This window comes from Diospyros lotus, chromosome 10 (genome assembly GCF_014633365.1).
Source record: "Diospyros lotus cultivar Yz01 chromosome 10, ASM1463336v1, whole genome shotgun sequence".
Lineage (NCBI taxonomy): Eukaryota > Viridiplantae > Streptophyta > Magnoliopsida > Ericales > Ebenaceae > Diospyros > Diospyros lotus.
Genome location: NC_068347.1, coordinates 3053241 through 3125329, shown reverse-complemented (window position 1 = coordinate 3125329; position 72089 = coordinate 3053241). Strand labels below are relative to the sequence as shown.

General features: G+C 33.9%; 3 protein-coding genes across 5 annotated transcripts; 2 read left to right on the top strand and 1 right to left on the bottom strand.

Annotated features, from left to right (window-relative positions):
* The first annotated feature begins 4384 nt into the window (after positions 1-4384).
* Positions 4385-5644, top strand: LOC127811979 ((R,S)-reticuline 7-O-methyltransferase-like). Its single transcript, XM_052352209.1, has 2 exons — positions 4385-5197; positions 5344-5644. The coding sequence occupies exons 1-2, from the start codon at positions 4421-4423 to the stop codon at positions 5641-5643; spliced, it is 1077 nt and encodes a 358-aa protein (XP_052208169.1). The 5' UTR covers positions 4385-4420; the 3' UTR covers position 5644.
* Positions 5645-41352: 35708 nt separating this feature from the next.
* Positions 41353-55140, bottom strand: LOC127812193 (uncharacterized). 3 transcript variants are annotated; one of them, XM_052352556.1, is made up of 5 exons: positions 54745-55140; positions 54476-54634; positions 53057-53275; positions 51692-51896; positions 41353-41787 (listed from the first exon to the last, which is right to left on the bottom strand). In XM_052352556.1, exons 1-5 carry the CDS (start codon positions 54946-54948, stop codon positions 41669-41671), a joined length of 906 nt encoding a protein of 301 aa, XP_052208516.1. In that variant the 5' UTR covers positions 54949-55140; the 3' UTR covers positions 41353-41668. The 3 variants fall into 3 exon arrangements, with proteins under 3 accessions (XP_052208516.1, XP_052208517.1, XP_052208515.1); XM_052352557.1 differs by lacking the exon at positions 41353-41787 and adding an exon at positions 48225-48942; XM_052352555.1 differs by lacking the exon at positions 41353-41787 and having other exon boundaries at positions 51526-51896.
* Positions 55141-63651: 8511 nt separating this feature from the next.
* Positions 63652-70278, top strand: LOC127812187 (tetraspanin-19). Its single transcript, XM_052352543.1, has 6 exons — positions 63652-64001; positions 65393-65492; positions 67327-67407; positions 67517-67621; positions 68179-68370; positions 70019-70278. Exons 1-6 carry the CDS (start codon positions 63829-63831, stop codon positions 70028-70030), a joined length of 663 nt encoding a protein of 220 aa, XP_052208503.1. The 5' UTR covers positions 63652-63828; the 3' UTR covers positions 70031-70278.
* The last annotated feature ends 1811 nt before the right edge of the window (positions 70279-72089 follow it).

Below are 72089 nucleotides of genomic sequence, written 5' to 3'. Positions count from 1 at the left end.
TATACACATTATAAATGATTTTTAATAATTTTTTAGCAAGTAAGCTAGAAAGACTATGGAAAATCAATATAAAAATGATCTTCTGGCTACATCTTGTGTAATTTCTTGGTGTATATCTATTCTTGCTGATTAAAAATTACCTACGTGCATATGTATATTCATCTATTTAATTGTATTCACAACAAATTATTTACTCACCAAATATTTAATATATACACAATAATGCATTGGAAAACTCATGATTAGCATTGAAAACCTCATGTATTAAAAATTTTATTATTAATTTTATAGTAATTATTAATTACTACTACTTTTAGTAATAATAATTTAATTATAATTAATTCAAGTTTTGGGGGAATTTTTTTTGCAGACTATCTACTTTTATAATAATAATAATAATAATAATAATAATAATAATAATATAAAGATAAAAATAATTTAATTATTATTAATACAAGTTTTGGGAGAAAAATTTCTTTTGCAGACTATCTTACTTTATTATGTGTATATTAACTAAATATTTAATATACACAAAATAATGCATTGAAAAATCCATAATTAGCATTGAAAATTTTATGTATTGGAAAATTCATTATTAATTTTACAGTAATTAATGCAAGTTTTGGAGGAAAAAACTCTTTGCCAAACTATCCTACTTTTACATATATAAAGATTTTACAGTAATTAGTACTTGTTATTTCAAAATAATCGAAAATTTTAAATTATTAATGCAAATTATTAATACAATAAGTACTTAAATACAAATTATTAATGCAAGTTTTGGGGGGGAAATTTTTTTTTTTCTGACTATTCTACTTTTATATATATATAAAGATTATTACTATCTTTAATTTAATGCAAGTTTTAGAGATAAAAAATACTTTGGCAGATTGCTAGAGGAAAAAAATGCTTGGCAAACTACTTAATAACTAAATATTTATATGATAATAATAATGCATTAAAAAATTCATACTTAGAAGTTAACTAACTAAATATTTAAACGGATGGATAAATAATATGCACATTATAAATGGTTTTTAATAATTTTCAGCAAGTAAGCCGAAAAGACTATGAAAATCAATATAAAAGTGATCTTCTGGCTACATCTTGTGTAATTTCTTGGTGTGTATCTATTTTTGCTGATTAAAAATTACCTACGTGCATATGTATATCCATCTATTTAATTGTGTCAACAACAAATTATTTACTAACTAAATATTTAATATACACATAATAATGCATTGGAAAACCCATGATTAGTATTAAAAAACTCATGTATTGAAAATTTTATTATTAATTTTATAATAATTATTAATTACTACTACTTTTAGTAATAATAATTCAATTATAATTAATGCAAGTTTTGGGAGAATTTTTTTTTTTTTTTTTTTGCAGACTATCTACTTTTATAATAATAATAATAATAATAATAATAATAATAATATAAAGATAAAAATAATTTAATTATTATCAATGCAAGTTTTGGGAGAAAAATTTCTTTTGCAGATTATCTTACTTTATTATGTGTATATTAACTAAATATTTAATATACACAAAATAATGCATTGAAAAATCCATAATTAGCATTGAAAAATTTATGTATTGAAAAATTCATTATTAATTTTACACTGATTGATACTTTTAGTAATTAATGCAAGTTTTGAAGGGAAAAACTCTTTGCCAAACTATCCTAATTTTATAAATATAAAGATTCTGATAGTATACCATGTTAGTTAGTTAACGTAAATACCGCCATCATGTTAGTTAGTTATCATTAACATAATTTGACGAGAAATTATAGGAGAATGGATTATAATAAAAATTGCCGTTCAACGGTTGTTGTGATATCAGAAATTAAAGTAAAATGAATAATTTGTCATGAAATATAAAGTTTAAACGTATTTTTTATTAAACGTATAGTCACCTAACAAAAATAAAGAAATATTTAAGTAGTTGAGTATTTAGTCAAATTATAACCCAAATCCCGTTTTAACTTGTTACAAAATAAAATATTGGGTGGGTGATGCCTTTCTCATTGTGTCTAATTGTATTGTGGTGACTCGTTAGTTAATATTATAATAAAATATTAACTTGTTAGTTATCCATGTTAGTTTATTTTGAGGACTCGTTTTCGCCATCGTTATTGACATTATTGATGCCTTAATTAGTTTGTTAATCATATATATATATATATATATATATCCGTATCCTTAATTTAATCCCTTTTGAGAATTCGTTATCGCCATCGCTATTGAAGCCTTAATTAGTTTGCTAATCAAATCTGTATCCTTGTTCCCACGGCACCTCTCTTTAATATAACCTAGAGGCTTGGGATAGTTCCCAGACATGCAATTGAAATGACTAAATGTTTTTAAATAAAAAGTCAAATAAGTATGTTTGATTTAATAGTAGTAGAGAAGTGACTCATGTAAAAAAATGAAAAAAATTTGCATGAAAATTCATCGAATCATGTTTAATAATAACAGATTATTTTTTAATTTTTTTAAATAAAATTGAGACTTAGTCTAGTACTAACTATAAAGTTGTTTAAAAAATAAATAATGTACTTAATTTTTATTTATGCCTCACCGCACTAAAACCCACAAAAACTATCAAATACAAAAGCTCTAAGCTCTTACATAGGGCATTGCAAATGAATCCCTAATGATGAAAGATAGAGCGTTCGATGGCACAAAATGTCACACAAAAGGTTTAACGACATCTCGGGAGAATTACCATGCATGCAGATCACGTGAATATCGTGCTTGGGCATGATACCCGGCACACCTGAAGCATATCCAAGATTGCCATAAGGCAAACTTTACATATCTAGGCTTCTATGCAGATCATGTCCCATATCCTAGCCTACCATGCATGGGTAGATATTCCATATTTGAACTTGTTATGCATCTACCTCACTAGCGCATGCATATTCTATGTTGCTTACAATACTCAATCACATGGTAGGTACCTCTTCTTACCATGTGTGTCCACTTACCATGTGTGTCCAAGCACCAGGGTCGAACCTTCCATAAGGCGATTGCCTCGAGGCTCATGGATATTTAATTATTTGGGACCCCAAAAATCTCCCCCTCTAGTAAGCGCCCATAACCCACTACCCAGGTAATCCAGTCGCCCACCCCATCCCCCTCTGCAAATGGGCTTCGCCCCTGCCCAAACCCTTCTCTCTCTCTCGCTCTCGCTCGCTTTTGTTCACTGCCTCTTTCTCTCTCTCCGTTACTCCATCGCTCGTGCCCTCGCCCTTGCATTTGCCATCGTTGGCTCGCCCCTCTGTTGCTCACAGCTCGTCCTCGCTCTGGCCTTTTGCTACTCTATCTGTCATTGCCTCTCTCTCACTCTCCATCGCTCGTGGTCTCGCCTTCGCCCTCGCCGTCGCTAGCTCGCCCCTCGGTTGCTCGCGGTTCACCTTCGCTCTTGCTCTCGCCTCTCGCTGCTTCGTCGCTCGCTACCTCTCTCTCTCACTTCGTCGCTCGCCCTCACCAATGGTGGCTCACTCTTGCCTCTTTCTTCGTCGCTGGTCACTCACTGACTCTCACATCTTTGGATTGCTGTCGATTGATTTAGATTTGCTTCTCAGAGGCTTTGACTCCACGATTCGAATGTACTTTATGATTTGGGGCTCATTTTTGTATTTCGCCTCAGCGCCCCAAAATCTCAGGTATGGTACTGCCAAGCACATGAGCCAAAGGCGAGAACATAAGAGGGAAGCATCTCTCCCACGAGAGGCATGAAACAGTAACTAAATTCAAAAGCATTAACTATGTGATGTGCTTATTTTACTTTCATCTCAATCTAATTTAAGTGTCAAAAGTATTAGTTTGGGGAGGTTCCAAGCAATGTTGGTAACCTGCGTCTAACAAAAAAACTATCTAGGTCTTAACCAGAAAAACGAGAAGAGAGAGGCACAATAATAGATTACAGCATAACGTAGTTCAAACGATTACAAATTTATTGATGCAGATCCTTGAAGTATTCAATCTTATTATTTCTTAAGCCCTCTAAGTGATAATGTTTCTTTTTTTTATCTTGTTAAGGCAAGGTTAAGCTTCAATTCAAATTCATTTAAGTCTCTGTCCTCATTGTAATTTTATTTCTAGTGAATATAAAATGTTTTTTTAATTAGTAAAGAATGATATATATATATATATAAAATAAGGGGTTATTTAGAATTAATTTTTAAATTTTAAATTTTTGGCTAAAAACACTAAGATTGCATTTGGATATGATGTGTCTCAAATTCTATTACTTTAACTATTACATTTCAAATTCTACTGCTTCTTCTTCTGCTTCTGCTTTTCTTCTTACAATCTTCCTCTATAAAAGCTACCCTTCTATTCGGCTGCCTTACAATCAAGTAAAGCCTCTTCAGTACGTAAGCTTAAACACAGAGAGAGTGAGAATGATTATGGAGAAGGAAGCCATTGATTCAGAGGCAATGGTATTGCTTGATGCCCAAGCAGAGATATGGCAACAGATGCTAAGCTTTGCAGACGCCATGGCACTCAAGTCTGCGGTGGAACTCCGCATAGCTGACATTATTCATTCTTCCGGCTGTCCAATCAGCCTATCCCAAATCGTCGCCGGCATCGACGCTCCTTCCCCGGATATCGTTAGCCTGGAGCGAATCATGAGATTTCTGGTTCGGAAAATGATTTTCACAGCCAATCCACCGTCGGATGACGGCGGAGAGACCCTCTACGGGTTGACCCACGCCTCCAAGTTCTTGCTGCACGATGCTGAGCTGAGCATGGCGCCATTCGTACTTTTTTTGAACGACCCCAGGTCTTTAGCCCCCTGGCGATGCCTCAGCAGGTGTGTGCGGGAAGGTGGGATTGCGTTCGAAAAGGCACATGGCAAAGAGATATGGGACTATAACTCCGCCAACCCAGATTTCAGCAAGCTCTACAACGCTGCGATGGGATGTACAGCGAAGGTCACCACTACCGCAATCGTCGCTGCGTACAAAGATGGATTTCATTCCATTGGGTCGCTAGTGGATGTGGGCGGTGGGATTGGAACTTCCATATCCGAGATCACCAAGGCCTATCCACACATCAAAGCTATCAACTTTGATTTGCAAAATGTGGTCGCCACAGCACCTGAATACCCAGGAGTTACGCATATTGGAGGTGACATGTTTGAGTCTGTTCCAAAGGCTGATGCAGTTTTCATGAAGGTAATCGAATTAAATTTGGAAATATTTTAACACACAAAACAAAACAAAAAAAATAGTTATTATTAGTTAACTAAGCAAGCAATATTCCTGAATAGTATTAACTCTCTAGACGGTTTAATTTATGTACTAATCATGAATTCGTGCAGTGGATCTTGCATGATTGGAGCGACGAAGACTGTGTAAAGATCTTGAAGAACTGTCGGAAGGCAATCCTAGAGAAGACAGGAAAGGTGATTCTAATGGAAGTGATTCTGAAGCCAGGTGGTGAAAACGTGTTTGGGAACACGGGATTTGTGCTCGATCTGTTAATGCTTGCTCACAGCTCTGGTGGAAAAGAGAGGACTGAGGCTGAATGGAAACTGGTGCTGGAGAAAGGAGGCTTCCCACGCTATAACATCATCCGGATCCCAGCTTTTCCCTCCATCATTGAGGCCTATCCGAACTAAGGGAAGCCCCGGGGGGGGGGGGGGGGGGGGGGGGGAGAGGGGGCTAGCCAGCGCCAACTAAACTATAATAAATAAATAAATATATATATATATATATGCGCCTAGGCAGCCCAGCCCCCAACTAAACATTAATATAGTCCAGCCACTGAGCCCCCTACATCCGCCCCTCCATGTATGGTCCTATACAAACGTTATGTTATGTAGAGATGTTATACTATCTCTCTTCATTCTAATAAAGAGTATTCTATTGTGCTATGCAGAGCCCGCCCTATACTAAGGCCAGCAAGGCGGCCGCCTGGAGCCCCCAAATTAGGAGGGCCTCAAATTTTAAAAATTTGTTATTTATATATATTTTTATTTTTTAATAATAAATATTTTATTAAAAAATTAAATACAAAATATAATTTGATGAAAATGATAAAACAAAATCTATTGAAAAATCCATTAGAGTTGATTTTTTTTATGTGCATGATTGATCAAGTCATTTCTTCACTTCAAAATAAGTTTGAGTAATTTGAAATATATGAAAAACAATTAGATTTTTATACAATTTTATGAAATTAAAATCAATAGATGAAGATGTTTTAAAAGGATGTTTGAATCTTAAAAATGTTCTTAAATTTGATGGACTTTCTGATATAGATGGTTTAGATTTATTTTTAGAATTAAGAGTGTTAAGAGAAACTTTTTAAGAGAAAAAAAATAGTACAATGAAAATTCTTCACTACATCAAAATAGTTGATTATTTTCTAAATATATATATTGTTGCTTATAGAATATTATTCACAATTCCAGTTTCAGTGGCTTCTATTGTAAAAAAAAATTCAAAATTGAAATTGATAAAGTCATATTTGAAGTCAACTATGTCACAAGAAATATTAAATAGATTAGCTATATTATCCATTGAACATGGTTTATTAGATAAACTTAATTATGGAGATCGATTTAATCAACGATTTTGTATCTCAAAAGACAAGAAAAATTAATTTTACATAAAACTGAATATAGTTCAATGCATATTTGTGGAATAAAATTTGCTCATTATTGGTGAACTTTACCTTTTTAATGTTATCAATTTAATGATTTATTCTGTTTTCTTCTATAAGAAAATCAGGAATGTATAGTTTTTTACTCGAATTGCACTGATCTTTTTAGAGTTTTAAGAAAAAAATAGTTTTATTTTTTCTTTGTTTATTGTAGTAGGTTGTTTAGCATTTTTTAATCTCTAAGATATTATATTTTAGTTAAAAATTCACTATCATTAAGAAATTATCAGATTTTGTAGTTGATTGAACTTCAATTTTTTTTTTAATTTAATGAAATGATAAAAAAAATTTAGTAAAAAATATATTATTTATTTTTTTATAAAAAAATTAATACTCTTAAGAAGGTCTCTATAAATTTTTTCGCTTACAGCCTCCAAATTGGTTGGGTCAGCTTTGGTGCTATGAATCTAAAAATGTTATTCGGTCACTTAAAATAACACTTGGTTTGATATTAAATGAAGTAAGCTTGCAAATGAGAATAACATTCAAAATGTTTTTTCTATAAAAATTACCCATTTATTTTAATTAAAATTATTATTTAAAAATTCATAAAAAATTTATAATCCTATTTCAATCACCTGTCCATAAAATAAATTTTATGATTTAAGCTCCAAATTCTGGTTTATGTTTCTGTTTCACAGTTGAAAAATAGGCTCCAATTATTGATTTTTTTTATTAAATAGTTTTTTTTTTTATTATTGCTCTTGCACGGTCCCCCGCCGCTCGTGCCTTTGATTTTAATAAAAGATGTCAATCGCAAGTGAAGGTTTTGCCTCACCACGCAGGACAAGAAGTCGAACATATGACCTATTGATACGAATTTTAACTTATCATGGCTCAACCACTTGACTTGTGTCTTAGGACAAATAGTAGTTATTTCTTTCTTCTATTGTTTAAGGTGTTGGCTTATTTTCATTATTTGTGTCTATTCAAGGGGCTAAGACCTCAAGTTTCAGCTCGTAGTGAACTTATCTATTGTAATGACCCTAAATTGGGTCTAGGTGTTTTTAATATTTAATTTTAACTCAAGGGCATTCTAAATGTGGGTTAAAGTATTTTAACAATTTATTTTGATGGCATAAAATGATTTTGGATTAATATGAAATTTTCTTAGTGGATGTGATCATGAATTTAAGTGTATGGGTTTAATTTTTAAGAATTTAGGAAATTAATGTTTTGGGCTCTATTTAAATAGTTAAATGAGTTCATGGGTTTATCAAGTGGGTTAAATGAATTGTTGGGTTGGGCTTGGGCCCAATGATGAAGGAGATTTGAATTCCATGTAAGTCAGAAAAGGAAAAATGAAAATTTAAAATATGTGTCAAATATCAATAATGCCCTAAAAAGATTCTTTGTAATGAGATAAAGGAGGGGCAAATCAGTCTTTTAGGGAAGGGGCACCTCAGCCTGCAACTGTTCCTTCTGCCTCTACTTTTTCTGCTTTCGGCCAGAATGTATCTCCTATTTTAGGCAGTGCATATCACTTCTTTCCCTCACACTATTCCATTGCCTGTCATCTTCTTCTCCATCCATCTTCTGTTTGATCTTCTTCTTCTCCCATTTTGCTTTTGATGACTTGAGCTCAGTGGAAGGGTTTAGCCACTTCTTTTTGGTTGGAGCAGCTCCTAAGGCAAGTTTCCTTAACCTTCTCAATCGTGAATCTATATATATATATGTGTGCGTATTTATCTCCATGTTGCTCTGATCCATCGCGTAAAAAAAAGCTTTATATAGATATAAAAATATACCCATATGCACAGTCTTGTTGAAGGCACAACGGGAAATAACATCACCCCTATTTCTTCCAGTGAATGGCATTTTGGTAGGTAAGGGTACAAATCTTCTTCATTTGTATCCCAAAAAGCTGAACTATATAGATATGTATATATATATATATAGTTATATAGTTATATGAGCTTCGCCCTTGTTTCAGCAACCCACTGTGACCCACTTGCAATATATAGATGCATATTCACTCACTCCATTCCGTTGCTTCTATTCAGCCAAGAAACCCAGTGACCCACTTTTAGTTATATATATACGCCCCTATTCAGTTTCCCTGTACCAGCCAAAAAAAAATCAAAGACCCACTTATATTACATATATATATATAGGTACACACCCAGTTCATATGCTCCCCTGTTCTTATTCAACCCAGATAAATACTATGCATATACATATAACCTCTGTTTAAACGCCTATGTCCTGATCCACTCATATATATAATAAATATTTTTATATACATCAGTTGTAGATGAGCTGTTCGTTGGGAGTTTCTCTCTCTCTGTTTATTCATACCCAGTGCTTTATTTGGACCAAGTATATATATATATATATACACTTTTAGCTTACTTTGAATCTTCTTTCCAGCCGAGCAAAACACTTTTATATGCATAAATCCGCGCCTAAGTTAGTTGCCCTGGTTCATCGAGTAGACCCACCCCTCCCAGTTTTGGCCCACTTCTATATATATGTCTATATATGCTTACTGCAGTACCATATATATACATATACGCTTACCTATTTAATTAGTGTAGTGTTTACTTATGTTTAGCACTTGAGGCACTCTAATAATATATATATATATATATAAAGGCTTACACATGTTAACACCTACTGTAAATTGAAGTCACCCAATAATATATATATATATATATATATTTGCACATGCACGTTTAGTATCCATTTAGCCTCTGTTTTGTTTAATATCTTTACATGCTATCAAATATGTAAACCCACTTAGAGCACAAGGCACCCAAAAATAATATATATGTATATATACATGTTAAAGCACCCACTGTAAAGAATTAAACCCACCCAAATAAAATAATATAAATATATACATATGTTTATGTATACATATGTACGCACCATTGTATATTGCCATAAGCATTAGTTAATTATCTATTAAATGAATTTTTAATATGCCTAAATTTATGAGAATTTATATCAAAATTTTTCTTGCATTTTTAATAGTCATTGGAATATGGCCAATAAATTAAATGCCACGGTGTGTAAAGATTAATAGTTCTAATGTTCATGGTGTGGTTCTTTTAGTTGCATGGGAACTCTAATCATAAATTTGAGACTTTTTGTGGAGGTATACTTGTCATCAATACGTGGTATTAAACCATGGGGATACTTATTTATACATTTGAGAGCATAGCATTCAAGTTGGTAACCTTGCGTGATTTCATAAATGGCATGTCGAATATGATATATATACCATTGTTATTAAATTTTGCGCACCTATTATTTTGCGCGGAGGGAAGGGTACCCTAGAGCACCTGGCACGGGACGAGGTGGCCATAGCCCGGCAGGTTGGCTCCATATTGAATGTGAGTTTTTATTCTTTTATGCACTTCGGCATATGTTATTTAATGGCTTGCGAGCCTACGAGATTGGATTATGATAATTTATGTTATATGTACATTTGCATAATAATATATGGTGACATGATATATTTAAAATGAAACTGATAAGGTCATAAATTATGAATCTTATATGAAACTATAGAGTTCTTGATTACTCTTTTTGGTGTCACCATATTCTTGATTCCTATTCACTATTCATTGCTTCTCGAACTTGCTGAGCCTTGTGGCTCACTTGATCTTCCTTGCCACTCTAGGTAAAGGGAAGGCCGTTTTCGGGGGCGAGTCCAGTGGGACTAAGGCCCAGGGATAGGGGTGTACGGAGAAGCGTCCTAACTTGAAGATCCTATTTAGCATTTTGGTGAGGCTTGATGAAATGATTTTTATTTTGTTAGTTAACATTAGAGCCTCTTAATTATTTTGTATGGCCTTCGAGCCCCAAACTCATGAGATATTAGGAATGTAACTGAACCTTAATTTAGTCTCTGCTACTAGTAAAATGAGATGTTTATTTATTTATGTTTTGTTCTATATCATCTCTGTGATGACCTCCTTTCGAATATCCTATGCTAGCTGAAATATTCGAGAGTGGGCCCTTACATCTATTCACCTAAGATCATAAATCAAGTAAATCGTAAATTTTAAAAATGATGAGACAGATCTAGGTTAAAGGCTGATTGTGATCAAGAGACCCCTTCAATTTTTCATATTACAAATATATATATATATATATATAAAATGTAGACCACAATTATCAATCTCACCTAATAAATTTTTATTTAAAATATTTTATTTTTTATTTACACATTCATAATAAGACCCACATTTTTAATGTATTTATAAATAGACATACTATAAATGCAGTCACAAAACGGTCTCGTTTGTTGCAGCTTAATTAAAGAAATTATAGCTTTTAACTTCTTAAATTATAGCTTCTAAAACTTAGAATAAGTTGTGAACTTGTTTGTTTAAACTTCTCAAAAGTTGTAGTTAAACAGTTGTGGTGTTTGATACCATAAACTGTAAAATAACTTATTTTTGTATAATTATCCATAATACACTTAATAGTTATAGAATGATAATTTAAAAATTAATTAGTGTATATGTATAAGTTTCAGGTGTTATAAAAAAATTAATTAGTGTATAGAGAGAAAGGGAGATGGCGAGAGAGAAGAAGAGATCTGAAAATAGAGATGGCGGTGGAGAAGAGAGACCCTTGATTGCGTGGACAGAAGAGTAATTCTTTGTTAAAAATATGGGCAAAATTGTCACAAAAATGTAACTGTTTAATCAGAAGTTGTAGAAGCTGGGGTACCCCAGTTTTGAAAAAATCAACTTCTACCCCTTCTAAAAGCTAGTAGAACCTATAAGTTAGAATTTTACAAAATAAAACAAACACTACATACCCACTTTTTTGAAGATAGAAACTAAAAGTTGTAGCTTTTAAGCTACAACAAACAGGCCCAACATTCATTTCAATAATGATAGCGTGATAAATTATATTATCACCATTGGGGATACTCAATTCATTTCATGCTAATCATAGATAATAATTAATAATAACTAATTTATGTAATAAATTAAACTTTTTATAAAAAAAAAAATTAATAACATAACGCTGGTTTTAGGTTTTAAGTTTAGTAGTCCACTCAGTGCATGAGAAAGACTATTACATAATTAAAATTATAAAAATCCTCTAATGAAAGCAAAGCTCAAAGATATGGTTTTTTTTTCTATAAATAAAAATTTTATTGAAAAAAATCAGAAAAGTCTACAACTATTAGTCATTATACTAGCAAATAAAGAACACTCCTCCAAACAAAACAAAAACTATTTATAACTATATACAAATGTCAAATGAAGTTTTCACATGGTTACTTGAAGAAATGCCGAACTCTCAATCTTCATTTGTCTAACCTCTCTAAGCACTTAAAAGTTTTTTAACGTGAATGTTGACATTTGTGTGCCAACCCCCAATTAGTCATCTCAAAATACTTGGGACACGAAACATTCTTAAAATCGTCAATTCATAGACACATACTATTTATATCTCTGTAATTTTGGATCAGACTTATATAATGAGCTTTTGGTATTCAAAATAGTTATTTTTTTATGATCAGAATGTGTGATTATTACCAAAATAATGACTAACACCCACATTGTAAATATCACAAAGACTTAGATAGTATGTGAAGAAAAGAGAGATTTGTGTAGATAATCGTGTCTCAAACTTACGAGAAAACTCTCGAATGATATATAGAAAAAAGAGATATTTGTGTACAAAATTGTGTCTCAAACTATTGAGATGAGACATTTATTTATAGGTATTAGGTGTCATAGATTAATAACTCTCACTTATTCCAAATAGGTGAAGAGATCAATTATATATACATTGTAATTTTAGTTAATAACTCTCACTTAAATTGCATTTTAGTTCTTGAAATATAATAATACAAATCAACTACCAACAAGAAGTTAAAAGGAAAATTCTAAATAAAATTTGCACGTAGTAGGATTCCAATATGAAATCAAAAGAATCTCAAAACCTACAAAAAGCTTCATTTACCTAAAGCTATGGTTTAGATTGATGAAAGATTAAACCCAATTGCACAAAAGAATAAAAAGAAAAATATGAAATTAAATAATTCACTCAATACTTTTAGTATAATTAAAAATACTTGATTTTGTCACATCTATTATAAATTCCAATAAAAAAGAAGGGTAGAGCTACCTAAGTAAACAATAAACTTAAAAATTGTCGTATTTTAACACGAAGTGTAAACAAATTCCTAATAAGGGAAAAACTCAGGAGCCATGGTTGACAATAACAAAAAGAATAATTATCATTATTCTCTATAAAGGCATTATCATTATTCTCTGTAAATGCATAAGAATAATGATAATTGATTTTTATCAATCTTTTCTTTTAGATAAAGAGCGAAAGAATTTAATCATTTAAATAGACTGTGTAATTTTGATACAAGTAAAAAGGTCAAAATTTAAGGAGAAAAAAAAGAAGCAAGAGTTATCGAGACAATACAATTGCCAAACAAGGACACCGACATAACACCTGATTATCAAAAGCTTTCAAAAATGTCGTTCCAATGTTTTCAAAATGTTTCTTGTACTGAAATGCTAAGAAACACACACACAACAAGCTTCGTAACCGTTTCTGTAATTTTAAAAATGTTTTGAGACCGTTTCGTAATATTAGAAAAATATCAAAATCACATTTCCAATTTCCGTCCATAAAGAATGTTGGGGTGTGATACCCAACAAGTCTAAGACGATGATGGTAAGATCGAGTAAGTATAAAACTATCATAGGCGCTTTGGCTCGGAATTGATAGATTTAAAGAAATGTTCAAATCCACTTATAGGAAGTCTGATAAGAAAATGGCCCAAGTAAATTTATCTTGTCTTTGAGGAATGTGAGCTTGGCCCACTTGCTCAAACAATAACCAAACTCAATCCATTTTGGTCTAAGCCCATTACTTGCCTTATCTAAAGCCCATTATCCATCTTATCTTGATCTAGCTTATTTGATGAAAAAGTTAAAGAATTAGTCGTCCAAGTTGTTTAACTCCTAGGTTTGTTCTCCTTTTTTTTTTTTTTTTTCTCACCCTTATCTCATCTCTTCCAGATACCTAGGGAGCTTATCCTCATCTTAGTGAAATATTATCTGGTTCTTCAATGGTTATCTATAAGAAATTCGAGATTTAGCGACGAAAATTTCTTTCACTGTTTTGTGAAGGAACGACAATGAAATTGTGACGGATTGCAGGAACTTTCCGTCACGAATATTAGTGACGGATTACTATTTTCATCGTAAAAATTAAAATAAAAGAATTAATTTTAATATTAGTTTAAATAACAAACAAAATAAAAAATTAATTTTAGTGAAAGATTGAATATTTTGTTGCTAAAAATAGCGACAAAAAATCTATTCCATTGCGAAAAAATAAAATTTTAATTTTAACTTTTTTTATTATTAAGATTTAGCGACGAAAGTAACTTTCTATCATTATTTTTAGCGATGGATTATTATTTTTGTCGTTAAATTTAAAAATAAAAAAATAAAAAATGAACGTTAGCGATAGAATATTCAATTCGTCGCTAAATTTAATTTTTCTTTTATTTTTGTATTTTTAGTAAATTAATTTATAAATATTTAAACTTGAGATGAATATTTAAATATTATAAAAAATTAAATATACATTTAAACATGAGATGAATATAAAAAAATTAATTTATAAAATTTAAATAAATATATTAAGTTTGAAAATCATAATATTGTTAAATTCTAAATATATCAATTAATATATTTCATGTGCATAAAATAAAAAAATATATTAAATGTATAATAATCAACTATTGGTAATATTTATTAAATAAATACAAAATGTAAACAAATACTACATTTGAAAAATAAATAAATAGTTTTAAAACCATAATATTGTTAAAGTTTTTATTATTTTAAATTTCAGAAATCATAAAAATGAAACAATATCAAGAAATTACATTATATATAAAGGAGTACAATCAACCATTGATCACTTGTTGCTATCGCCATTAGTTGGTGTCGTAGCAAATTATCTCATGTTGTCATCTCTCTAAGTTATAGATGAAATTGAGCGATCTAGAACCCATTGTGTTGATCAAATGGGTTCTGCCAATAACTACGATACTTTCTCAATCAACAATGAAATCCATTAGCATTATTCTACCCTACAATTGTGAATCTTAGGTACGGTGGAAGCTTTGGATTTTTATTTTTTAAATTTTTTTTGTAAAACTCGAGATCTACCCTAATAATCTATAGATGTTCTGCGGATTTCGTTTAATATAATTCTTATTTATAAAAAAATTAATTATTTAAGATAACAAACTATTAATAAATAATTCAATATATTAAACTCATTTATTATAATTATTAGATTTATAATATAATTATACTTTTAAATAAATATTAATTAGAAATACAATAATTTAAATTATTTTATTATCACATTTTAGATTATTACAATAAGATTTTATTTAAATTATTTAATAATTTAAATTATTTTGTCAGTTATCATAATCTTAAATTATATTATTTGTATCAACTAAATAATTATTACTATTATTTTTATAAATTATATTATTTTTTATTTAATTATTAAATATTAAAAAACTAAGTAAATTATTGTTTTCCCACCTCTTTCCTAGCCAAATCTCCCTCCCGCCCCCTCTCCCCCAAAAAAAAATATCCCAAATCCCCCCAAACTCCCCAAATCCCTATGTCCCCAAACCTCTATAGTTTTCTAGCTCTTTATGGCTCTCTCACCCTCGCTCTTGCCTCTCACTCGCGCCCTCGCCCTTACCTCTCGTTCTTGTTCGCAGCTTGCCCTTGCCCTGGCCTCTCACTTGCTTGCTAGCTCTCTCGCTCTTGCTCGTTGCTCACCCTCGCCCTGGCCTCTCACTTGCTTGCTAGCTCTCTCGCTCTTGCTCGCTGCTCACCCTCGCCCTCGCTCTTGCCTCTTGCTTGCTGCCTTGCCCTAGCCTCTCACTTGCTCGCTTTGTCGCTCTCACTCGCGTCTCTCTCACTCTAGCCTCTCGCTTGCTGCCTCGCCCTCGCCAAGGTTTAGCTATTTCTTGGTTAAATTGTATTTATAATATTTCAAAATTTAAAAATAAATAATAATTAGTCAAATCGGTGTTTGAGGACATTATTGAATATTTGGAAATTTAAAAGCAAGTATTTATTTATGTGGTTTTGAGGAAAATAAGGAAATTAAAGGTAATTAATTAAATTATTTGAAAATGGATAATCAATATTAATTATCGTATTTGTGGTGATTATTAAAAGGAAATATTAATTTATTGGGGTATTTGGAAATTTAAGAAAAAAATAATAATAAATTATGTTGTTTTATGGAAATAGGAAAATAAATTAGTTTAGTGGATTTTTTGAAAATTATGGGGTGAAAATGAAATAAGGAATAAAAGAAGTGTGGGGTGTGAGTGAGTGGCATTTTTGGAAGTTAGATGTGGGGTGTATGTGTAATTAAAGGATGTTGTGGGGGTTAAAATGTGATTTGCAGAAGTGGCCGCAAATCACTTTAAATATAATGGAAGGCATACATATGTTAGAATAAGCTGCTAGAGCAGACAGTCACGTGCGTAAAGGGCAAATGGCAGGTCGTGGGTTCGAACCCGCGCTGGTGCGCGCACTAGAAGGAGTTTTGGCTGATTTTTCAGCCAAAACCTTACCCAAAACGGCATCATTTTGGGCAAGGCGGTGGGTTCAATTAAGCTGCCATGCAGCAGCTTCTAGACACCTATTCTTTTGCCTTTTTAAAGGCCGATTTAGCAGTTTCGAGAGTTATTTTAAACAGCAAAAGCAAAGAACAATTTAGGAGAAGAAGAAGCTCGCACCGAGGCTGCAATTGGAGGAATTTGGAAGAAAATTAAAGATTAAATGCTGTTTAATTGCGTTTTAATTAGCCAGGTACGTAGAGAATTATGTAATAAACATTCTGTACGGTCGAAATTTCATTTTGGGTCTAATTTTATTAATTTTGGGAGTTATTCTATTTTACAGCATGTATTAATTTGGTGACATTTAAGTATGAAAACGTTGTAAACGACTAGATACAGGCAAGCTCTCATCTACCTTTGCGATCTCCTTTCATTTTATGAACCTCTCGCATTCCCTTAATTCGTTTCGGTTTTGCGTATTAATTATATGAATTAAGGATGTTTTTGGGCATGATTTAATTTAAAATAAATATGAGATTTATTGGGATTTTATTTACAGTGTGCCTACGTGGGATTTTAGACGGTTAAATTATTAATATTATACGGTTAAATTTAATTAATATGAACCACGGTTTTATTAATCGCTATTAAATGTTTTATTTCGCAGCGGGAGTGTAAGAAAGGCAAGAAACGGCTGTGTAAAGGCAAGCTCCTAACCCTCTCTTCCTGTTCTTTAATTCCTGTGAGAGACTTTGTGTTTTCTCGTATTTTATCATCTCCCTTACTCTAATTCGGCGTCTGGCATTATTTATTAAGGATTATTCATTGTTTTAATTTAAATTAAATCCGGGACTTCTAGAGTTCTATTTGTTGTGAACCTACGGGGGTTTGTACCGCCCCCATTCCTTTTGGAATGATGCCGAACCCAGCTTAGGGACTAGGTTCCTAGACGTGCGGGTTTATTTCTGATTTTCTCGGGTTTATTTATGGTTCAGATAGAGCTACTGAGCAGTAGGGCAGGGGTCACTTGTTTGGTGACGTTGGGGTAGACTATTGTACGGCCATGAAATGGACCGTCGGGTGGACACTCCTAGTCACTGGCTGTTGACCGGTGCCCGGCACTGCTGACTAGTTCTGCCAGTATGTGATTTACTATACGATTAGATTCATTATATTACTATTCATGATTTGATATGCACATTGGTATGGGTTGCATGTTGGGATATTTATTTATTGAGTATGCTTGAACACGGGCATTCTAGTATGATTAGGTTGCATCTCGCACGGGCATATGCATCGCGTGTGGTTTACTATGTGGGCAGAGCATGGCCTGATGCCTGGATGTATGGGCGTCAGTGTATCATGTTGATGCTCACTACGCCATTGCATTTCTATGTGCATTGCATGGCTACTGGTAGTATTTAGTTCTCGGACGGGAGTACCATTCCGAGGAAGCCTATGGCTCGAGTGTCGGGAGTACCAACATGGATACGGGTGACGGGAGTACCGACCCGGGATAGCGCGCGCAGGTTTGTTGGAGATACATGTTGCCTCTCAGGGCAGCAGTAGATTGGTATGGGACTTGGGTGCCATGTGTCTTGTGTGGGCCCCAAGGACCGGTATGTGCTTTTATTATGTTATGCTATTGTGTTGTAGCGTCTCATGGCTTATATGTATCTGGGGGTTTTTTCTAGGGAGAGTTTATTGGATTTATACAGCCTTTCCTTTCTTATGCTTGCTGAGTCTCTCGACTTACCTTACTTTTCATCATTCCAGGTAGTGGCTGCGTGGGTCCGGGCAAGAGAGTCAGCTTATAGTGGCAGAGTCGGTATGGTGTACAGGCAGTCCCGTCAATCCCTGTCAACTCTGATATCTAAGTAGGATTTACTCTATTATTTTGTACTGTGCCAGGTCTTTTCTCGAGTCTCGTGTATGTTGGCACAAGAGTCTGTGTTTATTTATTTATCATGTGATCGCTGTGCTAGCGGGGTACCCGTAGTGCATGCATGTGTTTAGTTTCGCTTCCGTTGTTCTTATTTTTGTGTATGCATGCTAGAGTGATTTTTGCCTTGTATTTCATTCTTTCTCCTTCCGTAAGTGCTCCCGTTCGGGTAGTCCGGGTGGTTGGGGATATCCGGGCGGGGGTGCTTACATTGTTGGTATCAGAGCGTAGTTTGAGTCAATTTTGGGGGAACGAGTTCCTGTACACCAAGGTTGTCGGGTAAAGTTAGGGAGATCTTGGTGAATTGAATAGGATCAGGTTGTGTTGAGTTTTGTTGGTTCATGTAAGAGGCTGTCCCAATTTATATTCGTGCAGGGGTGATAAGTGCACGTTAGGATGAGACCGTGAGGTGGTATGAATGGGATTTATTTAGAACTTATGCCTGCTCCTAGGTGCCTCCGAAAGAAGTTAGTTCAACCGTAATATATTTGCCTGATATTTGGTGGTTTTTATAGATTTTGAGTATTCCTAATGGAATTCAAAGGACTTGATCCCAGTGTACCCCTACCCAATCCGAATGACCTCCCGGTATTAGAGCATTTATGGTGTCGGTGGGAATAGGAGTTTGCTCTTGGATGGGAAGGCGGGCAAGATGAAGAGAAATACCTAGTGAGTTTTATGTATCGGCTTAACGAGTTGTTTCAAGGGACGATCCATGAGACTTTTGGGGGATTGTCAGAGAGACAAGTCATGTTCGCCCGCGAGCACATGAATGACGTGTGGAGGCAGCTGACTGAAGTAATGATGAATGATGGGAGCCTTCAATCCCATTATGATGCTTTTGCTAGGGCTATGAGGCAACAAGTGGCCATTTGGGAGTCTTATTAGGGGTCGGTATAGGACGTGCCCAGGATTGGAGCACTACCTGATACCCAGTCAGTCCAAGCCACCGTGAGGGTATTGTTACAGCTACCAGAGGGACTTGTTGGACCCAGCTTCAGTGTAGCTAGCAATGAGGATTTAGCTTGCCTGGCAGAGAAAGCTACCTCGGTTATTAAGGGTGATGAGGGGAGTTCTAGTTAGTATGATTATTAGGGGGCTGTAATATAAATGTATGGTTGTAAATTATGAGTTTTGTAAGGATGAGAATTGTGTGAGAAACATCATGTACCATGTTTGAATGTATTATGTAATGAGATGTATTTAGTGAACTTGTGAGCCTTGGGATCCCTAGGAATCAAGTAGTCATGGCTATCAGCAAAGAGTATCCTAGTGACCTGATGTGATGAATAGTATGACCTGGGAAGTCACAGGTTTGACCTGCGATGGACATTTAGTTGCGGACTGTGTTCGTTAAGATCAAGTGGACCGAACACCTAACATGTGGTGGATTTGTTAGGTCCCTAACCATTTTCTAATAGTGAGGCGAATTAGAGATAACACGTATCTCGTCTAAGAGAAGCGATTAAGGGAACTTTTAAAGTTATATTTAGGGCGCGCATTGTGCATGATAAGGGTGTGTATGGCTGGATTCTTTTCTCGATTGTGAATGAGTGTGGAATACTCTTGACTTTCTTAAAGATTTACCAAGGAGGTTGTTCTAGTAAGGGATTGACCCTGCAATTGAACCGGGCAGCCTTGAGGCATAAATGTCTTTCCTCCCGAGCAGACGATTTGTCGGGTTAACTCCGAGGTGTTTTCTAACGATTACTTGTCGTACTCGTACAACCGCTATAAGTTCGTGGCCATGCCATTTGGGGCTGACCGATGCCTTCGCAGTATTTATGGTTTGGTCGGGACTGGCGACACAAATAGAGATTTGGAGTTCCCTTGGTCTCGTCAGGCGTTGCCGACGCCTTACTAAAGGCTTGCGTTAATTTCATGAGAGATAAGGTCATGGTATAATATGAGCTCGAGGTCCATGATTGAATTTTTCTAGGAGTGGTACGGAAAGGTCCCACCATGTGGGAATGTGCTATAGGAGTTCGATGGTAAATGGTAGATCCGTAGGTATCAGGATGTGTGCCTGGTGTAAATGTATTTACAATAAGCCTGGGTCCAAGCTTATCCCAAGAGAGATCGGTGATGGGAATTAACTGAAGGACTACTATGGAATTGTAGACTTGGAGTTTACAGCAGTTATGCTGTTTGGAGATTTAGCATCACTACCTGGCTAGGGTGTAGGTGTTTAGTTCTCACAGGTGGAGCGGAGTTCAAGTGACACTATGGTTGGCGTGACGAAGGACTAAGGCTGTGAGGTTCTGTAATAAATAGGGTTAAGCAAATGTGGTAGCAAACGTCTTAGGTTGCCGTGGAGCATCCGTGATAAAGTGAAGTAGGAATAAGAAAACCCCTCTAAGTTTGATGTTGTGGAAGATACCAGGGTGTATGGCCAGGACCGAAGTTGGATATATGTCTAAGTAACTGTTGGGTTCTATTGTAAGGATAGTGGGTGCTATGAGTACGCTTGGTACTAATTGTGGACCACATGCCCTAGGGTCGGTTATTGACCGAGTAAAGAGATGAGACTCCTCTGGGTACTGGTCAAGTGGTACATTGACAGAAGCATGAGATGGTCGATTACGTCAGCCAGAAGAATGCTTAACCCACATTTTTAAGTTCTTTTTCGCTTTTGGGGCAACTTATGAGATGCCCTGAGGATTAGAACAGTTACTGATACGGTGAGGTGCTTTTAGTCGCGCAGGCTACAGAGCAGATAACACCGGTTCTAAAGATTGAGTCTCAGCTACTGTATAAAGTCTTGAGGAGGTCAAGGTTAGTATTTAGCGATCAATAGGAGGTATGGCCAATTAGCTATTTGGAGTTAAGATCAGCATCAAGATCAGGCTAAGGATTGGTGGTCACCGAATAAGTCATAGTAGGAACCGACAATTGGGTATGTCGATTTCTTAGGAGGGGAGATCTGGTGACGTTTTAGATCTCGAGATGTATTGGGTGGAGAATGTTTATTCCTTGATGGTCCTGATTAAATGGCTATCCATATTTGTTGACGGGACCCTGAGCATACGCGGCAAATTGTGGGAGAAAGTACTGCCGAGAAAATGTTGTGTACCTGGCTAAGAATTAGTTGGAAAAAGTCAGCCTAAAGGATATTGCTATTGAATTCTAGATTGAGTATATAGTATCGTTTCCCGGTCACATTACCGACTGGTAGCCTCTCAACATGCAAGAGGGTGGCTCTATTCTTGTCGTTACCGGTTATATTTGAAGTTAGCTACATTTGCATTGAGCTATGTGCTGCGAACCAGTTTATCGTTTAGATTGAATATCTCCGAATCTTGAGCTCGCCCTTAGACTGATATGTGGTCGAGATAGTTTCTAACAGAAGTGCGAAGGAACGTGAGATGGCTTTGGGGAACAGTTGGATTATGATATTGTAATAGAGGAACCTTGATGATGTTCCTTAGGCTGGTTAAGGTATCGGTGGTCATCACGTGGTCTAACTGAGGTGATGGATGGGGGAGATGTGCTAGTATATTAAATCAAGTAGGATGCATAGTAAACTCGGACTTGTGGGAATACTGAAAAATGATGATATGGAATGTCCCAGAGGTGTTATTGAGTAATATCATGAGAGTTGCAAGTGTGTCTTAAGAAGATGGTTTGAGCGCGAATTTCAAGAATGGAATTCTAATAAGGAGGGAAGAATTGTAATATCCCGAAATTTGAAAATAAATAATAATTAGTCAAATCGGTGTTTTAGAACATTATTGAATATTTGGGAATTTAAGAGCAAGTATTTATTTATGTGGTTTTGAGGAAAATAAGGAAATTAAAGGTAATTAATTAAATTATTTGAAAATGGATAATCATTATTAATTATCGTATTTGTGGTGATTATTAAAAGGAAATATTAATTTATTGGGGTATTTGGAGATTTAAGAAAAAAAAATATTAATAAATTATGTTGTTTTATGGAAATAGGAAAATAAATTAATTTAGTGGATTTTTTGAAAATTATGGGGTGAAAATGAAATAAGGAATAAAAGAAGTGTGGGGTGTGAGTGGCATTTTCGAAAGTTAGATGTGGGGTGTATGTGTAATTAAAGGATGATCTGGGGGTTAAAATGTGATTTGCGAAAGTGGCCGCAAATCACTTTAAATATAACGAAAGGCATACATATGTTAGAAGGAGCTGCTGGAGCGGACAGTCGCGCGCGCAAGGGGCAAATGGTAGGTCGCGGGTTCGAACCAGCGTTGGTGCGCGCGTTGGAGGGAGTTTTAGCTGATTTTTCAGCCAAAACCTTGCTCAAAACTGCGTCGTTTGCCCAAAATGGCGTCGTTTTGGGCAAGGCGGTGGGTTCAATTAAGCTGCCACGCGGCAGCTTTTGGACCCCTATTCTTTTGCCTTTTTAAAGGCCGATTTTAGCAGCTTTGGGAATTATTTTAAACAGCAAAAGCAGAGAACAATTTAGTAGAAGAATAAGCTTGCGCCGAGGCTGCAATTGGAGGAATTTGGAAGAAAATTGAAGATTAAATATTGTTTAATTGCATTTTAATTAGCCAAGTACGTAAAGAATTATGTAATAAACATTTTGTACGGTCGAAATTTCATTTTGGGTCCAATTTTATTAATTTTGGGAGTTATTCTATTTTATAGTGTGTATTAATTTGGTGACATTTAAGTGTGAAAACGCTGTAAACGACTAGATACAGGCAAGCTCTCATCTACCTTTGTGATCTCCTTTCATTTTATGAACCTCTCGCATTCCCTTAATTCGTTTCGGTTTTGCATATTAATTATATGAATTAAGGATGTTTTTGGGCATGATTTAATTTAAAATAAATATGAGATTTGTTAGGATTTTATTTACGGTGTGCCTACGTGGGATTTTAGACGGTTAAATTATTTATATTATACGGTTAGATTTAATTAATATGAGCCACGATTTTATTAATCGCTATTAAATGTTTTATTTCACAACGGGAGTGCAAGAAAGGCAAGAAATGGCTATGTAAAGGCAAGCTCCTAACCCTCTCTTCCTATTCTTTAATTCCTGTAAGAGACTCCGTGTTTTCTCGTATTTTATCATCTCTCTTACTCTAATTCAGCGTCTGGCATTATTTATTAAGGATTATTCATTGTTTTAATTTAAATTAAATCCGGGATTTCTAGAGTTCTATTTGTTGTGAACCTACGGGGGTTTGTACCGCCCCCATTCCTTTCGGAATGATGCCGAACCCAGCTTAGGAACTAGGTTCATAGACGTGCGGGTTTATTTTTTATTTTCTCGGGTTTATTTATGATTTAGATAGAGCTACTGAGCAGTAGGGCAGGGATCAGTTGTTTGATGACGTTGGGCTAGACTATTGTATGACCCTGAAATGGACCGTCAGGTGGACACTCCTAGTCACTGGCTGTTGACCGGTGCCCAGCACTGCTGACTAGCTCTGCCAGTATGTGATTTATTATATGATTAGATTCATTATATTATTGTTCATGATTTGATATGCACATGGGTATGGATTGCATGTTGGGATATTCATTTATTGAGTATGCTTGGACATGGGCATTCTAGTATGGTTAGGTTGCATCTCGCATGGGCATATGCATCGTGTGTGGTTTACTATGTGGGTGGAGCATGGCGTTGATTAGTGGTTAATTTTGTAAAAATTTTGTTATAATTATACCCTTCTTTTGATCTTAAAAATGGTTTAAATTAGATATTAATATATATTTTATGGTTATATGCAAGTTTAAATTGAAAAATGAATGAAATGAAATTTTAAAGTAAAATTTAATAATAATAATAATAATATATAAAATTATATATAATACATATACATCATTATATGCATGCATGTAATATATATATATAATATAATCTAATATATATATATGTGTGCCATGTGTAATACATATATATAATATATAATTTATTAATAACATTAAATTATTTTTTTTTTAGGCATGAAGAATTCAAGCCCATGAAGATTTAAAGTCCATGAAGACATCAAATCCATGAAGAAATCAAACCCATGAAGAAATCAAGCCCATGAAGATTTAAAGTCCATGAAGACATCAAATCCATGAAGAATTCAAGCCCATGAAGAATTAAGGCCCAATTTGAGCAACCCATGGAAGATATTATTTGGAGAAGGCCCAAGGATTATTTTTAATCCTAATAAAGATTAAAAAACCAATTTGTAGAAATCTATTTTTATTTTTTATGTGAGAGCTTTATTAGGTATGTTTTTTAGCTAAAATCCATTTAACTATTAGGTGGATATTATAGCTAAAATCCATTTAACTTTATGAGTGCTTTATTAGGTATGTATTTTAGCTAAAATCCATTTAATATTAGGTGTGTATTATAGCTAAAATCCATTTAACTTTAAGTGTGTGAGTGCCCATTAGATATAATTATGTCTAATTGAATAATTGAAATTGTGTGGTTTGTATTGCATCTTGTGGCCTATAAATAGCTCACTTGATTGCATTTGTAAGTGTGATTATTATTCTTGAATCAAAGTTTAGTTATTTCCTTAGAATTCTCTCTTTGAGAATTGCTTTTGTTCTCTCTCATTTTCTTTAGTATTTTCTCTTGTGATCTTACTTTCTTCCTTTCTTCCTTTCTTCTTTTAAATTCTTATGCCATTTATTATTACTTTATTATTCACCGCCTAAATGGACGGTTAGTTTATGCCTTTAAATTCTTGCAATTTTAATTCTTGTCATTTAATTGTTCACCGCCTAAATGGACGGTTAGTTTATGCCTTTAAATTCTTGCAATTTTAATTCTTGTATTTTAATTATCTACCGCCTAAATGGCCGGTTAGTTTCTTCTATTTTAATTCCTGTCATTTAAATTCTGTTATTTAAATTATGTCATTTAAATTGTTGTCAATTAATTTAATAGAGATGAGTAGCTAAATCTAATCTTGGGTTAAGGCAAGGACAGTGTCTAACGCCAATGATTCCCAAAGAAAGCTACGCTTTAAATGAGTAACATTGGTTTAAACTTCAATATGAGTTTGTTTTGATTATTGAAAAATCACTAGGTTTGGATTGGAGCGTAAACCTAACTTAGAGCTTTCATGTCACGCATGAGAGTTACTAGAACTGGAAACGCTATCATACCCAAACCCGGATGATTAATTTAGTTGTTTTGTGTATTAATTGTAATTAAATTTATGGTAGTTTTTTAAATTAGAATCCCGCATATCATGTATGGGGATTGCTTAAACTAAAGCTATCATTATCTTTAATTGCATTTAATAACAAATCCTCATATATGAAATTAAATTAATGTTGCTAATCTTTTATGCTAATATTTGGGAATCAACGGGTTGGCACTGAAATTGTCTTAACTCAAGTACTTTCCAATTTCATATTCTCACGTTTAGTATTTATTTCAACTTCTATCTTGCTTTATTTTCTAGTATTTGTTATCTAAAAAATTATAAAAAATCATGTTATCAATCCATCTAAATGCGTGTGCGTGTGTGTGACATTCTTTTTTTTCTTTTGCCATAAATAAATCTCTCAGTGGACGACCTGGACTTATCCAGAAAGTATAAATTTAAATTTGAACTACAACTGCACTCGTACACTGACGAGTATAAACCTCTCGCCTAAATAAATAAAAAAATATAAAATTTTTATTGTGTTTTGTTTTGTGTTTTAATTGCAGGGTGAGAGTGCAGTCAAATTTTGGCGCCGTTGCCGGGGAGATTGAGGCAAAAACAAAAAGGAAAAACAAAATATAAGAATAAGCATCTCCTGATAAATTCGGTAACTCTGTTTCTTTTTACTTTATTTTTATTTTTGCATAGTGTATGATACTTAGGTCAGGTAAAACTGTAGAAAATCAGTCACTCATGTCTCAACACAATGAGAACATGCCACTTCCACAGAACATGTCTGCACGTGGTAGTGACCACGGTGACCCTGATCCCATTGATCAGGAGATGATCAGACCCCTTAGGGAGTATCTTCATCCTCCTAGGCAGACAACCCCCTCATGCATTATTCTTCCCATCAACCATCATAGGTTTAACTTCAAACCTGGCACAATCCAATTGTTACCAACTTTTCATGGCATGGATTCTGAAAATCCATATACTCATATGAAAGAATTTGAGGAAGTATGTAGCACTTGCATGGACCATACAGCAAATGAGGATGTCATAAGATTAAAACTCTTTCCATTCTCACTGAAAGATAAGGCAAAAATATGGTTAAGCACTCTCCCACCTAGATCTATAGGAACTTGGAGAGAAATGCAAACAACTTTCTTAAAAAAATACTTCCCTGCCAACAGAACTGCTACTCTTCAAAGACAAATCATGAACTTTGCCTGTAAACCAAATGAGAATTTTGCTCAAGCGTGGGAAAGGTTTAAAGACCTTCTTCACACTTGTCCGCACCATGCTTTTGAGCAATGGAGAGTGGTCAGTTTCTTTCATGATTCACTCACTCCCCAATTGAAAATGCTAGTTTCTACAATGTGCAATGGAGAATTCTATGAGAAGACTCCAGAAGAAGCTTTCCACTTCTTTGACACATTGGCTGAGAATACAAGGAACTGGGAAGTTGGTCCAACATCTGCTCTTGATTCAAGAGAAAATCCACAACCTAGAGGGAGATACCAACTGAGTGAGAGTGACGATTTAAATGCAAGACTAACTGCTTTAACAAAGAAAGTTGAAAACATGCAACCCAAAAAGGTGCAATCTGTTAATCAAGTGGAAGTAAAGTGTGCTGTGTGTGATGCAATAGATCATTCAACTGAAGAATGTCCTACCCTACCTGCTTTCAAGGAGGTATTGTATGGGCAGACTAATAACAATCATTCACACAACTTTGAGGGGAGACAAAATCAAAATCAGAGTGGAGCCTATTATGGGAATAATCAGAACTACAATTCATACCATCCCAATAATAGAAATCACCCCAATTTTTCTTGGAGAAATGATTTTGGAAATCATTCTCAACCTCCCTTCCCTGCACAACAGCACACTTTCCAACAAAATCAAGGTTCTTCATCCAATACTTATCAACCTCCTCATAGGAGATCTTTGGAAGATACCTTGCACCAGTTCATCCAAAGTCAAACAGGTATCAATAATCAGGTTGCTCAGCTTGTCAAAAATCAAGACCAAACAAATAGAGCTGTAGAAGACATTAGGAGCCAGTTGACCAAGATAACACAAACATTGAGTGTGAGAGAACCCGGGAGGTTTCCATCCCAAACTAATCCTAACCCAATTAGGCAAACCAACCAGGTAGAAGCTTCAAATAGTGAAACCAACACTCATGAACAAGTGCAAGCAGTGACTGCCCTAAGAAGTGGAAGAATAATTGAGAAACCAACTGATCCTAGGATAAACCAACATGTTGATGAAGAAAAAGAACCAAAAGATCATGAATCCACCGTGGAAAAAAATGAAAAAAATGAGAAAAATGAAAAAAATGAAAAACAAAAAGAAGATGAGAAAGAAATTCAATACAGGCCCAAACCACCTTTTCCACAAAGGTTGAATCATTTGAAAAAAGAGCAACAAAATGCAGATATATATGAAGTGTTTAAGCAAGTGAGAATCAACATCCCGCTGTTGGATGCAATCAAACAAACACCTTCATATGCAAAGTTTTTGAAAGATCTGTGCACTGTCAAAAGGAAAACAAATGTGCATGAAAAGGCATTCTTGACTGAACAAGTCAGCGCCATTCTCCAATTGAAAACTCCTCCCAAATACAAAGATCCAGGCTGTCCAACCATTACATGCATCATAGGAAGTCAAAAGGTTGATCGGGCACTCTTGGATTTAGGAGCTAGTGTCAATTTGTTGCCATACAGCGTGTATCAACAGTTGGGATTAGGTGAGCTTAAACCCACTAGAGTGACCCTTCAGCTGGCTGATCGATCAGTCAAAGTTCCACGAGGAATTGTGGAGGATGTTCTGGTACAAATCGATAAGTTCTACTTTCCAGTGGACTTCATCGTTTTGGACACCCAGCCGCATCAGGGGCCTCAACCTCCTGTGCCAGTCATCTTAGGTCGACCATTCCTTGCCACATCAAATGCCATCATCAACTGTAGGAATGGTGTGTTAAAGCTATCTTTTGGGAACATGACTGTAGAAATGAATATCTTTAGGGTAGCCAAACATCAGGACACTGAGAGTGAAGTGGAGGAGGTAGACTTGATCCAAACACTGACCAATGACTGTTTTGAAGAGTTCATGAGAAGACCCAAAGAAGGAAATCAAGATCTTGAAGAAATAAAAGAAGTGGAAGTCATAAGCAAAGAAAGTGAGAAGCCTACATGGATGCCTGGTTTAGAGCCATTAAGGAACTTGGACAGTAAGCTCATGGCTCCTGATAGCCATCAGTCCACGCCTGAGAGAAAGCCATTGCCCAGTGATTTGAAGTATGTCTTTCTAGGAGAAGGGGAAGCATTCCCAGTAGTGATCTCTTCAAGTTTGACACCTCAGCAAGAGCAACAACTGATAAAAGTTCTAAAAGCACACAGGAAGTCATTAGGATGGACCATTTCAGATTTGCAAGGTATTAGCCCTTTGATCTGTACTCATAAGATATTCTTGGAAGAAGGAGCAAAACCAGTTAGGCAAATGCAAAGGAGATTAAATCCCAACATGAAAGAAGTTGTCAGAAAAGAAGTGCTGAAGCTATTGGATGCTGGAATAATTTACCCAATCTCTGATTCTAAGTGGGTAAGTCCAACACAAGTAGTACCCAAAAAGTCTGGAGTCACTGTTGTAAAAAATGAGAACAATGAACTGATTCCCACACGCATCCAGACAGGATGGCGTATGTGCATTGATTATAGAAAGCTCAATTCTGTGACAAGGAAAGATCATTTTCCTTTGCCTTTCTTGGATCAAGTTCTGGAGAGAATAGCAGGCCAAGCCTACTATTGTTTCTTAGATGGGTACTCAGGGTACAATCAGATAGAAATTGCACTAGAAGATCAAGAGAAGACAACTTTCACATGTCCATTTGGGACATTTGCATACAGGCGCATGCCATTTGGGTTATGCAATGCTCCAGCCACCTTTCAAAGGTGTATGATGAGCATTTTCAGTGAAATGGTTGAGCAAATTGTTGAAGTGTTTATGGATGACTTTTCTGTTTATGGAAGTAACTTTGAGGCCTGTTTGGAGAATTTGAAAAAGGTTTTAGCAAGATGTGAGGAAACAAATCTGATACTCAATTGGGAAAAATGTCACTTCATGGTGAAACAGGGCATAGTCTTGGGGCACATCGTTTCATCTAGGGGGATGGAGGTAGACAGATCAAAAATTGAAACAATTCAAAAACTCCCCATCCCTAGGAATGTGAAAGACATCAGAAGTTTTTTGGGACATGCAGGGTTTTATAGGAGATTCATTGCTTCCTTTAGCACCATAACAAGACCCTTGTGCCATTTGTTGTCTCAAGATGTTCCGTTTGAATGGAGTCCTGCCTGTCAAAATGCTTTTGATAAATTGAAAGATGCACTCATTTCAGCACCTATCATTCAGTCCCCTGATTGGTCCCTCCCGTTTGAACTTATGTGCGATGCTAGTGATTACGCGGTAGGAGCTGTGTTAGGGCAGAGGAAGGATAAGAAACCTCATGTGATATACTATGCTAGCAAAACTCTTAATGAGGCACAAAAGAATTACACCACTACAGAGAAAGAGTTACTAGCAGTTGTCTTTGCCCTGGACAAGTTCCGATCTTACCTCGTAGGGTCACTAGTGATCATTTTTACTGATCACGCTGCTCTGAAGTATTTGTTCACAAAGCAAGATGCAAAACCCCGTCTGCTCCGATGGATCTTACTCCTGCAAGAGTTCAACATTGAAATCAGAGACAAGAAGGGAGTAGAAAATGTGGTGGCTGACCATTTGTCAAGGATTCCAAGTCAAGATCTCACACAATTTGATGAACCAATTCATGACAATTTCCCTGATGAGCAACTGTTTGAAGTGAATGTTATTCGTGCATCATCTGTTGTCCCTTGGTATGCTGACATTGCGAACTACCTGGCAACTGGTCTGATCCCAGACCATTGGAGTAAGCAAGATAGGCATAAATTCTTCAGAAAAGTCAGAACCTTCTTTTGGGATGAGCCCTACCTCTTCAAGTATTGTCCTGACCAAATCATCCGTAGATGCATACCCGATCATGAGCAACAAAGTGTTATCAATTTCAGTCATACTCTTGCATGTGGAGGCCATTTTTCTGTCAAGAAAACAGTTGCAAAAATTTTTCAGAGTGGATTTTATTGGCCGACACTGTTCAAGGATGTGTACAAGTTCTGTTCAAATTGTGATCGATGTCAAAGGTTAGGAAGTCTGTCAAGGAGAAACATGATGCCATTACATCCGATCCAAGTGTTAGAAGTTTTTGACTGTTGGGGTATGGATTTTATGGGCCCATTTGTCAATTCATTTGGTCATGAATACATCTTACTTGCTGTTGACTATGTGTCCAAATGGGTAGAAGCAATCCCGGCCAGAACAAATGACCATAGGACTGTCGTGAAATTTTTGAAAGAAAATATATTCAGTCGATTTGGGATGCCACGAGCAATCATCAGTGATGGGGGTTCCCATTTTTGTAATAAAGTTGTGGCAGGATTAATGAAGAAATATGGTGTACTGCATAAGGTTGCAACACCATACCATCCCCAAACCAATGGTCAAGCCGAGCTAGCCAATAGGGAGATTAAGCGCATATTGGAAAAGACTGTTGCTGCTAATCGTAAGGATTGGTCCTTAAGACTAGTAGACGCTCTTTGGGCGTACAGGACAGCTTACAAAACAATTTTGGGAATGTCTCCCTATAGGCTAGTATACGGTAAATCTTGTCATCTGCCGGTGGAAATTGAGCATAAAGCATATTGGGCAATTCATAAGATCAACAAGAGTCTAACTGAAGCAGGCTTATCCAGGAAGCTCCAATTGAATGAACTTGAAGAAATTCGGAATGAAGCATTTGAAAATGCAAGATTGGCCAAGGTTCGCATGAAAGAGTTACATGATCGGCACATCATTCGAAAAAGCTTTCAGGTAGGGCAACGGGTACTCTTGTATGATTCTCGATTGCATCTATTCCCAGGAAAATTGAAGTCTCGATGGGTCGGCCCCTTTGTAATCAAGTCCATCTCAGGATATGGGGCATTTGAGATAGAAAATCTGGAGTCAGGACAGCTTCTAACAGTCAATGGTCATAGGTTGAAACCATACCAGGGTAGTGTTGAGGAGAATGAAGGAGTTGTGGATTTGGATGATCCACCATCATCTGATGAATAAGGGAAGTTTCATGTCGTCTGGGAATCTGACGTTAAAAGACCACCTTTCCATTTAGGTTAAATGGATGTTTATAGATCTGAAAAAAAAAAAAAATAAAAAAAAAAAATAAAAAAAAAATAATAATAATAATAATAATAAAGAAGTATATATATAAGTTGTTCATTTTCTGCATTACTTAATTAACTTTGATTCAAATAGTGTTTCTCTGTATGCAGTCTAAATAAAAATTTTTCCATACGAGTTCATGTATTGAAGACCGTCAGGTATGCCTATCTTCTATCCTTTTATTGCCGATTGAGGACAATGCGCAATTTAAGTTGGGGGGTAAGGTGTACTTATTGATTTATTAGTGAAATAATTTTGATTGACTTGATAATATTGTCTTGTGTGATATATATGATTTTGTTGGGCCCCTACTAAAAAAAAATAAAAATAAAAAAAAAAAAATAAAAATTTACCAAAAAAAAAAAAAAAAAAAAAAAATTAAAAAAAAAAAAAAAAAAAAATTTGAATTGAGAGAGACAGAATTGACGCTGGTGGTAGCTATCTTTTCTTGGGCAGTGCAATCACACTGCCCTATAAAGGATAAGGCACACTGCCAAATGTTGAAAAATGAGGCACCAAGCGTTGAAAAAGAGACGCCAAGCCTGACCCTGTAATTGTGACATATCTCGACTCGAGTGTAGAATAGTGATGACCGTTGCTCTATAAGAGACTCCATATCTGTATGAGGCAAGTCACCCTTCTTGAGCTCAATCTTCTCTCCTTTGTGTTATCCTCCGATCAGGTACTCTCATCCCTTTTGTAAAGTTTATAGTTCTTTACTTTCTTCTTAGTATAGTTAAAAAAAAAAATATAAATAAATAAAAAAAAAAATGGATCTTTATCTCTCAAAAATTCACAAGTACTATCCATCTCTCCCGCAGAATGATTTGAAAAAAATTTATGTTGCTAGGTGTGAAAGACTTAGGTTGTTGATGCTTAATAACATCCCTGAAGATATTCGTTGGCTGATCGAAGCAAAAGTTCGATTAGCTGGTGAAACTTCACCGAGTTTTAAGCACTTTCCAGGTTTAGGGAAGAGTAGTTTTTCGAAGAAAAGAAGAGCGAAAAGAGTGAATGGTTGTTACAAATGTGCTCGATGGACCTGTAACACACGATGCAAATCTGTGGGGTTTACGTCCATAAATCGAGAAGATAAAATTAGTTTCATAAAGGATGGACTGAGTAAGGAGTCTTTGGATGATATCCGATTGACTCTTGAGACGCATCCATGTGGAATAGTGCAAAGAGAACTTCTTGCTTTATGGACCCAGTTCAGAAGTGACCACCAACGCTATAGTCTTGGGAATCTGACTAAAAACGACCCTGTTTGCCAATCTATAAGAAAATTGGATGGGAAGCTTATCCCCGCTTCATAGAAAGTGTTTAAGCCGTTTCTGGACGTAAAACCAGAGGAAGATGTGAGCCACAATCACAACTACTTATACATACGCATGATTTTTGTTTGTATTTATTTCTTGTTGAATTGTTGTATAGCTACTTTTGATCGCTAAATCTCTTTCCAGGGCATACAAAAGGAACAAACATGGAAGGTCAGTTAGTTCGTCGAATCAAAACCATATGTGTACTTTGTGGCTCTCAACTTGGGAGTGATATTTGTTACGCACTTGCAGCAAGCGAACTAGGCAAAAAATTAGGAGAAAAAAAAATTAATTTGGTATATGGAGGGGGAAGTCGTGGATTGAATGGTTATGTTTCACAAGCTGTACATCTTGGAAATTCATCTGTGGTAGGTGTAATGCCATTCCCTTTAGCTGAACCACATATTTCTGGGATTACACGCGGTCAACTTATAGAAACGACTTCTATGTCTGAGCGTATGGCTTGTAAGATTTATCAGTCAGACGCCTTCATTGCTTTACCAGGAGGTTTTGGAACACTTGAAGAAATGTTTTGTATAATCTCCTGGGCCAAGAGTAATCTCCATACCAAACCCATTGGACTTTTAAATGTTAACCATTTTTTTGATGGGTTGCTCTCTTTTCTTGATCAGGCTGTGGATCAAAAGTTCATTTCTCTTTCAGCAAGAAAGATTCTCATTTCCGCATCCACCATTGATGAGCTGCTAGAAAAATTACACACTTATGTTCCACAGCACGATCCTTATGAGCCTTGGATAGACTGGTCTAAGGCAATTAGTAACAAGCGCCAAAGGGGTCCGATTAATTTAGATTTATCACTGTGAGAAATGCTCTTTATTAAGATGGCTGAGTAAGGAGTACTTTTTGTACTCTTGAGACGCATTTTAAGTATTGAACAACTTGCAGGATTTTTCTTGGTTGTGTTCTTAAAAAAAAAAAAAAAAAAAAAAAAAAAAAAACTGTGGAATGTTGTTAGGCAAAGTCTTTGATAAGATGGCTGAGTAAGGAGTACTTTTTGTACTCTTGAGACGCATTTTTTTTATCTTATGACTTGCATGGAATTTTTATTTTGGTGTGAAAATATAAATATATATATATATGGTATGCTCATTTGTTGTTTAAGTTTTAGCAGTTCACAGCAAATCTATGGACTTGTGGAGTTACAGGTATTCCTAACAACCCTAGTTTATTACTGCAATTCAAGTTGGGGGGTGTAAGGTCTAATTATGAATTATCTGGTTCATATTTAACTGTGAGTTTGCTATTGCTAGTTTGTAGTATTGTGTGATTTTGATTATCTTTATCTGCTCTTATTAAAAAAATAAAAAATAATAATAATAAAAAAAAAAAAATTATGTGTTTTAAATAATGCTATTCCTAAAGCTTGAAGTTATGCACTGATAGCCGGTTAAGTTTGCAATACAAAACATGAATGCATTGATTTCTTATTTGAAAACGTATATGCATTAGAATAAGTAATTTGCATTCATCGGGGATTCAAAATTTAAAAATTAGTTATCGGTCATAAAGTCAAAGGTAACAGTAATTAGCTGATTAGTACACTGTATGATCTCTCAACAAAAGTGGAGACTATTACCCAAGTGAGTGTTTGAGCCTAATAACCGTTAATTCTGAGTGAAATAACACTTACTCTAAATATGCTTTATTGTTTATCTTATCTTTTCAATGGCTTCAAAACATCAATTCGCATTGAATGTCTAGTATGATAACGGATAAGTTTGACTGGTTTCAAACTCTGAATTAGATGACTGAGTATCATCGTTTTGTAGAAGCATGATAGGGGGATCAATTTCTTTCATTTTGAGCTTATTAAACCTTTTTCTTTCTTTAAATTAACCTCCTTTGGTAGCCCTTTTGAGCCATTTGTAGTACAACTTTCTTCGCTACCTTCGTTTTACCCAAAACAATATGAATTTTGACCAACCTGGTGTGTTTTTGGGAATTAATCTGTCTATCTATTTTCATATTTAAAGAGAAAGAAAAAGAGAAAAAGAGAAAAAAAAAAAAAAGAGAGAAAAAAAAAAGAAAAAAAAAAAAAGTGAAAAAAAAATGGGACAACTTCTCTTAGCTATTCAGCATAACTGCTTAAAAAAAAAAAAAAAAAAAAATCCCGACACACACACTTTCCATAATCTACCTTTTCTTTGACAACCCGTATTAACCTCATAGCCCCATTACAACCCAGTCTGGTCCCATTTTATGCTATAAATCATGTGATCTCAGAATTCGAGTTTGGAGTAGGGAATCATGTTTAAATTCAGAAGTTACTCATCTAGAGCATTATTCCAATCATGAAGCTATGTCAATTTCCTTGTTCTTTCATGAAAATACGTTCCTTGTATTTGGGATGACACTGAGTTTTGAACTTGTTCTGCATTTACTCTTATAACGGTGCACCCCCTTGTGTGTACACTTGAGAAATCCTTTTTATTGGAGGGAAAATCCATAGTGAGATTTGAGTCAAAACTTCAAGAGAGTAAGTCTGTGTGTTGGTCATCCTAATTGCTATTCCTGAGATTGTATGATCTTTAACCAAAAATCTGATTTAGAATGCTAAATTATTTATTCAATTTTATGCATTTCGATTTCAAATTTGAAATTTTTACATTCATACAGTTATTAAAACTTGGCATGTGTATAGTCTGATTGCTAAGGGACTAGCAATGTTTAAGTTGGGGGGTATGATTAGTGGTTAATTTTGTAAAAATTTTGTTATAATTATACCCTTCTTTTGATCTTAAAAATGGTTTAAATTAGATATTAATATATATTTTATGGTTATATGCAAGTTTAAATTGAAAAATGAATGAAATGAAATTTTAAAGTAAAATTTAATAATAATAATAATAATATATAAAATTATATATAATACATATACATCATTATATGCATGCATGTAATATATATATATAATATAATCTAATATATATATATGTGTGCCATGTGTAATACATATATATAATATATAATTTATTAATAACATTAAATTATTTTTTTTTTAGGCATGAAGAATTCAAGCCCATGAAGATTTAAAGTCCATGAAGACATCAAATCCATGAAGAAATCAAACCCATGAAGAAATCAAGCCCATGAAGATTTAAAGTCCATGAAGACATCAAATCCATGAAGAATTCAAGCCCATGAAGAATTAAGGCCCAATTTGAGCAACCCATGGAAGATATTATTTGGAGAAGGCCCAAGGATTATTTTTAATCCTAATAAAGATTAAAAAACCAATTTGTAGAAATCTATTTTTATTTTTTATGTGAGAGCTTTATTAGGTATGTTTTTTAGCTAAAATCCATTTAACTATTAGGTGGATATTATAGCTAAAATCCATTTAACTTTATGAGTGCTTTATTAGGTATGTATTTTAGCTAAAATCCATTTAATATTAGGTGTGTATTATAGCTAAAATCCATTTAACTTTAAGTGTGTGAGTGCCCATTAGATATAATTATGTCTAATTGAATAATTGAAATTGTGTGGTTTGTATTGCATCTTGTGGCCTATAAATAGCTCACTTGATTGCATTTGTAAGTGTGATTATTATTCTTGAATCAAAGTTTAGTTATTTCCTTAGAATTCTCTCTTTGAGAATTGCTTTTGTTCTCTCTCATTTTCTTTAGTATTTTCTCTTGTGATCTTACTTTCTTCCTTTCTTCCTTTCTTCTTTTAAATTCTTATGCCATTTATTATTACTTTATTATTCACCGCCTAAATGGACGGTTAGTTTATGCCTTTAAATTCTTGCAATTTTAATTCTTGTCATTTAATTGTTCACCGCCTAAATGGACGGTTAGTTTATGCCTTTAAATTCTTGCAATTTTAATTCTTGTATTTTAATTATCTACCGCCTAAATGGCCGGTTAGTTTCTTCTATTTTAATTCCTGTCATTTAAATTCTGTTATTTAAATTATGTCATTTAAATTGTTGTCAATTAATTTAATAGAGATGAGTAGCTAAATCTAATCTTGGGTTAAGGCAAGGACAGTGTCTAACGCCAATGATTCCCAAAGAAAGCTACGCTTTAAATGAGTAACATTGGTTTAAACTTCAATATGAGTTTGTTTTGATTATTGAAAAATCACTAGGTTTGGATTGGAGCGTAAACCTAACTTAGAGCTTTCATGTCACGCATGAGAGTTACTAGAACTGGAAACGCTATCATACCCAAACCCGGATGATTAATTTAGTTGTTTTGTGTATTAATTGTAATTAAATTTATGGTAGTTTTTTAAATTAGAATCCCGCATATCATGTATGGGGATTGCTTAAACTAAAGCTATCATTATCTTTAATTGCATTTAATAACAAATCCTCATATATGAAATTAAATTAATGTTGCTAATCTTTTATGCTAATATTTGGGAATCAACGGGTTGGCACTGAAATTGTCTTAACTCAAGTACTTTCCAATTTCATATTCTCACGTTTAGTATTTATTTCAACTTCTATCTTGCTTTATTTTCTAGTATTTGTTATCTAAAAAATTATAAAAAATCATGTTATCAATCCATCTAAATGCGTGTGCGTGTGTGTGACATTCTTTTTTTTCTTTTGCCATAAATAAATCTCTCAGTGGACGACCTGGACTTATCCAGAAAGTATAAATTTAAATTTGAACTACAACTGCACTCGTACACTGACGAGTATAAACCTCTCGCCTAAATAAATAAAAAAATATAAAATTTTTATTGTGTTTTGTTTTGTGTTTTAATTGCAGGGTGAGAGTGCAGTCAGGCGTGATGCCTGGATGTATGGGTGCCAGTGTATTATGTTGATGCTCACTACGCCATTGCATTTCTATGTGCATTGCATGTCTACTAGTAGTATTTAGTTCTAGGACGGGAGTACCGTTCCGAGGGAGCATATGGCTCGGGTGTCGGGAGTACCGACAAGGATACGGGTGATGGGAGTACCGACTCGGGACAGCGCGCGCAGGTTTGTTGGAGATACATGTTGCCTCTCAGGGCAAAGGCAGGTTGGTATGGGACTTGGGTGCCGTGTGTCTTGTGTGGGCCCCAAGGACCGGTATGTGCTTTTATTATGTTATGTTATTATGTTGTAGCGTCTCATGGCTTGTGTGTATTTGGGGGTTTATTCTGGGGAGAGTTTATTGGATTTATACAGCCTTCAGCCTTTCCTTTCTTATGCTTGCTGAGTCTCTCGACTCACCTTGCTTTCCATCATTCCAAGTAGTGGCTGCGTGGGTTCGGGCAAGAGAGTCAGCTTCTAGCGGCAGAGTTGGTATGGTGTACAAGCAGTCCCGTCAATCCCTGTCAACTCTGATGTCTAAGTAGGATTTACTCTATTATTTTGTACTGTGACAGGTCTTTTCTCGAGTCTCGTGTATGTTGGCACAAGAGTCTGTGTTTATTTATTTATCATGTGACCGCTGTGCTAACGGGGTACCTATAGTGCATGCATGTATTTAGCTTCGTTTTTGTTGTTCTTATTTTTGTGTATATATGCCAGGGTGATTTTTGCCTTATATTTCATTCTTTCTCCTTCCGTAAGTGCTTCTGTTCGGATAATCCAGATGATTAAGAATATTCGGGCAGGGGTGCTTACAGTTTTTGTCTTGCGTGTACCTTTATTTTGTGGCATTTGAATGCTATTGAAACCTGACCATCCATGCCATCAATGATGTGCAGACCTACTTGACTGATCAACTGATCAACCAGTCTTTTTATTTTTTTGGGTATTTGTTTTACTTTTTATTTCTAAAGTTTGTTTCTTGAAGCTGCTCATATATATTAAATTTAGTAAGTTTGCAGTGTCTTCAGTATTTTTTCCAAGTTCATTCCTTTTTGTTTAGTTCTTTTTTTGTTTAATTCAGTGTCTTGTTCTTTTTTGCGTTGTTTTGTTTGTTTTCCCTTTGATATGCTTTGCTTGCAACTTAGCCTTTCAAGTTGTATATATTGGCAATTGTTAGCTTCATGTCAGATAATTGCAACTGGAATTAGCTTATCAATAATAAAATACTTGAAATTGGGTGTGTGTAAGATCAAATTATCAAATGAATATAAGCATAACAACAAATATAGAGTGAAGCAAATAAGTACAGAATGATGCCTTGGGTTTTCTTGACAACGAAGTCCTTAATTAACACCTCTTCTCCTTTGCCTAGAAGGATCTTCTTCTTTAAGGTTCTTCCTGTTCCTGATATCTACCAAAATTCAATTTTAAAAGGGTTTAATTAGTTGTTAAGTCATCGGTCTCATTTTTTTTCCCCAAGTGATGTTACTTCATTATTACAATACATTATCTATAAAATGTTTGTTAGGATTGTAATTTTATCCCCTTTTTTTTTTTTTGTTACTTTTAAAGTGTAAACATTTAAGTATTAATTTTTAATATTAATTAATTATCCTTTTTTTAATTAGTTGTTAAGTGGTGTTTAATTAAACATTTAATTAGTTGTTAAGTGGTGTTCTTTTTCTAACGTACCGAAAATAATTTTTTTATTTTTTAATTATTTTTAAAATTTATTATTATTTTTTAATTTTTTTAATTTTTAATTTTTTAATATGCTTTAACAATGGAATATTTCTGCCACTAAAATATTTTTTTAATTTTTAATATATTTTAACGACAAAAATTTTTATTAAAAAAAGTAAAAAATAAAAAATATATATTTTAATGACAAAATATTTTCGTTGCTAAAATAAAGTTATTTTTTATAAAAAATTAAAAAAAAATAATGACGAAATATTCCATCGCTAAAATAAATTCTTTAAAAAAATAGCGACGAAAATTTTCATCGATAAATTTAAAAAAAATTACATTTAGCAACAAAATATTTCTATCGCTAATCCGTTGCTAAATTGGCGATAGATTCATCACCAAAAAAAAATTAACGACGATGACTTTAGCGACGGACAAAGTCCATCCGTCGCTAAATTAATTTAGTGACGAATTTTTTGCTTTAGCGACGAAATATTTTCATCGCTAAAATCCAAAATTCTTATAATGGGGCAAAAAGAGAGAGAGAGAGTGATAGAGATAGCCAAAAGTAAGAAGATAAGAAAAAAAAAGTGGTCATTGGTATACTCTTGTGTGGGGTTTTTCGACTCTGTGGGCTTGTCATTCTCAAGTTGGGGTTTTCTTTCAATTGGGCAAATTTGGGTTTTTCGACCTTGTGGGCTTGTCATTCTCAAGTTGGGGTTTTCTTTCGATTAGGTAAATTTGGGTTCGATCTAAGACTAGTTTGGGTTTTTCTTGGGACCAATTCTAGACTTTACTTTAGTGGATCTTGGACCAATTAATCTGAGCCTTAAAACCCCACCTTCATCTCATCCATCTCCAGTGATTTATCAGAACACAAGGAGTTTTGTTTTGGTCTTTTCAATTTCTCATTTTTTTAACTCAGTATTTTGTGCAATTTTCTTCAATCTAATTCATGAGTTTTGTGAGATATTTACTCAATAAAGAGATTAGAGGCGAAAATTTTTTTTTATCTGTAACTCAAAATTTTTAAGTTATAATTTTTTATATTAAAAAATTAGAAAAATTTTAGGAGTTGAAAACCACAAGATTTCGTATTGTATACGTTTTTTTATTTCCATTTTGTATCATATCTGATTTTTACTTTTGTTTCCATACAACCTTGTCAAATACCCCAAATTTAAAAACTCAACAAAGGTGCAACTTTTTCTCCAAAAATGAGAGATTAGTAATAGGTGACTATCTGCAAGCCAAAACCTTACCATCACATAATCATCCAAACAAAACAAGAAAGTTAATTGTTAAATTGTCAAATGAGCATCAACCATATTATTAGTATCCTTTAGGTACAACTTAAACTACACACGATATATGTAAAATGATAAAAATATTCCTCACACTTCACTGCTTTGCCTAACTACCTTGAGTGAGGGGTAATTTAATCATATGACTCACCACCTTAGATAACGATTTGGACAAAAAGCTACCATGATGTAACCCAAGAGCTACCTAACATTTCTAAATAAGCATTTGGACAAAACACCATGTCAACAAAAAGTTTCGTTGTTAAGAGTTATCAAAGACCTTAATGTTTTGTCCACTAACCATGAGGGAAAACAAGTCTTTTTAACCATTTTATTCTTTCACCAATCTTTTTTTTCTTTTTCTTTTTTTAACTCAAAAATCTTGATTAATCTTTGATCACAAATGATCTTTGGCCCGAATTGTCCCACCTTCTTTAAAACTCGAGGTCCACCTTAACTCAGCCTAGATGTACATAGATTCACCCCACGGGTTGACCGAGCGGTCAGTTTGGGGGAGGTGGGCTAGTTTGGATATCCAAGTTTGAATCCTTTCCCAATACAATCGCTAGTGGATCAAACTTGGGTTAAACTCAGCGAGGCAAAACAGGGTGCCACGTGGATCAAATTTGGGTTAAACTCAGCGAGGCAAAACAGGGTACCGTGGCAGGGCATCCGCAAAAGAACGCCAGATATACATAGATTCGCCATGAGATTGGCCTCCAAGATAGGCATAGCCACAACAGTAATTTTACACAAAGACAGAATCAAACTCATAACCATACGAAATTTCAAGCTTCCAAATATATGCGACAAACCGTCTGTCCTCCGCTGAGGGTTTCATCAACCTTACCTTTGCACCAACAGTAACTGCCAAAATGATCAAAAGACCATTTGGGCTAATAATTCGATGCAAATTCAGGGATCAAAGATCAGCGTACTAAACCCAATAACACAATACCAAGAGAAGAAATTGAATAATCCACTCAACTCTTAAAGTGTTAATTATATTCCTTCTTGTCACAATCAACCTCAATCCCACCTCGGAGAGAAAAAAATCTATGAATATCATTCAACAAAAAGAAATTAAGCAATAGGAAATAAGTAATTAATGCAAAAATTGTCAAATTTTTTAACATAAATTATAAACAAATCCCAAAATTGGAGCAAAACCCAGAGCTAGGGTTTACAAAATTGGAAGATCAGAACCCCAATAGCAGGAAACAGAGAAGAAAACAAGCACACTGAACAGCTAACCATATTCATAAAGAAGGAAGAACAACACAAGATGCTCAAAGTCACAGAGATTGAAGACCCCTTTTTACATGGAAAATCAGAAGCCAGATCAAACGAAACCAAGGGCTTGACGAAGGTCGATGTGATCAGTGTTTGATGTTCCTGAGCTTGTTCCAGCCTTTCTTGCAGGAATCGCCCACGATCTTCACCCCTTTCTTGAAGAAGATCGTGATCCCCTTCGCCCTTTCCTTCAATTGCTGCTCGAAATTTCCCATTTTCCCAGGATACAAACACACGCTAGAGAGAGAGAGAGAGAGAGAGAGAGAGAGAGCTAGGAAACCAGTAAGGAGTGGCGGCGAAACTTTGCAGGGACTTTGTAGATAGTGGGGAGCAAGATAGTTTCCAATGAACGATTGACGCGCGGCAAAATGGAAAGTCTCCCGCTTTTAAAAAAGTATTTGGGTAAATAATATTTTCTCTTTTAAATTTAATGTTTTGTAATAAATTATTCTTTGTATTTTAATTTGTTTTATAATAATTACTAAATTTTTAAATTTATTATAATTTGATATTTTATTAAAAAAATTTAATAAATACAAAATTACATTATAGTAAATACATAAAAAAAAATTAAAATAAGATGTATATGGTGATTCTCCGGCCCCCATAAATCTCAATTGCCATGTTAAATCATTAGAATTCTCTACAAGTCAGACTGGAAGGCCAAAAAAAAATCAAAAAGCATGGAGCCAAACAGTGCATTGTTACTAACCCATCATTTTTTTTTCCCTCACATAGCACAATTAATTCTCAAGTAATAAATTATATTTAAAGATGTAAGTTCGAGTTATGACAACTGTAGTGTAGGAATTTCACTCTTCTGTGGAGATGACTTCTTGTAGGCACCATACACTTTGTCTCCTACTTAATGTGCTATCGTGTATGATGATTAATCTCTCCCACATGAGTAGAATAATGTGGGGACCTTAAGACGAGAGATTTAACCCATTTGCACCCAAAGTTGAAGGTTTCCCTTGTGCTGTGCCTTATTTGTCCATGTGAGACTAACTTTTTTTCTTTAGACGACAAACAAATAACAAAATAACTAAATAAAAACGTATCAATATACATAGCATATTGATCTACAAAACTAATGTGGGTAATAATTATGTTATTCGACACTCAAATGATAATACATTATCATGGTCGGGCCCCAATCCCCGGATACGGACAACCGGTTAGGGCTATTATAAGGGCTCATTGATTATAATTGATTATAATAGGCTTATAGAAGAAGGGATGATAAAGGACAATGGTTGGTGTGAGATAAATTAAATTTAAAGAGCAATGATAGCGTCAACCTAACTTACCTGTTGAGAGCATAATTCTCCCTCTCCACAATGCTCTAAATGGTCCCAATCCCCTTTATGTTGTCTCACCATTTAAACTTCTCAATTGTTATAATGGTTTCAATGGTGTGTGACATATAGTCAGCATGTTTGATTTTGTTATGAGTTTTTATTTCTTTTCGTGTTATTACTCTTTGAGACTTTAAAATAAAAGGCTTAAAAGAATGTTTGATAATGATGTTGTTATATGTATTTTTCGCATCGTTTCTTATGAGTCGGGACAAACGCCTAAAAGCCCAGGAGATCTAAGCGAACTCATCAATGCAAGCTCGTACGCTACCAAAATCCAAAACTCATAAAGTGAGCTCCTTGCGAACTTCCGACAAAGCTCTTAGCGAACTCTCAGCAATCGACCTAACGAGCTCTTAATAAAACTCTCAGTTCGTTGGAGCAATCAACCCGCTGGCCTAAAAACACCCAGCTCGCATAGATGACAAAGCTGCTGAATAACCAGAAACAAGGCCCACTTACTTTACCTGAAACGGACCATTATCCTCGAAATGAGGATCTCACTCCCAATTTTATGCAGATGATAAGGACTGTTTGTCCCCCATTATATCGTATTTATGTTTCTATATGTTATCTAAATTGTAAATGCCTTCATTATAAATAGGGATCAGAGACATCAAAAGGAATGGGGGAATAATCAAATACTGTCATTCTAAAAGAATAATCAGAGTGCGGTCGTGGAGTAGACATCATTTTGGCTGAATCATGTGAAAACTGCTTGTGTTCACTTACATCTGGGATATTTGTTTCATTCTTCTTGGCATTTTTTGGATTCACTCACCGCGGTCCAAAACGAATCACGGTCGGCTGAAATTGAACGTCGACAGATGTCATGTTTTATGGGATGATTAAATATATGCTATAGTTAAAAATGTTTGATAAAAAATTTTGTCCTGGCCAATCAATTGAGTGTGATTGTTCGTCGCTAGAAATTGAATTGACAAAGAAACATAGTCGGTTAGTTCTTGACGATTGGATGGATAAAAGGAATGGATAGTTGATCGAATGGAAGCAAAAATTGAATATGAGAACACGAATTCTACATTTTTTTTATTTCTCCAAAAATCGATATTGGAAACAAAGAGAATTAAAAGAATAGTAATATCAAACAAGCCTTAAATGGTTCATCCCTGAGTTTTGATAAAACAAATTGTAAAGAGTTTTGCTAAGTCTAAAAATCATCTAGGGTGGCCCTATATAGAAACTAACTTTCTTTTTATCCAATAAATAATAGAAGTTCACACGAAAAAAAAAAAAGTAATTAAACAATAGGAGATGTTTTTTTTTAAATGGAAGAAACACGAGAGGTCCTCGATTAACATATAATTTTTAGCCGAAATCATCTCTCTTAAAAATCTACAACCCTCACACCATGCGCTAAGCAGATAGAGATGAGTTGCGGGTCAAAACCTGAATTTTGACCCCATGACAATAATAGGAGATGTTGCGATTTAATCTTTGGAGGTTTGCTTCAACATTAATTTTTCTTTTGGTAGCAATATTTAATGGATAACACCTAGCCTAGTTGCTAGTTTTAAGGCTTTATTGTTGAAGTTATATTTTTTAAGACTAGTGGAAGTTGATAGGACAAGAAGTTAGGTTTCTTTTGACTTAAGAGGTTCTGGTTGGGTGAAACATACATCAAGGAATAATGAATTAAGAATTAAAGTAAATATACACAATTAATATTAGATATTTTTATGTAAAAAATTATTGAGAAGTAAAAGTCACGAGCACAAATCAATCAATTTTTCACTATCAAATTAATGGGCAAATACAAAAATTCTTTTCTAGATCAACTAGAGGCTTATCTTCTTAATCAAATTTCAAGAATTAAATTCTTCACGTTCATACAAAAAAAATTAAGAAATTTAATTAAATAGGATATATAAAAAAAACCAAAAAAAAAAAAAAAGACTGAGACCATGATCGGAAACGTTCACCTTGTAGAACTCGACGAACACATCAATATACTAAAATTTCATTAAGATGGGAGTTAAAATTACCACTTGATCTTAGCCAAAGATTTACAAAATCAAACCTTTCATTTGGGCACTATTCAAAATTTTCCAAATAAAAAAGATGAATTTGGTGCACGAGACTCCTACGTCACGGGGCCTAAGGTCTACTATATGTAATCTTTATCTCTTTTTTTTTTATTATTGAAAAAGTAAGTATGTATAAATACGAATAAACTAAATAAAAATGCATTGAGTATACTTAAACGAAACAAGGCATGGAGCCAATTACGTACAACCCAAGGCTAGATATTCAAAATGAACCAAAACATAGGAATACATGCTAAACATTATTTTGTATACATATGTTTTGATCCTCTTAATAATGGTCACTTCGCTAAGGGTAATACCTTAAAAAATGAGCCAGTTATGAGCATCCCACAAAAAATAAATCATGTTGCCTAGGCCAACTCTTTTTAGCTTGCTTGGCCAAGAGGATCCACGGGCCTCTTTCTTGAGCCACTTGAGGGCATTAGCAACTCTAGACATCGATATAGAAAGACCAAGACAGTCCCTAATGCTACCCCAAACAAACGAATTGAATGAGCACTAAAAAAATAAATGGTGGACTGATTCTTATGCAACATTACACATCGGGCAAAACCAATCAATGTCAAGAAATAAGATCTTGTCTCTTGTCAAGAGACTGGATTTGGCACACAACCAGAGAATAAATGCATGCTTCGGCACCAAGCACGAGCTCTAGACCATTAATGCCCATGGCTTAATCTAACCCTTAATTAGGCCAAAAAAAAATCATATGCAATAGGAAGGTGCACATCAGTCCCACAAACCCAGCTAGCCAACAAAGAAATGGTTGCACCAACTAACCCCTGCCGATGATAGATCATGTCTCTAAAATTCAGTAGCCGTTTAAAGAGGGCCAAGTCATCATATGTAACCTTATCCTTATTTACCAAAGAGGTTGCTTTTTAACTTGAACCAGTAACCTCCAACTCATAATGGAACGACATGATTGTCACAATGGCAAAAGGGGACAAGGTCTCTAGCACGAGACGTTGTAAAAAGATATGCTTGTTGGTCTAAAATATCCAATTCTTTCTAGACTTTTACTTGCTTCCTTTGTGGGGTCCTGATGTAATACTAGAAACTTCAAACTCCATGACTTTTGTGCCTCATGACACATCATCTGTAGTTTTTTTTCTAAACTTATCATGAAATCTAAAGCATATAGAAGGCAAGGAAGTTACTTTGAAAGGTTTTCTTCTTTCCAAGGATAAGATTGTGGATGACTTGATAGGCCAAGGAATTGGAAAAAGATAAGATTGGGATCCTTTGTAGATAAATTTTCTTCTATTGCAAGTTGAATTCCTTTTCATAAGCCTATTTGTGTTTGGCCTTAATAATATCTTCATTACCCAATAGGTAAAATACACGATGCATGCTTGAGATTTGATATAAATATAGAGATTGTCACATTTTAAAAATTATACTAATTATTATTATTGTTCAAAAGTTATATCGAATTAGCCCATATTGTTACTAATTATATGGTTATCTCTAAATTTGATAAAACCTTAACAATAGCCCGTGTAATTCACTCATATCTTAACAAGATACGAGTCATACCAAAGGTTGAAATTTGAGGGAGTTACTTTAAATTATGCCATTTGAAATTTATAATTTAAAATACTTGAGTTGAGTTCTCTTTATTATTTTTAAGTTATTTTTAATTTTTAATTTTTTAAAATAATAAAAACACGTTTTTTTTGTTGTTTTTAAAAATATATTTTTAAAAACAAAAAAAAATTATAAAAGAAACTCAAAACAATAAAAAATTGTTTTGAGTGTTTTTATTCAAAACAAACTCTAAACTCAAAATACGTTTATTTATTTATATATTCATATTTTATTATTGTAATAGAAAAAAATATTATAAAATTCATTAAGTTTAAAATGTATAAATTTTTTTAATAATATATTAACATGAAATATTTTTAATTTATTAAATAAAATATCATTAAAAAATTATTTTTAAAATTTCAAAGAGAACGGGTTTTCTAATTTTCTGTTTTGAGAAATAGTTTTTCAAAATGACAAAGAGAACGTATTTTTAATTTTCTAAAAACAAACTACCAAAACAGAAAACTAAAAATAAATTCAAAACTCAAAACTGAAAAATGAAAAATAAAGAGAACGCAACTTTGTATTTTAAATTTTGCAAATTTCAATTGACACGATTTCATTTATAATTTGAAATATATGCATATGAGAGTCTATTATTCGAAATAATGCCTCTATAGATACTATTTTTAAAGTGTATAATAACCAATTTAACTCCAAAATTAAAATATAATATTTTATATTATATTAAAATATAAAATGGTGCTAGAGGCAGTTCCAATGGCGATCGAGACCGCTAGGAGGAGATGGATAATTTCGGAGAAAGATAAACAGTGGTCGAAGATGGTGGTAGCTACAGAGGCACCATTAGTAGTGGATTTGTGAATCTATAGGCATAAATGGAGATCCTTCCTCTCCTTTGGCTTCATTTTTGGCAACAGAACAAAGCCAAATTAAGAAGATGATCAAACTCGAGAGAAGAAGAATAGGATGGAGCAACACAAGGCATGGGCTAGCCAAAGAAGGTGAGAAGGAGAAGTTGAAAAGGATTAAAGCAAATTTTATTCAATTGGATGGATTTCTTTCGAAGGGTAAAATTGGCATTTCATGCAATCTAACTGATCTCTCAAACTGATTCCCTAGAGTACTGCATATCACTGTCCTTCCTTCACAAGTGTGGGAAGACAGATCTATAGATTTCTTAGAAGGGCTCCCATAGTCAAAGGGTAAGTCAATAATATTTGATATTGTTGATAGACTCTCTAAATTTACAGATTTATGCCAATTTAGCATCGATATGCTGTAGCGTCCTTAGCACAAATAGTTTGTGGAAACATATTCACATTATATGGCAGGCCTGGAACTATTGTATGTGAGCAAGATCCTACTGTTACAAGTATTCTTTTGGCAGAGGTGTTCAAATTGTGGGGTAAGATACAAGTTTCAGTTTCAACTCGAGCTATCATTTCCCAGCTGATGGAAAAAATAAGGTGGTCAATAGACCAATAGAGATTGCATCTTCTTTCTTTTATAAGTCATAGGGCCAACAAGTGGGTGAGGTGGAATTCTTGGGTTGAGTATTGCTAGAACTCCTCCTACGTTGCCAAGATATGTACCTGGGGCATCTCGCGTTGAAGCAGCAGCCAAAGAAGTGCAAGAAAGAAGCAATCATTAAGGAGTTGCAAGAGCAGCTTCATCAGGCACTACAACGAATGAAGTTCTTTGGTGCTAGGAAATGAGAAGAATTTTGAGGTTGGTGATCATGTCCATTTGGGACCCCAACCTTATAGACAAGCACTTTCTAGGTTCAATGGCCGCTTTTGAAGTCATGGAAAAATTGAATCAATCATCAGTGGCTTAGAAACTGATTGCCAGAACACTCCAAGCTCCACCCTGTGTCCATGTCTCTTTGTAAATGGGACAGATGTCAAAAGTCCAAGATTATTTCCCTGTTGTTTCTAAAGAAGAAGACATAATCAGCCCATTGCCACAAGCTTCTTGATAAATGCATGAAGACTGGACAAGAAGAGCTGCTAGATCATTGGAATGGATTATTCCCAGCAGATGCAACATTGGAAAAATCTGGCAGAGCTGCAAAAATTCCTCAATATTGCCCTTGCAGAAAAGGGTCATCCTTCAGAAGGGGAGGATGCCATGATGGAGGAAGGAGAGAAAAAGTGGGTCCTGTAGACACTAACCTTTCTATCCATGCAGAAATTAGAAGTCCAAAAAAAGAAGGAAGGGGTAGCAAAACAATTGGAGTTCTTCCAATTTTATTGATTATCTAAATAAGTAGACCTTGGCGGATTTGTCTTATCATCGTTATTTCTTTCTGTTTCAATATTAATTGTATAATCGCTAGGGGAATAGCTAGTTTTAAGGCTTTATTGTTGAAGTTCTATTTTATCAGTTGTAAAGTGGGAAGTTGATGGAAGATAAATTATGTTTCTATCGACTTCAAGTTTATCTAGGAGGTTTTGGCTTCCCTAGAAAAATGCCTATTTTGTTTCTATGCTTTTCACTATTATTTAACTAACCTGTCAAAATAGGAAAATACAAGCAGTATAGTTCCAAAAAAGACCCAAGTTCTCATCACAGACCCATCACTAGGTCCCAAACCCATGGCCACACTCATAACATTTTGTTTCTTGTCTTCGAAAATCTTTGAACCTAATAGACATATCAAACCTTGGCTTTGTCCATGTTTGAATCCCCTTTAGGTGTTGAGCTAAAGGCATTACTGTTCTAATGGATTCTATGGGCATTTCAAGCTTTGGATGAATGGGCTACCAATATGTTCCAATGATCATGAGCTCGAATGCCTAAACCTAGATTTCAAATGGGTCAGATTCACTTTGGAAGAATATATATGGACCTTTGGTCTTTAATGCTCCAACAGTTCAAACGCTAAAGCATCCATGATAGGAAATATTGATTTAATTTTTGAGCTATTCTAGTTTTGATTTAGACTACATATTTTCAGCTTCTTTAGTAAAATTTCATTACGTTTTATTTTTTATATCATTTATTTATAAGGTTCGTTTGTCTTTAGCTTATAAATAGGCAAATATGGATGTAATAGAAAGAGAGATTTTGACTGATAATGAAGATTTCTTTGTGCTGAGTTCTTTCCCTCTCTTCTTCCCCTTTTTCTTCTTCCTCTATTCATCTTCCCCTCTTTCTTTCTCTCTTTCCCTACTTTCTGTAATCTCTCTGTGTTGTCCCGCATCAATGCTCCTCTCTTTTCACCTCCAATCTGTCAAAGCCCTACAACTTTTAGTTTCGCACCTTCATCCTCTGATCATGGATATGACCTAATCAACCAAGATCTATACTGATTGAAAGTGAGATTCTTGGCCAAATCATCTCCCCTCTATTTTTCAATCTGGACCTATTGCAGTTGCCTTACTTGTCCCTCTATTTTTCGTGCAGCACTTCTTCCTGCAGTAGCTGATCAAGGTTGCAATGCAGAAACCTAACGTATAAACATCTGCACCTGCTCCTCCTTACGAGGAATGATCTGGTTTAGCAGTGCGATGGACTGCTTTTTTACATCACAGTTTCAAGAGGAGCTACCTAGAATTCATGTAGCCGACCCCACATAGTGGGATAAAGACTGAATATATTGTTGTTGTTAGTTTCAAGGGGAGCTACTTCCTACAGCTCAAAGATTTATTGGTTTTCCCAAAGCAATTTCATTGATATGGAGTGGGTCATCCAGTTGGGCAGAGAGACTCACACTTTTATATTCGTTGGGAGTTGCAACAGTCCTCCTTCACAAGCTCTATCTAAACATTAGGTAAGTTTTATTTCAACATTTGGGGAGATGAATGAATGTTTGAGGAGACAATAAATGTTTTACCTTACATGTTTACTGGTTTTAATGTTGTATGTGATTTTAATTTCATATTGTTATACTGTTCAACTTAAACCACACACGTGTTTTACTTTAATTTTTTTTTAAGTTCAATGTAAACATATTGTAGGATATATCACTGATCGCATTCAACATACTTCAATACCATGTTTTATAACTTTGCTTCAGTCATAATTCAATACAGTGGTTTTCTCATGAAATTACCAAAGGGATAGAGTGTTAGGATTTTTAATATGAAAAATTTATAAAGCAAACTGAGATCAAAATACATAAAATTTAACAATATCTAAACATGAACATCTGTATTTGTCTTAATGCACTAGTGTATTCAATATGCATGGGCTTAGAGGTATCGTATATTCTAGCCAACAACAAAGTTTCTATCCTAGGTATGGGTTCTAGCAATTGGACAATGTTGTAACTCGTTTACTCTTGTAACAGAGTTTTTGTGATGCTTATTAACTTTGGTTGCTAATTGTTTTCTCATTTTTCTTATGGTTCTATAGGTTGCATGCAAATTGATGTGTGCTTTATTTTATTCTTGAGTTTTGTTGCATGACCAGCAAGAATCAGTTTATACAATCTTAATTCATAGAAAACAAAGACATACCCATGGAAAAAAAGATTTTTAAGCGGAGAGAAAATAAGGTCGACTTCCAAAGGAAAGGAAAAAGAGCTATATGGAATTGATTTTTAAGATAAGAATGTTACTACAAGGATCAATGCATTGTACAAAGAATGAATGAGGAAAGAAGACCTCAAGTTTCCTGTCCAACAGTAAGAGCATCCAAGAACATAACCAATTACGAACAACTGCAACAAATTCTCACCTGAGAAGTGAGCCACACTGAAAACAGCTGAGCTTGTAACAACAGCTTGGTGCCATTTCATTCTGGATGTAAGCGAAGTCAAAAGAAATCCTCTGTACACAATTTCTTCAAGCAGGGGCGTGATGATGCAGTAAACAAGGATACAAGCAGTTCTAGAGAACAAACCACTTGAAAGGATTTCTTTCAATATAGGGCTATTTGTGTCCTGCAAGTGTAACATCGCTTCTTAGATTAACTACATTTATGCAATTCCAAAATCGAGACTATCGCAACACAAATCAAGCCCTGCCCTATTCAAAGAGATAGAGGGATAAGATTTGTTAAGAGCAAGAATACAAATGCACACATGGGAACACATGAAATTGAACTCCACAACTAGGGCACACCAGTTTATTTGTCATATCTCCTTTTCATGACTGACAGAATCCACTGTTATGTTATTTGTAGAAACCAAATCAACTTGGGGCTTTTGCATAGAAAATCATTTGCAGAAAATATATGGATGGCTTTATGAGATGCAGTAATATGATAAAAATGAGGAAAGGGCCAAAGGCACAGATGTAACATTAAAATAATTGTACTTTTATGTGTTTCTATTAGTAATATATAAAAGGGGCATCCCAGTTCACAAGGCTCCCCGCTTTTGCAATTATTATTTATATATATCACATCCATAAACCACCAAACATTCAACGATAACTCAGTCCACAAATTTAAACGTCACTTAACATATAGACTATGTTGCATGGACTTGGGTATGAGTAACGAGTGCAGGTATGTATCCTCATTTGAACCTTCTTAAACCCTTAATCTTAGGATACTGAGATATGTATTTAAAAATTGGATATGCGTCCGGCAGTTGGATTTCAGTGCATGGATATGATGGCAAGAGATTCAATGTTATATGCATTTTATAATTTTCTATAATAATCAGATACTATTGTCTGGAAATACAACATGTCAAGCTTTAATCCTACTTGGAGGCGTTGCCTCCACGGATTCTAGCTCACCAATCAGCTTTTTCCATGGCCACATCTTGTAAGGTCATTATAGTGCATATTATTCCAAAAAGTTCTCCATCCAGTTTTCTTAGTTCTACCTCTCTAGCTAAGTATTTCTTGAGAAAAAAAAAAAAAAAATGAGATTTCTACTTCTTATCCATGCTAAGAGTTTTAAAAACATATCTTTAATATCAAAAGTCGGCTTCTTGTCCCTTGAACTTGGTAAACATTAGAGGATTCAAGAATAATGCTTGTCGGTTGTAAATAAATATTAGAGGATTCAAGAATGATGCTTGTCAGTTGTAAATAAATATTTAGAAAACTGGAAAGCATCAACCAGGAACAGTTACATTAGAACACAAACCTTTGGCCCATTTAACTGATCCATGAGGAAGGATGAAAAGAAAACCAGCAACATAAGAAGCACAAAACCAAGTACTGCTGCCAACCACCAGCTCCTTTCTTTGGACAGGTTCTTTGTTTCGAAGAAGTCAGTAAGCTTGTATTCAGGCTTTGCAATGCACTTCAGTAGCCAAAAAACAGCATAAAGCTCAATAGCCTGAATAGCAAGCAATGACATTGCCTGTCTCGAGAGAAAGGGGAATCTAACATCAGCATTGAATATTATAAATCATTCAAGATCAGGTTTGCCACATATCCTAGTTTAGGAAACAATCATGCTTGTGGAAGAAGAGTCACAACATCAGCATTTAAAATCATGGCATCTTCATATAATTACAGTATCAGATTTACCATTAAATTTTGTTTAGAACACATTTCAGCAGAAATAGATGTGAGGAAATTCATGGATATTAGGGGCACAATCTAGAGATGAACAAGACATTTGGCACAGGGGTAAATAACACATCAAACTAAAAATAACCCTGTAACTGTAAAGATTTCAGATCCCAACAAGGAAGTGTCACAAATTTCTGCAAACACAAAAAAAAATCACTTCTTGTTGCTTTTGAAGCATTGAAACAGTGCAGAAATCTGGAGATGCTGAATATGGTACTGACTTGCATACTAAGAGCAATGTTCTCACAACCGCTACTACATGAAAACAGAAATCTCAGAGCTGTTAGTGATGCATTAAGTACATCAATGGTCTTCATAGAACGAAAACCATGTTATCATGTGATAGCACAACAGAATGATCCTTAAATATAGGATTAGTTTACCAATTTGATAAGTTTGTGTAAAGGGTGGTCATGTAACAGTGTCAAAGGTAAAGTCCAGTTCAAATCCAATAAAAATCCTCAAAATGACACCACATTAGCAAAAGTATTGCTGAGCTATTGTCACAACCAAATTCCACATTAGCACAATAGACGGTTTTCCCTAAATTCCTTAGCTCTAAGAGCTTTAGTTTCAACTTGCACTCTTGAGTGAGAAGCCTTCCTGTTACATAACGAGATAAAGATTACTAGCCTCACGGTATCTGTTCATGACCAAATCCCATCAGTAGTCCAGAGTCTAGATAACTCCAGTTATCACTTTTTGACAAACACATAATGTTCTTACAGCCATGGCCAACAATGGCTACTTCTTATGTTCAACAGGGAAAGTGATTGACTTGGGTGAACATGGGTTAAATGATACATTGCTCTTTCTGTTATGGACAACGATATTTTTAACCAATTTATTTCCCAAATTAATTGGCCGAGAGGTCAAACTGACAAAAATACCCATGCTCTGGTTTTAATATTTTGGTCTGCCAAAAGTATCACTATTCTTCTGCTATTCTTGATAAAAATTTGAAGAAAATGGAGAGGATGCTCACCTCAGTCTGTGCATCAAGAGTAGGCCGATGCAACAGGTAGCTAACCACAGACAGCCCTCCAAAACTCAGAGGAATGTGTAAACTGAACAAATACAAAGCCATGGTGCTCCATACACTCCCACTGTCCCAAGGAACGTCCCGTTCCAGCGCCAAGAAGCCCTGAAAACCCAAAATCACACAGAACCCAATTTTGGTTTCACCTAAACACAGCCAAATTTAACCAAGAAAACCGAAAAAAAAAAAAAAAAAGAGAGATTAAGTGATGCTACCTCAGATGCCCTAGGCTTGGCTGTTTGTGCATCTTTGACGCAAGAACACTTGGAAGCACACTTGGGGAAGTATTTGAACTTGGTGTGGCTTAGAGGGGCAATGAATTTGTTGCTGAGTGATGAAGATAGTGGGCAACCGTGATTGGCCCCAAATTTAGGGGAAGAACAGTACAGGGAACCAATTTGCCAATGCGCAAGAAGCATTGTTCGTCCACCTCTGCTTCCAGTTCACTTCGTCTCCCCTGCTGTGTTTGATTCGATGGTTGGAAGGGAAAAGAGGCATTAGTTTTTTTTATTTTTTAATATTATTTAAACATTTAAAGGGGTTCTCGATCATGCATAGTTTTCGCCAAGACTGTTCCACCTTCTCGAAAGCCTACAACTCAAGCACCCCGAGCTAAGCGAACAGGCAGGTGAGTCCTGAGCCCCGGCCCCATAAATACGAGTGTCAAAAAAATATTTAAAAATTGGTGAATCAAATCGAATTGTACCTTTTGATTGATTTTATGATTCAATTGTTAGATTTTAGTTCTAAAAAATTAAGAAATAATATATTTGATTTGATTATTGATTTTTTTTTCAAACCATAGTTCGAACCAAACCAGAACTGATATTATGCTTTTATATATATATTATATTTATATATATACACATATATATAAATAATATCACTTCCTAAGAAATTAGTGAGATTGATGAACTTTTTTATTTTTAAATTTTTATGCGCTATTGCTATATTAAATGATTGATATAATCTCATTTGATGAGATAGTTTATGAATTATTTTGTTCTACTTTTACTTCAAGACTTGAAGCATTAATGAAGTTATGAGTTTATTTTAATTAATAAATTTGTTTACAATTTTATATTTTGTAAAAATATTTAGAAATTAAATGTTAATTCGATAGAATCGAAACCGGTCCGATGTGATGGAATGGTTATTGTTTGATTTTATATATGTAATGATTTGGTTACGGTTCTTATTTTTTCGAAACTATTAAAAATAATTCGATTACTAGATTCTTATAAAACCGAACTAATTCCAATAATTGACACCCCTACCCATAAATATATATAAATTATTAATAAAATAATTACATAAACAATCCCTCAATAAGCCAAATTCTCGGTTGTATGTGGTGGACCATCTGCTTTATCCTAAAATAGGATAAAAGTTTGAAAAAGTAGGATTTAATTTACCATTAAAATATATTTTTTTAATCAAAGGACTAAGAGTAAATTCTAACCTTCCATTCTTAATTAAAGAAATAGGATTTAATTAATATGACATCTACTATTACTAATAACATGAGAGGCGTTGGATTCAAAAAGTTACTTTTTTTTTCTTATATTTTTATATTTAGTTATATTATAAAATATTTTTTCAAAAATAACTATATAAGATTCAACATGTACTTATTTATAGGGCTTTGCTATGTTGCCCACTATCGAGCAACATAGCATTTGCTCCATTACTGTCGGGCAAATGCTATGTTGTCCAGCAATAAACAACATAGCAAAGCCATTTATTTATAAATATATACATACATGTATATAAAGATATTTAGAAAAGAAATTACTAAATTTGGATATAAATAGAAAAATAGGTTATGGATTTTGAATTGAAATAAGTTATTTTACATCCTTTAATGTTTTTTTTTGTCAACCAAATACTAAAAATAAAAAACTATTTTCTAAGAAAATATTTTATGTCCACAAAAACAAAATCTTAAAGAATTTTGAAAACTTTTATAGAGGCGACGAGCTAACTCATTTTTTAAACCTAAATGTACGTGTATCAACAATTAACCTTAGAACGTAAATGGTATAAAATGACAAATGTATAGAGATATAATAATAAAATTGAATGAAAAATCTTTACTTAATGAAAAAAAAAAAAGTTTCTTTTATTAGAGGATGGTCTAGAGGGGTGAGCAATTAGTAATCAAACTGATCGAATTACTCAAATTGAATAGATTGAGTATGTGTAAAAAATTGAATTGAATCATCCGAATAAATTTTCAAATTGAAAAACCAAAAAAAGCCAAAAAAAATCGAACTAACCCAAAAATTGAGAAAATAAAAAAAATTAAAATAACAAAGTGAAAAAATAATGTTGTTTTTGATATTTCAATCAGTTCATTTATTTTGACATTTTTTCAATACAGAGACTAAATCGAATCGAAATAATCAAAAATGTTAAAGTTGAAAACTGAACTCAACCGAATCAACAGTTCCATTGATTTAGTTTAACCAAAATGTTGCTCAGCCATAGTGATCTATGGTAAAATGATATTCTTTCAATTTTTAAAATATATTATAAATAATTACAAGCTAATTAATTTTTTTATTTTATTTTGAAATAGTATGTTTAAAACAATTTACCAACTAATTGACTTGTTTAACTACCTATAAAATAATTAAAAACTAAATTAAAAATTATATTTTGTAACACAATTTAACATGAAATTGGCTATATAAAATTTTAAACTTTCGTTTATCTCCATTGATGGTTCATATCCACTAAAATTCTAAATATGATTTTATAATATAAAATTAATTTATACTCTATATTTTGTATATAATTTAAGTTAAAGACTTATCGAGAAAAAAAATGCAAATTAGAGAAAAAAAAACCTATTAACACAAATTATGAAGCATCAAATCCCAAAAATAATTTATTAATACACCAACATTCTCCTTTTCTCCATCCCTTTTCTATTACCTAGAAAATGAACTTAATTCTAGATAATGATTACCTAGAAAACAAAAATCATCCCACTCCCTTAGAAAATGAATTTCATGAAAAAAAGTTTTAAATGCTTTTACATACACATAAAGTTAAGAGTATTTGATTGCTTTCATAGAAAATATGTGTAATAATTAGACATTTTCTATGATAAATGTGTGCAATCAAACACCCTCTTAGGGTGTATTTGATAACATTTAGGTGGAAAGGAAATCATTTTCCAACTTACATGGAAAGCAAAAATCATCTCCTCCTAGATGAATTTTTCATGGAAAATAGGCAAAAACATGCTTTAATGATTGTATCCTATAATTCAATTCCATAGAAAATATAGTGTGTCAAACACTAAAGATGGAATTCAATTTCTTGGATGTGATATTTTTTATATATTTTCCATGCTATCAAACACATTCTTAGGATGCGTTTAATTACAATGGTGGAATTTGAGTGGAAAGAAAATAAATTCCAGAGAATTGAAATATAGGGAAAACGAATGCCTGAAAATTAGAAGTTTAAACTGTTTGATTGGTATAATTTTTTACCTAGAAAATGATATTATTTTTCATCTTTTGCTGTTTGATTGATAATATTTTCTATAGACTTTGATAATTTTTATTTTTCATTTCTATACATTTATATTTATCACAAAAAATAAAATTAATAATAAACACTTTTTATTTATTAATTTGTGACGAAATATAGCAATAAAATAAAATAAAAATAAACCCAAAAATTACAAAACCCACTCTCTCTCACCCCTAAACCCACTTTCTCACCCTCTCTCTCTTTTTCCTACGTCTCCCTCTCGCCACTGTCGTTGCTAGGCGTTTCTGAAGGTGTAGAAGATCGGGTTGACAACCCCATCGTCGATCTTCTGGCTCAGCGTTGATCTCCTACGACCATGGGCAACAACCAAATCCTCGCCATCGGCTCCTCTAACCCTATCGTCGATCTTCTGCACCAACGGCTCCTTCAACCCCATCGTTGCCATCTGGGTCAGCCGCAATGTTGCTGCCATCACTGTGAGTCTTTCTCTCTTTCTCTCTCTCTCTTCTGTGGAGATGGCGACCAAGCCCAATATAGAGCTCGTCTTTGGCAGTAGATGGCGACTCACAGGAAGTCGGAGATGGCGACGAAGCTCGAGTCGGGGCTCGACTTCGGCGATGGATGGCAATGAAGAAAAAGGAGATGAAGCTAGCTCAAATGTGAGAGGAACTAGAGAAATCAAGGTGGACAGAAGCGAATGTGCTATGCGCACAGTGATTGAATTGCCTGGAAATGGAAAACAAACCCTCCCTAAGAAAATCATTTCCCGCAAAAGCGAGAAAATAGCATCACGTGACCGAAAATGGGAACTTAATTTTTCTAGAAAACAAGTACAATCAAACACTGCAAAAGTTAGAACTTAGGTGGAAAATACCCATTTTTCATAAAAAATAAGTGCAATCAAATAAGCTCTTATTGTTTTCATTGATCTTTGCTAACCTAAAGGGGATAATCACAAATGGTTTTGATAATGAGAAAATAAGGAAAAGTTACTAGAAGACATTGTAGTAAGCCAAACTTCAAAAATTCTTTAGTGTCGTAATTCATTTAAATGTTCCTTAAACAAACCCTGGGTTAGTTGAACATTTTCATGAGGTTTGGTCGAGCAAAAACATATTATAGTTGATCAAAGATGACTAGAACCTATCTTTCAATAAATGAAACAAGTTTGGTCGACCGGCCACGTTAAAATCATTAATTGACCAAAGAGTCGCAAGGTAGAAGAGTTGTCTCTTAACCTTAATTTAGTTGACCAAAGCTGTGGAAATGGTCGATCGAAGAGATGCACTATGCCTGGTTTGCCTTGCTTCATTATTATAGTCAACCAAATGTTATGGGTAGTCAACTAAAGTTAGACGATGTACTTTCTCAATTTCTCTCTATCCTAAAATAGTCGACCAAAGAGGTGTAATTGGTAGACCAAAGTTGTCTAGAATAGTGTTTGATATGTCGGTTTGGTCAACAAAAACTTCACTTTACCCAACCAAGTTCTATCAAAAATGAACTTTGATTTTCAATGTTTTTTTTTTCTTCTACTCTCAAAGACTTATGTATCCTGTTGCATCCCAAACTTTATTAAACTATTTTTATAAGTTTTTCTCCATAATTTCCTCTTTTCCTAGTGAAGATAAACCTTTGACTCTTCCCTAAATGAAAATGCTTTTCAGGAGAACACTTTTTTGTCTTTAGTATGCTTCATCTTTTGTCTTTGTTGAGAATTCATTTGCTTTTAGAACTGATTTCTTTCCATTTTGTTGTCTTTCTTAAGTTTTCCAATTACAAATCAACATAATATATGTTTGACCATCCATTTAAAGATGTAGCTACAGTTTAAATTTTTCACTAATTTTTCTCCTTTTAACTATTGCAAGTAGTTTTTGTTCTTCTATTTCCAATCTTTCTTAGCTTTACAAACAAATTCATGGTCCAAGGTGAAATCGCTCACCTCGGGCGTTCCCCTCACCCGGCCCGACAGGACGTGAGAGGAGATTAATCATGGTGATCCAGCTGAACGCAGTGGCTAGACCCAGGCTCACCGCGCATAAGGAGCCCCCTCACTTTGGAGAGAGATACCCCCACACTGTCGCTTGCGAAACTCAATCATTGATCTTGGTCCAAAATTCACCATGAAAGACACTTTGTGCCCCCTTTCTTGACCAACTGGGTTGCCCATGCGGGCTTTACAAACATATTCCTACAAATATATTTTTGTTTCTTTAGTATTAAACATTAAATGTGCTTAGATTATCCTTTATCGACTAACTTTTTTTAAGTTAGTTGTCTCTAAAAGCTGAAACAAAGTTCTTTTGTCTTCAAACTAAAAATGACCTAATAAGATTTCAAATTTCAAATTGTCCAAGGACGATCTATCTCCAATTGCTAGAATCTTGAGAGAATGTGTATATAAAACCCTCAACCACCAGCATTAAAGAGCATTTATTCAAAGCGTTCAAGCGTGAGGTTTTGTTATTGCAAAATCCTTCTTCTTCTTTGTTTTGATCTCTATAAGTTTGTCTTTATATTTAACTCATTTACATGTGAGGTGGTCTCACTTTGTGATGGTTCTTATTTGCTGCAGTTGTGATCTTATTAGCAAAATTACTTGTAAGGAGGCTCTAGCTTTTGTGCAAAAGCTAGAATTATTCTCATTCATTTTAAAGGAATTTTTAATGTTGTGTTCTCTTCGTTGTTTTTAAGTTATTTTTATTTTTTTAAAAAAAAATAAAAACACGTTCTCTTTGCTATTTTTAAAAATATATTTTTAAAAATAAAAAAAAATTATAAAGAACACTCAAAACATCAAAAAGTTATTTTGAGTGTTTTTATCCAAAATAAACTCTAAACTCAAAACACATTTATTTATTTATGTATTCATATTTTATTATTATAATGAAAAAAATATTATAAAATTTATTAACTTTAAAATATATGTATTTTTAATAATATATTAATATTAAATATTTCTAATTTACTGAATAATCAAATTTATTGAATAAAATATCATTAAAAATTATTTTCAAAATTTCGAAGAGAACACATTTTTTAATTTTCTGTTTTGAGAAATAATTTTTCAAAATGACAAAGAAAACGCATTTTTAATTTTTTAAAACCAGACTATAAAAATAAAAACTAAAAATGAATTTAAAACTCAAAATTGAAAATTGAAAAGTAAGGAGAACGCAATCTATATTTTTTATTTGAAAAGAGAGGACATAAGATTTTTAAGTTGAACCACTATAAAATCTTGTATTATGTGCTTGATTGTTAGCTCCGTTGTTTTTATCTATCAATCAACAAATCACACATTTAACTCAAATTTAAAAACTATAGAATTGAAAGAAAAATTTTCTAATCCTATAAAACCTAGTTCCTCTTGAGTTATTTTTTTGGGCAATAATCTTTTCTTCATCTTTGTTCTTAACCTTCTTCTACATTCAACCACAACAAAATGCGCGAGAGAGAGAGAGAGAGAGAGAGAGAGAGAGAGGGGTTATGTTAGAATAATAAAGCTCAAAATCAATAGTGGAGAGAATTGTCACCATGGTCAAGGGAAGCATTTTTACAAGAGACAAACCTCTTTATATCTCATTCTTAGCTGTCTTCTACATTCAAACACCATGAAATTAGATAGAGAGAGACATGAAACGAAGTGAAGATTTTAGTTTTACCACCATTAGCATCGTCCTCATTTTTTCCTATATTGCTCTTCCAAACACCACACATACTCAGATATTAGGGTAGAGTTCAAGTAGAGTCTCTAGAAATGTGAAAATTACCTCTCTATTTTAAAATGTTCGAGAAGAATCGAGTCCTTAACTATTGATCAAATTTGATTGCATTTTTATGGCCAAGATATTACAGAAGTGTACATGACATCTACATGTTTGTCTATAATACTGCATAATTTATATCCACATCATATATTTTTCAAAATTTACAACACAAATCATATTAAAAGAAATTAAAAATAAAAATTAAATCAAATTAGTATGTTTAGTCTCATTCAATTATTTGAAGTAAACACTTCAAACATATATATATGAGATTTACTTCTAATCTACCCTAAAGAAGATGTCTAACATTTTCTTGTGTTAGATAAATAAAATAAAATATCATAATTTACTTCCAATCCAATTGATTTGCGTGCAATTTACCCTAAAGAAGATGTCAACGTTTTCATTGAGTGTCATCTCAAACCTAATTAATAATTAATAATATTACATAAAATATAAATTGAACATCAACAAATGCACAATTTAAAATCCTTTAGCTACTTCTTTGATCTTTTTTAAAGAAAATAAAAAGTACATGAGAATGATTTTAATGTTGATGGGAGTTTTAGAGTTAATCATCACTCAATTCGTAATTTAGTTGTGTTCTTTTTGATTTTTTCTCGATTTTGAGGTAGTCTTAATAATTCTCGAGATTGAATTTGTTTAAACTATCTCTTTCTACAGGAAAAAAAAAGGAGGGCAAGGTCTAGTTTTTTAGTAGATTTTTCAATACTCAAGTCAGTTATTATTTTTAGAAATTATGTAGTAGTGATTCAATAAATATATAATAAATGTTATACCTAACTTCTAGAATACCATACTTTTATATAAACGAGTAGAAAACAGTGGCGGAGTCAAGAAAGAATTTTACTCCGAACCAAAGTATAATTTTAGTTCTAACCAAATTATAAAAATTATAATTATTTATAATAATATATATAAAATATTAAAAAAATAAAAAAGTTAGCTGAACCAAGACCTAGCTGGCCGAAACGTGGCTCCGCCGGTGGTAGAAAAGTTAGCATAAATCAGGATGATAACATGTGAATGGACAAGTTTGATCTTCTAGACTCGGCAAGTTAGATGTGAGTTGGGTCAAGGCCTTCATGGCATTTGGTTGACTAAGTTTTTGAGTAGGCTTTTAAGTCTTTTCTACCTTAGGTCAAGTTAAATTTGGTTTGTTGTAGACTTTGAGTGTTTTTACTAAAAATTGGAAAGCCCATCGTCAAATGTATTAAAAGTCATTTGAGATAATATAATTATTTTTAATTTTATGGTTTATTTTTTATTATTTTAGAAACAAAAATTAAAAGTGATGCTTGACTAATTAGTTTTAATTTTTAAAAATTAAAAGACACAAAAAGTGTGCTTTTCTATTACATATGTATATTATCGAGTTAATGTCGGGAATAAAAGTATCAAATCCTATTTCTATCTAATTTTAACTAAAATTAGTCCAGAAAAACTTGATCCTCGATCTCGATCAACTATCATTGACCTCATAAATAAGGTGTCATTTAATTTACTCTAATTTTAAACAACGTAATTAATATATGCATTGAGAATGAAAATATCAAATTCTATTTTCATCTTATTCTAATTAAAATCGGTCAAGAAAAATTTGACCCTCGATCTCGATAAACTATTGTTAACTTCTGTAATAAGGGTCATTTTGTGAACCCTAATTCTAAACAAACTAGTGACTTTTGTTGTCGCACAAATAAAATATAAAAATAAATTATAATTTCAAATAAAATGTTGAAGTTTTATATTTTTTTAAAAAAATAAAAGATAAGCACAAAAGAATAAATAAAGAGAGGAAAAAAGCTGATAAAATTCCTAGGAAAAGGGCAAATCAACCAAATCATCCAAGGCTGGGGTTGGGGCCAAGAGCAGGGCGAATCTTTGCGATCGATTCTAGCCCTAACTCTCTTGTGGGTTAAGGGTTTTCGCTGATCTGTTTCTGTAATTAAGGGCTGCGGTCGATCAATCGGACGCCTTGGAGGGTCAGCAACAATGGGGAGGATGGCGAGGAGCTGCATACAGTCGGTTCTGAAGCTGATGAATTCGTTGATTGGCATGGTCGGTATCGCCATGATTCTATATGGCTTGTGGATGATTAGGGATTGGCAAAGGCAAATGAGTCATCGTCCTTCCCCTTTCGTCGGTCCCGACTCTCCTCCTCCCTGGTAAACTCTCTCCTCACATTCCCCCTACTCTCTCTCTCTCTCTCTCTCTATATATATATATATATATATGCTTAGAAGGAATTTCCAAATGGTAGGGTTAGCGGTCTTGGACGAGTAATCGTATGGCTAGGGCAAAAGACGCCCTCTATATGTATTTATTTGAGGGTATTTCCAAAAGCTTGAATATTGGGCTTGTTTTTATGGAGGGAGGTTATGAATTTTATGAGGGTCAACGATACAGAGTTCTACAATGTATACGGGGAAGCTGATTGTGCTTTTGAACTTGTGATGCTGAAGGCGCGGTTGTGTCTTAGAAGGGGGACAGTCGTGCTTTTAGGAAAAAGGCTTTCTACTTTTCTAGCCATCTACTTTGTGTGGTTGCTGCGAATGGGAGGGACATAATGCAGAGCAATTTGGGGTTGTATGAGTTATTGAGGACCTATTTGGTAGGCATTTCATATTTTAGGGACCGGTTGATAGAGCTTTCAATTTTCCGTTTTCAGTTAATTTTTATTTTCAAACTAAACATGTTTGACAACTTTGTGTTCATTTTCAATATTTTAGTTTTTCTAATTTTGTCATTTTCTTTTCTATCCTCCGGAGTTTGTCCCTGTCACTGGCAACTCTTTTGGTATTGCCAACTGAGAGTCAGAACTCCCACAGTCGCGACTCCCAGATCTTTTAATCCTTTATCACCAGGGAGTGAGGTACCACCGGAAAGAGTGGCCAGTGGTGAGAGTGCGACCGTCGATTTCAGGAAGGGGGAAGAAATGAAAACTAAAACAAAAACTGAAAAGTTCCTTTTTGTGTTTTCATTAGTTTGAAAGTTTTGGAAAATGAAAATGATTAACCAAATGCTTTTTTTGATTTTTGTTGTCAAAATAGTGAAAACAAAAACTGAAAACAAAAAAACTTTTAGTTCCCATTTTCACTATTTTGACAAAGAAAATAGAAAATGGCGTTTGGTTACTTTTTCAATTTAAAAAATTTATTTTTTTTAAAATAATAAAAATGTGTTTTCACAATTTTGCATTTTGTTTTCAAGTTTTCCCCACTACTCACTGCTGGAGACTCGATGTTGCTGGAATATCTCAGAGTGGCCACTGGCAACCTCACTTCAGGAGTTACCTAACTCCTATAAACATCTTGGGGAGTTGATGGCTGTTATGTCGACCTCATAGGCTTATTTTCATGGTTGCTTTATTGAAAGAGATGAGTTTTTGTTTTTTCTTTTTTGGGTGAAATGCTTTATGATTATGCATCTAATAGCTGACTCCACCTAGCGGGATTAAGGCTTGTGATTGTTGTTGTTGTTGTTGTTTTGCTTTATGTTTCTACTGCTTTCAAGTGAACATTAGTCTTCAAGTTTTTTTAAGAAGTTTATTATGCAGGTTCATGTACACTTTTCTTGCCCTTGGGATCTCTTTGTGTGTGATCACGTGTTCTGGGCATGTTGCAGCAGAGACTGCTAATGGTTGCTGCCTCTATTGCGTATCCTTATAGCTTTTTTTTTTTTTTTTCCATTGATTCATTCCTTCCTTGTTCTTTCAATTTTTAATTGCAATTTTCAGAAAACAATATGGGGCTATTTCTAAATGGTTTGGAATCTTTCTTACTGTCTTTGGTAGTGTGCAAAAGTTATTTATCTATTGTAGCAAGCCACTCAAAGGAATTCTTTATCAAATTCGAGGTTGCATGCACCTGTATCCAGGCAACCCCTTCTAATTTTGTGCCATAGATAAGCAATTGAATCAGAACTTTTTGTATTGTTTGTTTGGATGAATGCTCTAGCGTATGCATTGTAGGCATATGGCATATTAAGTTAAAAAATGGCAATTCTTCTTAATATTAGAGAGGCTCCTAAAGGTTTTGGACTAAAATCTTTGGATTTCAACATATGGATGATGATGTTCTTTTTTTCTCATCCCAAAACTGATTTTATTAGTGGGCTATATATAGGCCAGTCTGATTTGTCATTATTTTTCTTTTTCAAAATTTTGAAAAGGAAAATTAGAGAACAGTGTTTGGCTGTGTTTTTTGTTTTCAAAATAATGCATATAAAGGGTGTCCTCATTGCACGAGGCTCCCCACGTTACAAATGAGGGTTGGAGAAGGTTCATTCTTCCTTTGCAACCTTGTTCTTCCTGCAAAAAAGGCTGTTTTTAGCAACTTGAACTTAGAGCAAGCTTACTGTTGCTACTAAGGGTTGCCTAAAAAAAGTGGCAAAACACAAAATGAACATCTTTTGGTTTCCATGTTGTTTCCATTTGAATTTTGTTAAACTCTTCATTTAGTCTAAGAGAGAACTTGACCCCTGAGCTCCTTTTTCCTTTTTCCATTTTTCTGTTTACCTTCATCACCAATGCCAACGATGACCACTGGTCTGTCACCACTGAGATTTGATTGAATCACATAATTTGATATTTATATTTCCATTCATCATTTTATAGTATTTATATTAGGTTGCTTATGGATTCCTTGTTTTTACTTTTTCATTCATAATTGAGTGACATACCAAATTCCTTAGGTGATTGAAAGGTTGTGCTTTGCTACAGCTAATATTCAATGTATTGATCTGGATCTCCTGTGATATGGTGTGGCTTTCATTAATTGTGAATGAATTGTAAAATTAACTGAATTTAATTCATTTTTTCAACCAAAACTGCATTTCTGTTTCCTTTTATCTGTTTATTTTTATTTTTTATTTCAAAATTTTCAGAAACTTAATTGCAAGAATTTTACTGTAGCCAGTTTTTGTAATTTGTTTTATAATGAGAAGCATTGAGTAGCCCAATCCTTTATTTCTTAAATTCAGAAGCATAAGCTGGAGCCTCTCCAAGGTTTCTTTCTGACAGAACAATAAATAGACTTTGCTGCTTAGTCTTTTGTTGATTCTTGGTCTGAGAATGACACCCATCAAGAGATTGTGAATCTTGTTCCTCTTGGTTTCACAAATTTTGGTTAAATAGTGTTCAGCCACTAAAAAATGATGTCATGATTCAATATTTGGAATCTGGCCTCCATGTTTCTAACATTGCAATATCAATATCTTCGTTGAATTTTCCTGTCATCTTGGGGTGGTATCCTTTCTCCCCCCTCGAGCAGCTCAAATTGAAATAATACCTTTTGCCAAGCAAAAGGATATTGAAGCGAACCTGGATGTCATTATATCGGTGAGAAGATTGCAATTGAAGTTTTCTTCTGTCTATGATAGTGTAGTCTAATTTTTCTAGAATGAAAGTAAGTTTCATATGTGAAAGTTTTTAGATTTAACGTTTGCCTCTGTGGACATTATGAATTCATTGTTAACCTTGATGGGTTATAGTATATGCTGTTCATCTTCTTCTTAATTGTGCTGGAAGCTGCGGTGACTGCTGATGTATTTCTGAACCACAAATGGGAGGAGGTATATCTAAAGTCTTCATTCTTGATCCCATTCTTTTAAGAGTTTTACATGTACAGTGGATGCATATTTACAGTGGCCTTAATTGTCATTTGGTTTCCCTCAATATCAGGACTTTCCAGCGGATCCAACTGGGTATTTTGATGACTTCAAACATTTTGTCAAGAAGAATTTTGAAATGTGCAAATGGATTGGCTTGACAGTTGTTTGTGTCGAGGTCTCTCTCTCTCTCTCCGTTCAACATGCGCACGCTCGCGCGCGCACGTGCATATTCTTTTTGCCATTCATTCGTATCGTTGCCACAATTAAACTACATAGCTAGAATTATGATGGAAACTAATTATTAATGGCAACTCCTTCTGAAGTCTTTTGGTTCCATTTCAACAGTGAGATTTATTAGTTTATAGCCTTTGAGCTACTTGGACTTGTGAGATTCATGAGTATGAAACTTCTGTATGCACACTTTTTTATTTTTTCCTGTTTTTGTTTATTTCTTTCATTCATTCTCAAAATCTATTTTACTTTTCACATTTAGTTTGCACCCGATACATATTATTCTCCTTGTTGCAATAGACTTAATTGAAGTCATTTCATTTTGGTTCATACAAGAGATAATTTCCAGTATTGTAGGGAGTGCATTCATCTGTCTCTGCGATTGGTCCCCCTCCCTTCTTGGCTACTCTCTATTTCTTTCATTTTTTATTATTTTTTGATATCTGAATTTGTCTAGTTATACATTTTTCTGAAATTCCTCTACTTTCCCTGTCTCATTAGGGACTCTGTATATTACTGGCTATGATTCTGAAAGCTTTGGGGCCGCATCAAGAAAGATACTATGACAGTGATGATGACTATTCTCCAGATAGGGTCCCACTCTTAAAGAATTATGTCCATCCACCTTACGTTGTTGGTGACCCCATCCATAGATCCAAGAATGATTCTTGGCAAATAAAAATTAATGACAAGGTAAAGGTTTTATAACTCAATATGACAATCTTATACCAACATACAACATACAACAATCTTATACCATTTATATGAATTCCTCTACATTCCCCACGTGGTTTTGTTTATCTTAGAAATATTTTGCTAGAGTGAATTCCCTTTATGTAATGTTGGTCTACATTGCATTGTATATATTCCATTGCCTTCCGATTCAACTTGCATTGTCTTGTTTCTCATTATTGTTGTCTCAGTATATATTCCGTGGTCATCATTGTTGTCTCAGCATGGCTTCCCTCTTATAAGGGCCATTCCTCCTGATATTTTCACAATTTAATATATACTGATAATCGAATGAAAGAAAGCACATTCTATGATATATTCTATTTTCTTCATTCTGCCCATCTATATTAATGTTTCGTATTTCAGATTGTGCTTTTTTCATGGGATCGTTTATTTACCATTCATGTTTTACTACCATCTCAACTTTGACTTAATAGCTTGGTGCTCATTACAGACACACTTTACATTTTCTAAGTTCCTACTCTCTTCCTATGTCTGTTTCTTTTTGAACTATCTATTTCACTGATATGTGAAATTGAACTGAGACAATCTCTTGGTGTTATATTTGCCATTTCCTCGTTTGAACTCTGACTTGGTTACTACTGCTATTTGTGCATTTTCTAGGTTTCTACTCTCTTTCCATGTTCGTCGTCTTTTTGAGCTCCAGATTTTATAATGTGTGAAACTAAGATAATCTCATAGCACGTTGCATATGCTGTATCCTCATTGACCTTTTGTTTTGTTTTTGGGACAAGTGCCATTTCCTAATTCAGAACTCTCCTTCGTCTAATAGCACCAATCCTGCTTAATTTTGAAAATTTCTCCCATTTGCAGCTTTTTGCGGGTTGGAATGTGGCTATATGCAATATTAGTTAGGATACAAGTATTCCATGCATGATACAAGTATTCTATGCATAAAAGACATCCATTTTTCTCCCATGTGGATGACTACTTGACCTTTTGAGAGAACATGTTAGAAGAATTAGGTAAAGGGAAAATATAGGTTATTATGCCTAAAGCTATAGCAAACTTGATGGAGGAGGGCATAAGAACAAATATTTTTGGAGATTTATTGTTCCGAAACGTTTCGTGCATCGAAATGCTGAGAAACACTAAAAACGTTTATGGGTCATTTCTGCAATTTCAAAAATATTTTGGAACTATTTCATAATATTAGAAAAATGTAAAAAATGCGTTTCCGTCCATGAATTATTTTTAGATTGAATAATTATTTTTTTATATTAAAAATTATATTTACAAAAAATACCCTTATATTTGTTTTATTTATATGTTCTCCCACGTTTTCGTTTCCTAGTTTTTTGAAAAATACCGTTTCTCTATTTCTGTTTTGTATCGTATCCATTTCTTGTTTTCATTTCTTTGCAACGTAGATACAAAGTCGATATTCTTCCACAAAGTGATATTTTTCCTGAGACTACAGATAGAATGATTTGGCATTTGTTTAGGGCAGGCCTTGTTATGGGGAGTCCTCTAAAGCCAGCCCTATGGGGAGTGTTGTTCTTAATATGCTGCAGTTGATCGCATACCATTGAAAGACAGTTTCGTTTTATTTATTTATTTATTTTTAAATTTTATTTACTCTTTGCAGGCAAACAAGTAAAAGAGGATTTGGACACCAACTAAAGCCAGCCTTTGGATGACTGAAGAAGAAGAGACAAGACACCCCATAAGAGTTGAAGATCGAAAGGGGGGGCAAAAAGTCCTTAAGAGGTGTACTAAGCAGGTGAATGAATCCAGTATAGAAATTATCCCATATACATATCTGTGGTGTAAAAAATGAAATTTAATGCAACCTTCCTGTCCTGTGCAACCGTCTCAAAATAATAGAAAGCCGGGGAATTAGTATCATTTGTTAATGTCTAGTTGAATGGATGATTGCATGGTCATTTACATTAAGGGGAATAGATTTAATAGAATTGAATAAATTGATGATGATGATTAATGAGTCAATTTTGTTAATTCATGATAGTTATAGATGTTCAAAATTTTTAATTTTTTGTTATTTTCATATTTATTCATTATCAATAGGAGCTAAAAGGGTATTACCTATACATTTTCAAGATAAAAGGGTATTACGACTTCAAATATAAAATGAAATGCTTTACTCACGCCTTCAAAATTATATCCATGTATCTCGAGGCTGGAAAATTTCTATTTACATATAATCAGGATTTGTTTTAAATAATTATTTTTCCTTTTCTTGAAATGACAAGAAATAAGTGTAAGTCACAAGATTTAGTAAGTATATAATAAAGGGAAGCATCCATAGATTGATATATGAAAGCATGAATAATTCAGAGTTAAGGAAAAATTACTACTCGACATTTAGACATTAATTGAATTCATGTTTCTACACTTACATCTTCAAAGAAATATAATTTTTTTTTTTATATTTTATCAAAACACATTTTCAATCCCATAACTGTGTACATGTATAATAGATTGGCACCTAAGGCCCTTTTAATCACATGCATCATATATACATAAACAACACACAATCTATGTCATGTGGTTATATAACACGTTACCTAGTCATAAACATAGAAGTATAGATGCACACATATGGTCATTTGGTCCCACATAAAATGCACACTGGCACTCAAAACCCTGAATACAAACTTGCTAGCGGCCAAAAACAAATTACTAAATCAATAACTTGAGCCCAAGGCTCTCATGCTATATCCATAAATATCATATCTATCATCGTCATCATCACGTGCCGAGACACTTACCATCACATCAAGATCATAAGCTGTTGTGGAACTCAGACCCCTTAGTATTACTTATCACAAGATACAGCTACTGTGGGATTCAATTAAATTCAATTATTTGATAATATTGATAACCGGGTCAATGTGAAAGCATTTGTTTCCAAAATTTAAGATTGAACGAATTTTAAAGAAGGAGAAAGTTATGAATCAAGCATTTCAAAGGAATTTCATAGGCGCAATAGTTTTTCAAATGGGTCAAATCTTATACCAAATCGAAATTTATTGAGTTAGAGTTGCAACAAAAAAAAAAAAAAAATGGATCTTAATTCTGATATCAAGACAAAAATTTATGGTCTAAAGAGTATAAGGTGCGAAGTTTGAAAGAAAGAAATTAGGTTTTGAAATTAAAGGTTTCGTTTGAGCAAGTTTCAAAATATAGGGATTAGGTTTCGAAAAAGATTAAACAAATTTTAAATAAGGAGAAAGTTACAAATCAAGCATACATTTCAAAATAATCCCATAGGCTCAATAGTTATCCAAATGGTTCAAATCTTATATCAAATCGAAACTTATCAAGTTAGGGTTGCGACAAAAAAAAAAAAAAAAAAAAATCTTAATTTCGATATCGAGACATAAAGTTATGGTCTAAACAGTATAAGGTGCATAGTTTCAAAGAAATGAATTAGTTTCAAAATCAAAGGTTCTGCTTGAGCAAGTTTTGAAATATAAGGATTAGGTTTCAAAATCAAAGGCTCTATTTGAGCAAGTTTCGAAATACACGGAATATGTTTCCAAATATTCAACTCGAATAGTTGACCAACCTTACATGAAACTAAAAACCCACAAACGACAAACACCTAAAACACCCACAAATGAAACCCTAACCCCCCAAGCTATCATTCCTTGAATAAAAGATAGGAAAAACAAGCTCCATAAAAACAAAAGTGA

What these genes read in the sequence shown, in the direction of transcription:
- LOC127811979 (XM_052352209.1), top strand. Translation starts at nt 4,421, where the DNA reads ATGATTATGGAGAAGGAAGCCATTGATTCAGAGGCAATGGTATTGCTT. An exon ending in CTGATGCAGTTTTCATGAAG is followed by an intron (nt 5,198 to 5,343) that starts GTAATCGAATTA and finishes GAATTCGTGCAG; the next exon opens with TGGATCTTGCATGATTGGAG.
- LOC127812193 (XM_052352555.1), bottom strand. Translation starts at nt 54,948, where the DNA reads ATGCTTCTTGCGCATTGGCAAATTGGTTCCCTGTACTGTTCTTCCCCT. An exon ending in CCAAGCCTAGGGCATCTGAG is followed by an intron (nt 54,635 to 54,744) that starts GTAGCATCACTT and finishes TTGGGTTTTCAG; the next exon opens with GGCTTCTTGGCGCTGGAACG. An exon ending in CTCTTGATGCACAGACTGAG is followed by an intron (nt 53,276 to 54,475) that starts GTGAGCATCCTC and finishes CTCTCGAGACAG; the next exon opens with GCAATGTCATTGCTTGCTAT.
- LOC127812187 (XM_052352543.1), top strand. Translation starts at nt 63,829, where the DNA reads ATGGGGAGGATGGCGAGGAGCTGCATACAGTCGGTTCTGAAGCTGATG. An exon ending in CCCGACTCTCCTCCTCCCTG is followed by an intron (nt 64,002 to 65,392) that starts GTAAACTCTCTC and finishes TTTATTATGCAG; the next exon opens with GTTCATGTACACTTTTCTTG. An exon ending in TGAACCACAAATGGGAGGAG is followed by an intron (nt 67,408 to 67,516) that starts GTATATCTAAAG and finishes CCTCAATATCAG; the next exon opens with GACTTTCCAGCGGATCCAAC.